This window comes from Nicotiana tabacum, chromosome 15, assembly GCF_000715075.1.
Source record: "Nicotiana tabacum cultivar K326 chromosome 15, ASM71507v2, whole genome shotgun sequence".
NCBI classification, from domain to species: Eukaryota; Viridiplantae; Streptophyta; class Magnoliopsida; order Solanales; family Solanaceae; genus Nicotiana; species Nicotiana tabacum.
In genome coordinates this window covers 2,839,413-2,911,501 of record NC_134094.1, presented here as the reverse complement: position 1 = coordinate 2,911,501, position 72,089 = coordinate 2,839,413, and positions in this window count along the sequence as shown.

Below are 72,089 nucleotides of genomic sequence, written 5' to 3'. Positions count from 1 at the left end.
AGATCTATCAGCGATCGGTTTACGGAACTAGAACAAGGAGTTTTTTTTTGGTTTCCTCCGATATTCGATAATTGTTCTGGGTCCCGTCTAATTCGAATTCGTGTAACGTAATACTACAATTGATATATTGGTGTCACACAGGCAGCATGTGCACAAGATATTGATACCTATAAACATGCATGGTAGGTGACTAATTATATGTACGTGGCTTGCATTATTATGGATGCTTCAATATCACTTTCATGAATGTGATCAGTCTCATCTTATAGATATGAAAAGAGAGAAAATTTCATGTTGGAAATTGGTGTGACTGATGAGGAGTCCCAGCCAACCAGCCAAAGAACATGGGTTGGACTAATTGTGAAGTGTGACAGTTTCTTAGTCAAGGCAGAGACGGATCCAAAATTTAATATTTGTGAGTTCATATCTTAAATTAATATATAATAATAAGTTGATTCAAAGTCAAATACATATAAATATTTAGTAAATTTTTTAATAAATATGGTATGTCCGAGCAAAAGTTATTATTATATTCACGTGTGTACCTATAAGTAGCATCATGGGTTCTTAACAAATATATAGCATCTGACCTCAAGACTTTTGACCCTTAGCATAAATTCAAGTGTAAAAATTTACTAAAGTTATAATAAATTATAGGTATGAACCCATCATTTTAAAATATAACAAATTCAATGCTAAAATTTTTAAAAGTTGAACTCATAAAATTGAAATCCCGAATTCGCTTTTAACCTATAGAACCTATTATTTGTCATGCTCCCCCAAGAGATAAAGTACAATTAAAATTGAGATGAAACCACCACCTTGAAACCATGTCTTATAAGGCCAAGACAAAGTGAACCATATAGGAATTGGAATTATATTATTATTATTATTATTATTATTATTATTATTATTATTATTATTATTATTATTATTATTAGCTTACAATCATTTATTCTCCAATCTTGAGAAGATGAATGTGTCCCCATTAATGACCCTTACTGTCGACCAATTAATTCGAATTTGCCTCACATAATGTTTATCAAAGTGGAAGCACTCGTTACAAGAATTTTTTTATTCCCAAAATTTGAACTTGAGATCTCTAGTTAAACATGAAGGAATATTAAAGCTTTCCCTTTTATAATTATGTGATGTTCTGTGATGACTCGATAGGTCATCTTTAATTTTAACATTCAATTCTATGCTCTGAAACCTCGAATAGAACCATTCAGCATTTCTCAACTTGCGTGCGCAGTCCGTATATTTTTTCGAAAAACTTTTATATGAAAAATTAATAAAAATGTGAAATAGTGCTTCAAAACTCATTTGAGTTGACTTCGGTCAACGTTTTGAGCAAACATACCCGGATCAGTATTTTGACAGTGTCGGTGGGTCCGTATCGTAATTTGAGACGTGGGAGTATGTCCGCAATCGAATTCGGAAGTCCCTAACTCGAATTATTGCCATTTGACGAAAACTAAAAATTTAATGGTTTAAAGATTCCTAAATTGGCCATAATTAGATTTTTATTGATACCGGATCCCGATTTGGATTCCGAGAGTTTGATCAGCTTCGTAACAATAGTTATGACTTGTGTACAAAATTCAAAGTTATTCCGAGGTGCGTAGATACATTTTCCGTTAGTTTTTAAAAACTAAATATAAGGTTTGATTTTATAAAGCTTGAATTTCTAAGTGTGACCGAGAGTTAACTTTGCTGATATCGGGTTCGGATTATGGTTTCGGAAATTTCAGTAGCTTCGTTATGTCATTTGGGACTTGTACGCAAAATTTGAGTTTATTCCTAATTGATTTGACATATTTCGGCGCGAGTTATAGAATTGAAAATTTCATAAACTCATAAGTCTGAATCGGCGCATGATTTGTAGTTTTGCCGTTGTTATGTGTGATTTGAGACCTCAAGTAGGTCCGTAATATATTTTGAAACCTATTGGTATGTTCGGACGGGGTCTTGAGGGGCTCGGATGAGTTTCAGAGTGGTTTCAAACCATTTTTAGGCTATTTTTAACTGCTGATTTTTGGCTATAGCAGTGTCCATTGCATAAATTTCTATTGCACACGGCTGACTTTGGAAGCTTATATCTCGTAATATGTAACGAATTTGGAGATGATACAAAAATAAAAGTTGTAGTCCTTTGAGTCTAGTTTCCAAAAATATAAACCATTCATCATTTGAATATTTGTATAGAAAGTTATGATCGATTTACTAAAAACTGGTTGTATCACAGATATTTCTACTGCACAGGGCTGATGTTGAAAGATAATATCTCGCAATCGATAAGGAATTTAGAGATGATTAAAACATGAAAGTTGTAGCCCTTTGAATCTAGTTTCCAGAAATATAAACCGTTCATGATTTGAACATTTATACAAAAGGTTATGATTGATTTACTGGAGGGTGGTACTATAAATATTTGCCTGGAAATAATGAGACAAGTCGCATTTCACCCATGCGACTTGCTTGGAAAGAATATATAAGTCCGAAGTTCGACATTTTTGTTCATTTTTAGAGTTTTAAACCTCGATTTTGGGCGATTTCAGATGGAGTTTTCACGAGTTTGAGTTGGGTAAGTATTCTTTATCCGAAATTAGTTATATTTTTTGATTTCATACTTATTTACATCATTAATTAGTGAATTGAATGGAAGAAAATGAGGTTTTTGTAAAATCTTCAAAAAATAAAAAATAAAGCTTTAAAAGGCAATCCGATGTCGGAATTCGATAATTTTTATATGGTTGAACTCGTATCAAAACGGGTGTTCGGATTCCGTAAAATTTTGTCAGTTTTTGAAAATTGGGCTCCACGTTGAATTTTGGTTGATTTTTTTGAAAATGACTTAAATTAAGTCTCTTTCGAATTGTGAATAACTTCTAAAGCTCCAATTGAATTGTTGATAAATAAATTGGTAGGTGTGATTGGTTTGGAGACTAATTCGAAGGAAAATCCGCGATCGAGTGATCACTTGAATGAACCCTTGAACTATGTGTTATGTGAATTTTATGTGTATCGACGTATAGACGAGGTGACGAGTGTCTATACGTCGTCAAATTGCTTGTTTTCATGTTTTAACATATTTTACCAATTGCCTTATTTCATGAATAATTGTTATATTAATTGATTCTCTTATTTTCATTGCTTACTATTATGCCTTGATTTCATGCCTTAATTGCTACATGCTTATCTGACTTTTGTGTTATAATTGCTACTTGACATTTAATATTTTATATATTAAATTTCCTATCTCCTACCTAATTTTACATTTATTTATTACCTGTCCCCATTTGTTTCCTACATAATTTATAACAGTTGTAAACCTTGTTGCCTAATAGTTTCATATTAATTGTGGCATTTATTGAAGTAATCTTACATATAAATATTGTTAATTTATATTGTTGGATCGGGTTACACGGCGCAACGAAAATTATTTGAAAGATTATATTGTGGGATCGGGTTGCACGCCGCAACTGAATTAATTGAAAATTTGTATTGTGGGATCGGGTTGCACGCCGCAACAAAATTTGTTTAAAGTTTATATTGAAGGATCGGGTTGAACGCCGCAACGGAATTTAATTAAAAGTTTATATTGTGGGATCGGGTTGCATGCCGTAACAGAATAAATTAAAAGTTTATATTGAGGGATCAGGTTGTACGCTGCAACAGAATTTAACTGAAAGATTATATTGTGGGAACGGGTTGCACGCCGCAATAGGATGATAAAAGTAATAATTGATTGTGACTGTCGAATTGGCCTCGATCGTTGATATGAGTTACCTGGTTTACCTCTATTCCTGTTATTATTATTATTATTATTATTATTATTATTATTATTATTATTATTATTATTATTATTATTATTATTATTATTATTATTATCATCATCATCATCATCATCATCATCATCATCATCATCATCATCATCATCATCATCATCATCATCATCATCATCATCATCATCATTATTATTATTATTATTATTATTATTATTATTATTATTATTATTATTATTATTATTATTATTATTGCGTACATGTTAATGTAAGCGACCTGCCTTAGCCTCGTCACTACTTCGTCGAGGTTAGGCTCGGCACTTACAGAGTACATGGGGCCGGTTGTACTCATACTATACTCTGCACTTCTTGTGCAGATACTGGAGTTGGTCCTAGCGGCATAGTGTAGACTTGCTCTGATTCAGCTACCATAGGAGACTTGAGGTATAGTTACACGGCGTTCGCAGCTATGAAGTCCCCTTCTATTTTATCTTAGCTGTGTATTTTCTTTCAGACAACTTTATTTTTATTCAAACCCTTATTTGTATTATTCTAGAAGATCATGCACTTATGACACCAGTTTTGGGATGGTATTTAGACATTGCTATTATTTTGGTTTATTCACTTTAGTTCATATTTTATTCGAGTTATTTGGTTTCTTTATTATTAATTAAATTAAATTGTTAAAAATGGTTAAAATTATTCTAACGTTGGCTTGCCTAGCAAGTGAAATGTTAGGCGCCATCACGGTCCCGAAGGTGGGAATTTTGTGTTGTTACAAGTTGGTATTATAGCACTGGGTTACCTAGGTCTCACGAGTCACGAGCAAGCTTAGTCGAGTCTGAAGGATCGGTACAGAGACGTTTGTACTTATCTTTCAGAGACTGGAGTTTAGAAACAATTTCACTTCTATTCTTCTCTGTCATGCGATTTTATTCTATCTTTGATGATTGAACTCTTCTATTCTTGTTATATCGTGAATGGTGAGAACACGCACTGCGTCTACAGCCGGACAGGAGCCGAAGCCCCAAGTGACAGTTGCAACTAGGGGCAGAGGTCGAGGCCGAGGCAGCACTAGAAGCCGAGGCAGAGGCAGAGGCAGAGCTCAGCCTCGAGCTCGAGAAGCAGCACCTGTTGTGGAGCCTCGGGTGGATTTCGAAGAGAAAGTTCCAGCTTATACTATACTTGTTGGACCAGTTCAAGTCCCGAAAGGATTCATAGCTACTATAGTGTTTTAGGATGCTCTAGTCTGTTTGGTGAGCCTTATGGAGGGTGTGGCCCAGAATGGTACAATTCTAGTGGCACCAGCCATGTCACAGGCTAGGTGAGGAGCACAAACTCCCACTACTCCCACTCCGGAGCAGATAGGTCCCCAGTATCAGGCTCCAGCAGCCCTGCCAGTTGGGGTAGTTTAGCTGATTGTTGTGGCACAAGTCGGTGATAGGCCCGCCATATCTTTTGAGGCTTTATTGAGATTGGACAAGTTTACTAAGCTCTTTCCAGTTCACTTCAGTGGTGAACCTTCTGAGGACCCACATAATTATCTTGACCGTTGCCATGAGGTGCTGCGAAAATTAGGTACAATTGAGAATAATGGGGTAGATTTTTTTGTGTTTCGGATGATGGGTTCTGCCCGCCAGGAGGTGGTGAAGAGATTATATGTTGACCAGATCAGCTAGGTTGCCGCACTTACCTATGATCAGTTCTCTCAGCTATTTCTAGAGATGTTCCTCCTTGTCACACCGAGAGAAGATTACCGCAGGCAGTTTGAGCGTCTCCAGCAGGGTAGTATGACTGTTACTTAGTACGAGACCTGTTTTGTGGATCTAGCTCGCCATTCTACTATCGGGAGAGAGAGATTTATTGAGGGACTCACTTACGTGATCAGGCTTCAGATGGACAAGGAGACCGTAAGTGATATTTCCTTTCAAGCGGCTGCAAAAGTTGCTAGACGGATAGAGATGGTTCTTGCTCAGGAGAGGGGACAGGTTTCATATAAAAGGCCTCGTTAGTTCGGTGGGTTTAGTGATGCCTCATCTATAGGCAAGGGTACTTTTGGTAGAGGTCATTCTCCCAGGTCGTTTCAGTCAACACTCCAGGCATCTCATAGTGCTTCAGGGAACCGTGCTACTATTGTGTCTCATCCTGATCAACTAGCTTACTGTAACGACCCGGCCAGTCGTTTTAAGAATTTATGCTCCTATCAACTATTTGATGTCTTGCATAACTTCCTACGAGGTATTATGATGTGTGTGAATTGTCGATTTTGGTTTCAAGGTATTTCAGAGTTAGCTTGGAAGAATAAATTTCATGTTGGAAGCTTAAGTTGAAATAGTTGACCGGATATTGACTTATGTTTAAACGACCCCGAAATAGAGTTTTGACGATTCTAATAGCTCCGTATGGTGATTATGTACTTAGGAGCGTGTCCGAAAAATTATTTGGAGGTCCGTAGTAGAATTAGGCTTGAAATGGCGAAAGTTGAATTTTTGAAAAGTTTGACCGGGAGGTTGACTTTTTGATATCGGGGTCGGAATCCAATTACCAAAATTAGAATAGGTTCGTTATGTCATTTATGACTAGTGTGATAAATTTGAGGTCAATCGGACTTGCTTCGATAGGTTTCGGCATCAAATGTAGAAGTTGGAAATTTCATAATAGACTAAAGTTCAAGTGAGTTTGCACAAGACCCAACTTCAAATGAGAATAACTCTCACGATACAAAGTGTTATATGGTATATTACCTATCAAATGAAATATCTTTGCGTCTACTTTCTAACTCTTCAAACCGTTCTTCATTTGGACATTCCTACAAGAAGTTATGACCAAATTACCAAAGGCTGGAAAAATACAATTATGCGACCAATTATGCAATCGCAAAATAGTTATGCGATCGCAAAACTGCTTCTGCGACAGCAAACTGGTCGCAGAATGGACCAGAAGAGTCCAGTTCTGGGCACCGATTTTGCGATCAATTTTGCGACCCGCATACCCATTCTGCGGTCCATTATGCGACCGCAGACCTGCTTTCGGAGAGTTAATTTTTCTATTTTCATAACTCGATCCCATTTTGATAAATAGGCTTTGAGACTCATTTTGGAGAAAAAATCTAACATTCCTAGAGAGAAGGGAGAGTATTCTTGAGAGATGAAGAAGCTCAAGTGCTTTGTTCATCAAGATCTTGTTCAAGCTTTGAAATCCAACAAGGAAATATCACAAGATCTTTACCCAAGAGGTAATGTTCTAACCCCTAGTCTTCAATTTCGAGTTTGGGTAAAGATGGGTGATTAATAGTATGGTTCTTGGGTGTAATAGTATTATTTATACATATCAATAAGGTTTATGGAAAGATTGTTGAGTTCAAATGGGTAAAGATTGGGTTGCAAATGGTAGAAATCTTCAAAGACTTTAATTGAAGATTTGAGGGTCGAGTTGATGTCAGAATTTGGTGAAATTTGTATGATTGGACTCATGGTTGGATGGGCGTTCATATTTTGTAATGTTTATAGGGTTCCGAGACGTGAGCCCCACGGGCAATTTTTGAGTGAATTTCAGATTTTATTAGAAAATTAGTATCTCCTTATGGAATTAATAACAATAATTGTGGCTAGATACAAGGCTTTCGGAGACCAATTCTCGTGGCAAGGGCATAGCGGAATAAAGAATTACACAGTTTGAGGTAAGTAACAGATATAAATCTGGTCCTGAGGGTATGAAACCCCGGATTTTTATATCATGTGATTACTTTGGAGGTGACGCACATGCTAGGTGACGGGCGTGTGGGCCTGCACCGAGGGGATTGTGACTTGGTCCGTCCCGTGAAACTATAAAGTTGAATAACTTGTTGTTAGCTATATGCTCTCTATGTGTTGTGGAAATTTGACTGTAAGGCATGTTAGAAACCATGTTTAGGCTATATGTTGGTACTGATGGGACCCACAGAGGTCGGGTACATGTTGAATTATCTGTTAAATTGTTGTTTGGTACTCAGTCACAGTTTACTTGTTTATTTTATCTCAGTCTCTATTGTTCATTATTGATGCATCATATCATTATTGTTTGGGCTGATTGCATGATTATTGAGAGCCCGAGAAACTGGAGAGATTTATGACGGAGTGAGGACGAGGGTCTAATTGTGAGATATTGATACTATAGCACGTGAGTTGGCCGTGTGGATCCAGATATTGATACTATAGCACGTGAGTTGTCCGTTCAACACGTGAGTTGGCCGTGCGGATCCAGATATTGATATTATGGAATGTGAGTTGTATGTGCAGCACGTGAGTTGTATGTGCAGATTATAGCGCTTGGGCTGTAGGAGCCCCTCCGGAGTCTGTACACCCCCAGTGAGCGCGGGTACCCATTGACTGTGAGTGATGAGGGCTGGGAGCCCAGTGAGTGATTGTTGTCCTGGGAGGCTGTACTTGCTTTTTATTTTTTGTTGCACTTAGTTGCTATCTGTCATTGTTGTGAAATCTCTGAAAGATTTTATATCCGGATTACATGAACATGAACTGTATAAATTGATTTGACTTAAACTGCTGGATTTGAAAGCATGTCTATTCTTTCCTGGAATTACTGAATATGATCTGTAGCTGTGTAGCTCGTCACTATCTTTAGTTCTTTATTTATTATTGTTACCTACTGAGTTGGTTGTACTCACATTACACCCTGCACTTCGTGTGCAGATCCAGATATTCCCGGTCATAGTGGGTGTTGATTCTCCCGCACAGTTAACTTTTCGGAGATTCAGAGGTAGCTGTCGTGTTTCGCAGACCTTGTCTCTTCTTCCCTATCTCCTTATTTATTGAATTTGGTCTTAGACTATTATAGACCGTATTTTCCAGACTTGTATTTATATTAGATGCTCATGTACTCATTGACACCAGGTTTTGGGAGTGGTTGTATCTGTATTTGTAAGATTTGTGGATTTTATTTAAATATTATACTTTCAAACTTAAGAGAAATTGTGGTTTATTGAGATTTTCGGCTTGCCTAGTATTGAGATAGGCACCATCACGACGGGTGAGATGTTGGGTCGTGATAAGTTGGTATCGGAGCTTTAGGTGACATAGGTATCACGAGTTATGAGCAAGTTTAGTAGAGTCTTGCAGATCGGTACGGAGACGTCTGTAGTTATCTTCGGGAGGCTGCCGAACCCTTAGGAAAAATTTCACTTTTTTGTATTCTATCGTGCGAAATTGATTCAGCTTGAAACATAATTCTTTGAATTCCTTCCACGCATTCGTATGCGCACATGAGCACTAGGTATCAGCTGTGCATCGCCGGCTTGTTTTTCCATGAACGAGGTTCGAAATGTGTATTCTGTATTTTGGTGATGGGCCAGTCTGGAGGACTTGAGGCCAGGTTTAGACCGCAACTTAGGCTCGGTAGTTTCAGTTGTGTGAACTTGTACAATTGGACTCATATGTTCGGTAGTAGTGTTCCTATGAGTGGAATTTGTAGCTCGATGAATGGTCGGGTGACCATATGATGATTTTATTGTGACCGCGGGATGCATTGAGATGGTTTGAAAGTGATGGGGAAAAATGGGGGGGATATAAAATACGACTATTGGGTATTTGATTTCTTTCTCTATTTGACATAGAGTCTCGAGTTATGAATGTGTTGAAGGATCTTTTACGTGGTGTAATTGTGGAACAAATTGAATTTTCGTATCTTGTTGATGAGTTCAAACTCATGAAGGTTAAATGATTACGTAGTAGTTGTGGCAGTAAAAAGGATATAGAAAGATGCTAGTTTGAGGCTAAACATGCGGGTTATCACCTGCGGAATAAACTACAGAGGTGTGATCTTTATAATGTTATGTGGAGAATATTCTTTTCTACCAGTAGGGCAGATGTATTGGATTTGAATTTGAATTGGTCAAGAAAGTTGACCTGACCGTCACGAGAATGAAGGCGAGCTTAGTAGACGATTTGAGGTACCATATAGGTTGTGATGCAGGAGCTTGGGAAGAATTTAGTTAAATCTCACTACGGTGTTGTGGCAGTAATTGATTAAGGGTATTGTGAAATATTAAATGTCTTGATCTATAGCTTTGAGCCAAGTAGGGGAGCCTACTATTGACAATTCGATTTCATGGTTATAGGTTAAATTACGTTTTGGTCTGAGACATACTTGTGGAGCAGTTATGACTGCAAAGGCTGAGATCGAGGATATATCGAGTAAGGAAATTTCCTGAATACGGGATATAATGCACTTACGAAAATATGAAAAAAATCATGGAATGAGTGACTTGTTATTTGTGAAAGAGGTAGTGCGCACGAAGTATGAATTTGATTGGTCGTGTTAAGGCAAGGTTACTTCTTTGAGTGTTGTTGTGTTAAAGGAGCACATGTCTTTCGGCCCATTTGGGCGGAGCAAATTAGATTTGAGCAGAGTGGATGACTCTCGAGAGGGTTCTAATGGATTCAAAATGTATATGTGGCAATTGATTGTATATCACTAGAATCGATTACTTACATTGGATGGTATCGGGACGTGCAGTAATTCTGTTTGACTATGGATTCTACATTTCAGTATAAGAAAGAGAAGACGAACAATTTTAAATTCGCATAAGGTATTTTCAGAGTGAGTGTTATGGTTGGGGTATCTATGAAGGTGCTTAAGAAGAATACAATGGCTTATGGGCCTTAAGGCGGTGTAGTTTTATGTTAGGATATCTTGTAGCAAGCTTTGGGTAAATTAGTAGTGTTTTGACAAGGAGAAATGGCAACTTGAGGATAATCCAGAAGAAACTCGGAGAAAATAGGACAAATGGGTAACATGCTGGATCAATATGGTAATGGTATGATCGGTTCTTTTGGTTCTTATGATGAGGTGAGGCTTTATGGGTGTTTTGTTGCAATACTCTCGGATTTGTCAACATGTGTGGCTTGGTCGAGTTAGAGGAATTCAGTTCTGATAGCTTGGTTATATGCAAATGGATTTCAAAGTATTCATGATGGTTTCTACCATAGTTTGAACCAGATATTTTCTACCAGTGTGGGGAACGTGTTGTGTATTGTGATTTCCCCCTGGAAAGAAGCAAGAGAGAGGTTTCTAACTAATATGGTATGTAATTTGTTAGTGGCTCAGGGGTTATAATGAGATTCTCGTGCCTTTCACATGATAGAAGTGACGTGTTGTGCCGGATTTAGATTTACATGTACAAGGTGGCAGTTCATTCTTAAAAGGAAAATCACGAATTTTAGACAGAATAGTCAGTTTTAGATATCTAGGTGAATGTTATAACTGCTCGATAATCCCTGAGAAGGGTGCACATTTCAAAAGTTTCATTGTGTTTTGACTTACGGACGTTCATTGGTATTGTAGTACTCACCTAGTTGATAGACTGCTGATATTCAAATTATTAATTATGAAAGTATTCCTCATGGGAAGATCGTGAATAGAAGATGTGTTAGTCATTCTAGTACTGGAGTTGGGATCAGTTACGGTGATTCATGTGTTTGATGAATTGGGAGACTGAGAGTTCTCAGAAGTATTATTGTTTCGGGTTGCGGCCTGTTTGAGGTGAGTATTTTATTTTAACTCAGTGGAGGCACTAGTTGTGTTAATTATTTGTGATAGCTGCGCGCTATAAGTGTACATATATGTGATGTTTGAGCCAATGTGCGAGCATCAAGGAAAGTATTCACACTCGAAAGAATGCTTAGGCTATGATATGCCTAGAGTTGACTATTAAGCGTAAAGTTATAACGTTTCTCATGTTCGTACCTTTGTTGAAAACTATCTGGGCTATATTTGAGGTTACAAAGAGGCTAATTCCCCTGAATAAACGGGGTAGTTACTATTTCTGCGTTAAATTGCCGATTTGAAGTGTGATAGCACACTTTGCACATGCTTACACTATGGCGTGCTATTTATACCAGTCCGGGAGCATGAGAATCCTTTTCATTATCATATACAAGTGTACTTGTTTAATTGCTCCTGTATGATATGCTGGGACTGGAGGGCTGTGACCATGCCGGGCGATTCATATTATTTGCACGTGAGTCGTCCGTGCCGTGTGTGGGAATTCTATTTCTATGATAATTTATCTGTTTCATTAATTTCTTTCCTCTACAATTGTGCACATGCGCCTACGGTTATCCTCTTTAAGAAATTTGAGGTGTTGGTTGTAACATTGCAGTTGTAGTAGTGCTTGTTGAACTTAAAATACAGTTCTCTTCCTTGTGACATCTCCCATATTTGGGTACATAGATTGCGCAGTTGTGGCTTGGGTTATATTGATGTGGCGTTTTTGTGGGATAGTTGTGTTTGATAATATAAGGTCATTGGACCTAGAGTGGGTACTATCAGGTTTGATTGTGGTATATTTGGGAGGATAATATTGAAAGTCAGCTTAGAAAGTGATTATGGTTCTTGTTGGGGCGAGAGAGCTCCATGACTTGTTGCTCTGATAAAGGTCCATGAGATTTCTGCGTGTTTCTTTTATCATCAGTAGTGTACGAAGATTTTGGAATGCGGTTTGGCTTAATATGAGGTTTAATAATTGTACTTGGTTGGTTTGGAGTAATTACTGTGATTGTGATCGGGAATGGTACTGCGAGCATGTGAGTTGTGTAGTATGTAATGTGATTATATCTGGGGTTATGGCTATGGCTTGATACAACTTGTTCACACTTATACGGTGTAGAAGTGAGATTTAGATCTTGGAAAGAATTATGGGTGTTAGAAAGTGGGCTCCAAGTTTTAGGCTAAGGTTAAATTAATGATTTTCAGTTGTGTTATGTTGTCAGGCCTATATAGAATAGGGTGACGTGGGATCACCCCCAGGTATGTGCATGGTAAGGAGGAACAGTGATTTAAAGGCTTAGGAACAACTCTTGGCACGTTCGAGGACAAACATATGTTTAAGTGGGGGAGATTGTAACGACTCGGCCGATCGTTTTAAGCATTTACGCTCCTTTCAACTATTTGAGGTCTTTCTTAACTTTCTACGAGGTATTATGACTTGTGTGAATTGTCGGTTTTGGTTTTAAGGTATTTCGAAGTTAGCTTGGAAGAATGAATTTCATGTTGGAATCTTAAGTTAAAATAGTTGACCGGATGTTGACTTATGTATAAATGACCCCGGAATAGAGTTTTGATGATTTTAATAGCTCCGTATGGTGATTATGGACTTAGGAGCATGTCCGAAAAATTATTTGGAGGTCCGTAGTAGAATTAGGCTTGAAAAGGCGAAAGTTGAATTTTTGAAAAGTTTGACCGGGGGGTTGACTTTTTGATATCGGAGTCGGAATCCAATTACTAAAATTAGAATAGGTTCGTTATTTCATTTATGACTTGTGTGCAAAATTTGAGGTCAATCGGACTTGATTCGCTAGGTTTTGGCATCAAATGTAGAAGTTGGAAATTTCATAATAGACTAAAGTTCAAGTGAGTTTGCACAAGACCCAACTTCAAATGAGCATAACTCTCATGATACGAAGTGTTATATGGTCTATTACCTATCAAATGAAAGATATTTGCGTCTAGTTTCTAACTCTTCAAACCGTTATTCATTTGGACATTCCTACAAGAAGTTATGACTAAATTACCAAAGGCTGGAAAAATGCAATTATGCGACCAATTATGCAACCGCAAAATAGTTATGCGATCGCAAAACTGCCTCTGCGACAGCAAACTGGTCGCAGAATGGACCAGAAGAGCCCAGTTCTGGGCACCGATTTTGTGATCAATTTTGCGGCCCGCATACCCATTCTGCGGTCCATTATGCGACCGCAGACCTGCTTTCGGAGAGTTGATTTTTTTATTTTCATAACCCGATCCCATTTTGATAAATAGGCTTTGGGACTCATTTTGGAAAAAATAATATGACATTTTTAGAGAGAAGGGAGAGTGTTATAGTGAGATGAAGAAGCTCAAGTGCTTTATTCATCAAGATCTTGTTCAAGCTTTGAAATCCAACAAGGAAATATCACAAGATCTTCACCCAAGAGGTAAAGTTCTAACCCCTAGTCTTCAATTTCGAGTTTGGGTAAAGATGGGTGATTAAGAGTATGATTCTTGGGTGTAATAGTGTTATTTATACATATCAATAAGGTTTATGGAAATATTGTTGAGTTCAAATGGGTAAAGATTGGGTTGAAAATGGTAGAAATCTTCAAAGACTTTAATTGAAGATTTGAGAGTCGAGTTGATGTCGGAATTTGGTGAAATTTGTATGATTGGACTCGTGGTTGGATGGGCGTTCAGATTTTATAAATTTTATCGGGTTCCGAGATGTGGGCCCCACGAGCGATTTTTGATTTATTTTTGGATTTTATTGGTAAATTAGTATCTCCTTATGGAATTAATTACAATAATTGGTATTGACTGAATCGAATTAATTGTGGCTAGATACGAGGCTTTCGGAGATCAATTCTCATGGCAAGGGCATAGCATAATAAAGAATTATACGGTTTGAGGTAAGTAACAGTTATAAATCTGGTCCTGAGGGTATAAAATCCCGGATTTTTGTATCATGTGATTACTTTGGAGGTGACGCACATGCTCGGTGACGGGCGTGTGGGCGTGCACCGAGGGTATTGTGACTTGGTCCATCCCGTAAAACTGTAAAGTTGAATAACTTGGTGTTAGCTATATGCTCTCCATGTGTTATGGAAATTTGAGTGTAAGGCATATTAGAAACCATGTTTAGGCTATATGTTGGTACTGATGGGACCCACAGAGGTCGGGTACATGTTGAATTATCTGTTAAATTGTTGTTTGGTACTCAGTCACAGTTTACTTGTTTATTTTATCTCAGTCTCTATTGTTCATTATTGATGCATCATATCATTGTTGTTTGGGCTGATTGCATGATTATTGAGAGCCCGAGAAACTGGAGAGATTTATGACGGAGTGAGGACGAGGGTCTAATTGTGAGATATTGATACTATAGCATGTGAGTTATCCATGCCGCACGTGAGTTGGCCATGCGGATCTAGATATTGATACTATAGCACGTGAGTTGGCCGTGCGGATCCAGATATTGATACTATAGCACGTGAGTTGTTCGTGCAACACGTGAGTTGGCCGTGCGGATCCAGATATTGATATTATGGAACGTGAGTTATCCGTGTAGCACGTGAGTTGGCCATGCAGATTATAGCGCTTGGGCTGTAGGAGCCCCTCCGGAGTCTGTACACCCCTAGTGAGCGCGGGTACCCATTTAGTGTAAGTGATGAGCGCTGGGAGCCCTTTGAGTGATTGTTGTCCTGAGAGGCTGCACTTGCTTTCCATTTGTTGTTGCACTTAGTTGCTATCTGTCATTGTTGTGAAATCTCTGAAAGATTTTATATCCGGATTACATGAACATGAACTGTATAAATTGATTTGACTTAAACTGCTGGATTTTAAAGCATGTCTATTCTTTGCTGGAATTGCTGAATATGAACTGTAGTTGTGTAGCGCATCACTATCTTCAGTTCTTTATTTATTATTGTTACTTACTAAGTTGTTTGTATTCATACTACACCATGCACTTCATGTGCAGATCTAGGTGTTCCCGGTCATAGCGGGTGTTGATTCTCTCGCACAGTTGACTTTTCGGAGATTCAGAGGTAGGTGTCATGTTTCGCATACCTTATCTCTTCTTCACTATCTCCTTGTTTATTGTATTTGGTCTCAGACTATTATAGACCGTATTTTCTAGACTTGTATTCAGATTAGATGCTCATGTACTCAGTGACACCAGGTTTTAGGAGTGGTTGTATCGGTATTTGTATGATTTGTGGATTTTATTTAAATATTATATTTTCAAACTTAAGAGAAATTGTGATTTATTGAGATTTTCGGCTTGCCATAGTATTGAGATAGGCGCCATCACGATGGGTGAGATTTTGGGTCGTGACACTTACAAAGCATCACTAGCTCCTATTAGTGCACCTACGATCTAGAGTTATCAGGGTGGTTATCCAGGTCGACATGTCCAGTTCCAAGGTCAGTAGTCACAGTAGTCGAGGGCTTGTTATACTTGTAGGGATCCTAGGCACGTTGCTAGATTTTGCCCCAGGTCTTAGGGCAGCATGCACCAACAGGGCGCTCGTGTTATGATTCCCGTACTAGTTGTTCCACCGGCCGCCCAGCCCGCTAGGAGCAGGGGTCAAGTAGTTAGAAGTAGAGGACAGACTGTTAGAGTGGAGGCCAGCCAGCTAGGTCCTGTCCCAAAGATGTAGTTCAGAGTGGTGGGGCCCAGCCCTGATTTTATGCTTTCCCAGCTAGGCCTGAGGCCGAATCATATGACGTCGTGATCATAGGTATTGTTCCAGTTTGCCATAGAGATGCCTCAATTCTATTTTATCTAGGATCTACTTATTCCTATGTGTCCTCCTACTTTGCTTCATATTTGCTTGTGCCTTGTGATTCTCTGAGTGCTTTTGTGTATGTGTCCACGCCAGTGGGAGATTCTATTATTGTGTATCGTGTCTATCATTCATGTGTAGTTACTATTGGGAGTCTCGAGACAAGTGTAGATCTTCTACTTCTTGATATGATAGATTTTGATGTCATCTTGGGTATGGATTGACTGTCACCCTATCATGCTATATTGGATTGCCACGCCAAAACGGTGACCTTAGCCATACCAGGGTTGCCTCGATTAGAGTAGAAAGGGACTCATGGCTATTCTACCAGCAAGGGTATCTCTTATATGAAGGCTCAGCGTATGGTTGAGAGTAGCCTGAGTAGCATCTTCAGATTGTGCTTCAGACTTTGAGGAATAATCAGTTATATGCCAAATTTTCAATTTGCGAATTTTGGTTAGACTCAGTTACCTTTTTGGGGCACGTTGTATCGGCAGAGGGCATAAAAGTGGACCCTAAGAAGATTGAGGCAGTTCATAATTGGCCTAGAACTACTTCAGCTACAGAGATCCAGAGTTTCCTGTGTCTGGCGGGTTATTATCACCGGTTTGTAGAGGGGTTTTCAATCATAGCAACCCCATTGACCAGACTGACCTGGAAAAAAAATGCTAAATTCAGGTGGTCAGACGAGTGTGAGTTGGGCTTTCATAAGCTCAAGACTGATTTAACTACGGCGCCAGTGTTGGTATTTCCTACAGTTTGAGGATCTTATATGGTGTATTGTGATGCATCTCGCATTGGGCTCGGTACAGTATTAATGAAAGATGGTAGGGTGATTGCATATGCGTCACGACAGTTAAAATTTCATGAGAAGAATTGCCATGTTCATGACTTAGAATTGGCAGCCATTGTTCATGCGTTGAAGATTTGGAGGCACTACATTTACGGTGTGTCATGTGCGGTATTCATTGATCATCATAGTCTATAGTATCTGTTCAAACAAAAAGATCTCAATTTGAGGTAGAGAAGATGGTTGGAGCTGTTGAAAGACTATGATATCACCATTTTGTATCACCCTGTAAAGGCCAATATGGTGGTCGATGCTTTGAGTAGAAAGGCTGTGAGTATGGGAAGCCTTGCGTATATTCTAGTTGGTGAGAGGCTTCTTGCTGTATATGTTCACACTTTGGCCAATCAGTTCGTGAGGTTAGATGTTTCAGAGCCTAGTCGGGTTCTAGCTTGTAGAGCCGCTCGGTCTTCCTTTTATGAGTGCATCAGAGAGCGACAGTATGATGATCCTCATTTTCTTGTCCTTAAGGATACGGTGCGACACGGTAGTGCCAAGCAAGTTGTTGTGGGGGGTGATGGAGATCTGTAGATTCAGGGTCGTATTTGTGTGCCTAATGGAGATGGACTTCGTCAATTAATTCTTGAAGAGGACCACAGTTCCCAGTATTCTATCCATCCGGATGCCGCCAAAATGTATCAAGATTTTCGGCAACATTATTGGTGGAGGAGAATGAAGAGGGATATAGTTTCATATGTAGCTCGGTGTCTAAATTGTCATCAAGTCAAGTGCGAGCATCAAAGACCTAGTGGTTTGCTTCAGAAGTTAGAAATTTCTGAGTGGAAGTGGGAGCGTATCACTATGAATTTTGTTGTTGGACTCTCACGGACTCAAAGAAAGTTCGACGCAGTATGGGTCATTATGGACAGGTTGACCAAGTCAGCATATTTCATTCTAGTAGCAGTTACTTATTCTTCAGAGCGGTTAGCATAGATTTACATCCACGAGATTGTCCGCCTTCACGGTGTGCCCGTATCTATCATTTTTTATCGAGGTACGGAGTTCATCTTGCACTTTTTGAGGGTTGTACAGCGTGAGTTAGGCATACGGGTTGAGTTGAGTACAACATTCCATCCTCAGACGAACGGACAATCCAAGCTCACTATTCAAATATTGGAGGATATGATTCGCTCTTATGTTATGGATTTCGAAATTTCTTGGGATCGATTCTTGCTGCTTGCGGAGTCTGCCTATAATAACAGCTACCAGTCGAGCATTCAGATGGCTCCATATGAAGCATTATATGGGAGGCGATGTCATTCGCCAGTTGACTGGTTTGAACCGGAAGAGACTCGGTTATTGGGTACCGATTTGGTATAGGATACCTTAGATAAGGTCAAGATTATTCAAGATCGACTTCGCACAGCTCAGTCTAGGCAAAAGAGTTATGCCGACCGTAAAGTTTTTGATGCTGCATTCATGGTTGGAGAAAGAGTATTGCTCTGGGTTTCACCTATGAAAGGTGTAATGAGGTTCAAAAAGAAGGGCAAGTTGAGCCCTAGGTATATCGGACCCTTTGAAATTCTTGAAAGGGTGGGTGAAGTTGCTTACAGGCTTGCACTACCACCTAGTTTATCAGCAGTTCATCCGGTGTTCTATGTGTCTATGCTACGGAAATATCATGGTGATCCATCCCATGTGTTAGATTTTGGCTCAATCCAACTGCACAAAGATTTGACTTATGAGGAAGAGTCGGTAGCTATTCTAGCCCGGCAGGTCCGACAGTTGAGATCTAAGAATTATCCATCAGTTCGAGTACACTGGAGAGATTAGACGGTTGAAGCATCTACCTGGGAGTTCGAGTCGGACATGCAGAGTTGATATCTACACCTTTTCACCAGCCCGAGTACTTTTCTAATTCCATTCGAGGACGAACGTTTGTTTTAGAGGTAGAGAATGTGATGACCTGATAGGTCATCTTTAAATTTAACATTCAATCCTGTACTCCGAAATCTCGAATAGAACCATTCAGCATTCCTCAACTTGCGTGCGCAGTCCGTATATTTTCCCGAAAAAATTTTATGTGAAAAATTGATAAAAATGTGAAATAGTGTTTCAAAACTTATTTGAGTTGACTTCGGTCAACGTTTTGAGCAAATGGATTCAGATCAGTGTTTTGATGGTCCAGGTGGATCCGTATCATGATTTGAGACATGAGCGTATGCCCGGAATCAAATTCGGAAGTCCCTAGCTCAAATTATCGCCATTTGACAGAAACTAGAAATTTAAATATTTAAAGAATTCCTAAATTGGCCATAATTAGATTTTTGTTGATACCGGATCCCAATTTGGATTTTGAGAGTTTGATCAGCTTCGTAACAATATTTATGACTTGTGTACAAAATTTAAAGTTTTTTCGATGTGCGTAGGCACATTTTCCGTTAGTTTTTTAAAAAAAACAAAAGGTTTGATTTTTTAAAGCTTGAATTTATAAGTTTGACTGAGAGTAGACTTTATTGATATTGAGTTCGGATTATGGTTCAGAAAATTTCAGTAGCTTTGTTATGTCATTTAGGACTTGTACGCAAAATTTGAGTTCATTCCGAATTGATTTGACATGTTTCGGCACAAGTTATAGAATTAAAAATTTCATAAACTCATAAGTCCGAATCGACGCGCGATTTGTAGTTTTGCCGTTATTATATGTGATTTGAGACCTCGAGTAGGTCCATAATATATTTTGAGACTTGTTTGTATGTTCGGATGGGGTCCCGAGGGGCTCGGGTGTGTTTCAGAGTGATTTCAGACCATTTCTAGGCTATTTTTAACTGCTGGTTTTTGGCTACAGCAGTGTGCATCGTAGAAATTATTGATGCACAAGGCTGACTTTAGAAGCTTATATCTCGTAATTTGTAAGGATTTTGGAGATGATCCAAATGAAAGTTGTAGTCCTTTAAGTCTAGTATCTAGAAATAAAAAAACATTCATCATTTGGACAATTGTACAAAAAGTTATGATCGATTTACTGAAAACTAGTACTGCAGTTGTTTTGCTTGGCAGTGTGCATCGCAGAAATTTCTGCTGCACATGGCTGATTTTGGAAGATTATATCTCGCATTCTATAAGGAATTTGGAGATGATCAAAACATAAAAGTTGTATCCCTTTGAATCTAGTTTCCAGAAAGGTAAACCATTCATCATTTGGACATTTGTACAGAAAGTTATGATTGATTTACTAAAGGCTGATATTGCAAATATTTGCTTGGAAATAATGAGACAAGTTGCATTTCACACATGTGACTTTCCTGGACAGAATGTATAAGTTCGGAGTCTGACATATCTGTTCATTTTTAGAGTTTTAGACCTCGGTTTTGGTTGATTTCAGAGGAATATTTCACGAGTTTGAGTTGGGTAAGTATTCTTTATCCGATATTAGTTATATTTCTTGATTTCATACTTATTTACATCATTAATTAGTGAATTAAATGGAAGAAAATAGGGTTTTTGTAAAATCTTCTAAAAATAAAAAATGAAGATTTAAAAGGCGGTCCGATGACGAAATTTGATAATTATGTATGGTTGAACTCGTATCGGAAGGGGTGTTCCGATTCCGTGAATTTTTGTCGGGTTCTGTGATGACCCAAAATGTCATCTTTAAATTTAATAATTAATTCTGTGTTCTAAGACCTCGAAAAGTACTATTTATCATTCCTCGACTTGCGTGCGCAGTGCATAAAATTTTCTGGAAAGTTTTTATATCAAAAATAGATTAAAATATGAATTAGAGCTTTAAAACTCAACTGAGTTGACTTTGGTCAACATTATGAGCAAATGGACTCAGATTAGTGTTTTGATAGTTTCAGTAGGTCCGTATCGTGAATTGGGACTTGGGCGTATGCCCGAAATTAAATTCCAAGGTTCCTACCCCGAGATATGGAATTTTGAAGAGAAATTAAAAGTTTAAATTCAAATAGCGACCGGATGTCGAATTATGTGCAAACGACCCCAGAATAGAATTTTGATGATTCCAACAGCTCTGTATGATGATTCCAACCGTAGTGAAATTAGGCTTGAAATGGCTTAAATAGGAATTTAAAGTTTGAAAGTTTGGCCGGGGAGTTGACTTTTTGATATCGGGGTCGGAATCCAGTTCTGAAAAATTTCACAGCTCCGTTATGTCATTTATGACTTGGGTGCAAAATTTAAGGTCAATCGGACTTGATTTGGTAGGTTTCAACATCGAATGTAGAAGTTGGAAATTCTAAGTTTCATTAAACTTGAATTGGAGCATGATTCGTGATTTTAGCATTGTTTGATGTGATTTGAGGTTTCAAATAAGTTCGTATGATGATTTTAGCATTGTTTCGGATGGTTAACAGATCAAAAGTGGGACTTAGCTGCTGCAAAAGCTGCTGCAATTTTTCTACTGAAAATGCTGTCAAAATCGGGCTGCCTGTCAAAATCGGGCTGCTTGTCAAAATCGGACTCCCTGTCAAAATCGGACTCCCTGACAAAATCGAGCTCTCTGACAAAATCGAGCTCCATGACAAATCGAGCTCCGTGACATATCGAGCTCCCTGATAAATCGAGCTCCCTGACAAATCTGTAAGTTATAAAAACAGGGGACTTCATCCCATTTGCCTTTCAAAAGCTCAAGACAGCTTTGAGTACAACCCCAGTATTGGTATTACTTACAGGTACAAAATCTTATACTGTGTATTGTGACGTGTCGCGTATTGGTCTCGGCGTAGTGTTGATGCAAGACGGTAGGGTGGTTGCCTACGCGTCCAGACAGTTAATGGTGCATGAAAAGAATTATCCTGTACATGACCTGGAGTTAGCAGCTATTGTTCATGCCTTAAAATTTTGGCGGCATTATTTGTACGGTGTCCATTGTGAGATCTACACCGATCATCGGAGTCTACAACATCTGTTTAAATAGAAGGATCTTAATTTGCGGCAGCGGAGATAGTTGGAGTTGCTTAAGGATTACGATATCACCATTCTCCATCATCCTGGGAAGGCCAATGTAGTGGCCGATGCTTTGAGTCGTAAGGCGGAGAGTTTGGGCAGCTTAGCATATTTACCGGTAGCAGAGAGGCCTTTAGCCTTATGTTCAGGCCTTGGCCAACCAGTTTATTAGAATGGATGTTTCCGAGCCGAGTCGAGTTTTGGCTTGCATGGTTTCTCAGTCTTCTCTTTATGATCGTATCAGAGAACGTCAGTATGATGACCCTCATTTGCTTGTCCTTAAGGATACAGTTCAGCACGGTGATGCCAAGGAAGTCACTATTAGAGATGACGGTGTACTACGGATGCAGGGCATGCTATGTGTACCTAATGTAGATGGCTTGCGTGAGTTGATTCTCCAGGAGGCTCACAGTTTGCGGTACTCCATTCATCCGGGTGCTGCAAAGATGTATCAGGACTTGAGACATCACTATTGGTGGAGGCGGATGAAGAAAGACATTGTGGAATATGTAGCTCGGTGCCTAAATTGCCAGCAGGTGAAGTATGGGCATCAACGACCAGGTGGATTGCTTTAGAAGTTGGATATTCCATAATGGAAATGGGAGCGGATCACTATGGATTTTGTTGTTGGGCTCCCACGGACTCAGCGGAAGTTTGATGCAGTTTGGGTGATTGTGGATAGGCTGACCAAATCAGCTCATTTCATTCCTGTGATTACTACTTACTCTTCAGAGCAGCTGGCTCAGGTATATATTCGCGAGATTGTCAGACTTCACGGTGTACCAGTATCTATCATCTCTGACCGGGGTACACAGTTTACCTCACGGTTTTGGAGGGCAGTACAGCGTGAGTTGGGTACTCGGGTAGAGTTGAGTATAACATTTCATCCTCAGACGGACGGGCAGTCCGAACGCTCTATTCAGATACTGGAGGATATGCTTCGTGCGTGTGTGATAGATTTTGGGGGTGCTTGGCATCAGTTCTTACCACTTGTGGAGTTTGCTTACAACAACAGTTACTAGTCAAGCATTCAAATGTCTCCGTATGAGGCCTTGTATGGTAGGCGGTGCCGGTCTCTAGTGGGTTGGTTCGAACCAAGCGAGGCTAGACTTTTGGGTACAGACTTGGTTTAGGATGCCTTGGAAAAGGTTAAGTTGATTTAGGATCGACTTCGTACAGCCCAATCTAGACAGAAGAGTTATGTGGATCGGAAGGTTCGTGATGTTGCATTCATGGTTGGTGAGCCGGTATTGCTCCGGGTTTCGCCTATGAAAGGTGTGATGAGGTACGGGAAGAAGGGCAAGTTGAGCCCTAGGTATATTGGGCCTTTTGAGATTCTTGAGAGAGTTGGAGAGGTGGCTTATAAACTTGCACTACCACCTAGTCTCTCTGCTGTTCATCCGATATTCTATGTTTTCATGCTTCGAAAATATCACGGCGATCCGTCTCATGTGTTAGACTTCAGTTCGGTTCAGTTGGACAACGATCTATCTTATGTTGAGGAACTAGTGGCTATTTTGGATAGGCGTGTTCGAAAGTTGAGGTCAAAGAACATTGCTTCCGTGAAGGTTCAGTGGAGGGGTCATCTGGTCGAGGAGGCGACTTGGGAGACCGAGCTTGATATACGCAGCCGTTATCCACACTTATTCACCAGCTCAGGTACTTTTTCTAACTCCGTTCGAGGACGAACGTTTGTTTTAGAGGTGGAGAATGTGATGACCCAAAATGTCATCTTTAAATTTAATAATTAATTGTGTGTTCTAAGACATCGAAAAGTACTATTTATCATTCCTCGACTTGCGTGCGCAGTCCGTAAAAATTTCTGGAAAGTTTTTATATGAAAAATGGATTTAAGTATGAATTAGAGCTTTAAACCTCAACTGAGTTGACTTTGGTCAACATTTTAAGCAAACGAACTCGGATCAGTGTTTTGACAGTTCCGGTAGGTCCGTATCGTGAATTGGGACTTGGGCGTATGCCCGGAATCAAATTTCGAGGTCCCTAGCCCGAGATATGGAATTTTGAAGAAAAATTAAAAGCTTAAATTCAAATAGCGATCGGATGTTGAATTATGTGAAACGACCCCGTAATAGAATTTTGATGATTCCAACAGCTCGGTATGGTGATTTTGGAATTAGGAGCGTGATCAGAATTTTATTTGGAAGTCCGTAGTGAAATTAGGCTTGAAATGGATAAAATAGGAATTTAAAATTTAGAAGTTTGACCGGGGAGTTGACTTTTTCATATCGGGATCGGAATCCAGTTCTGAAAATTTTCACAGCTCTGTTATGTCATTTATGACTTGGGTGCAAAATTTGAGGTCAATCGGACTTGATTTGATAGGTTTTAACATCGAATGTAGAAGTTGGAAATTCTAAGTTTCATTAAGCTTGAATTCGAGCATGATTCGTGATTTTAGCATTGTTTGATGTGATTTGAGGTTTCAAATAAGTTCGTATGATGTTTTAGGACTTGTTGGTGTATTGGGTTGAGGTCCCGAGGGCCTCGGGTGAGTTTCGGATGGTTAACGGATCAAAAATGGGACTTAGCTGCTGCAATTTTTCTGCTGGAAATGCTGTCAAAATCGGGCTGTCTGTCAAAATTGGAATCCATGACAAAATTAAGCTCCCTGACAAATCGAGTTCCCTGACAAAATCGAACTCCCTGGCAAATCTAGCTCCCCGACAAATCGAGCTCCCTGACAAATCAAGCTCCCTGACAAATCGAGCTCCATGAGAAATCGAGCTCCCTGACAAATCGAGCTCCTTGACAAATCGAGCTCCCTGACAAAATCAAGCTTCCTAACAAATCGAGCTCCCTGCAAAATCGAGCTCCCTGACAAATCTGTAAGTTATAAAAACAAGGGACTTCGTCCCATTTGCCTTTTTGACGAATTGGAGCTTGAGGAGAGGTGATTTTGATATATTTTCAAGGAAAAACATTGGGGTACGTGATTCTAACTCGGATTTGGTCAATATACACGAATATATCATTGTTTTCACCATTTAATTAGTGTTTTGAAATAGAAATTTGAGAAACTTTTAGAAATCTCATAGAAACGAATTTTTCAGATTTCGGTGTCGATCCGGAGTCGGATTTGAGTGACACTGGTATGGTTGGACTCGTAATTGAATGGGTTATCGGATTTTGTGAGTTTCACCGGATTCTGAGGCGTGGGCCCCATAGGCGATTTTTGAGCTAATTTCGAATTTTATTGAAAAATATAGTATTTTCTTATGAAATTGATTCCTATAACTGTTTGTTGACTGTATCGAATTAATTATGACTAGATACGAGTCGATCGGAGTCAGAAAATCGAGGAAAAAGCATAATACTTGGTTAAATTGAAGCAAGTCGAGGTAAGTTACTTGTCTAACCTTGTGTGGGGAAAATTCCCCCTAGGATTGATAATTGTAATGTGTGGAATATCGTGTACATGAGGTTACGAGTGTGTACACGGGCTAAATATGAAAGATTATGTTTTAAATTGTGTATATCACTATTGTGCATTAATTAATTATTTTATTTTGTTATATTCTTCATCATTGATTTAATGTTTATATTTTAAATTTGCTTGACCTTTTCCTGCTAATTGTTTTATCTGTTTAGTTAGAACTTGGTTTCTTTTATTCTGTGCATTATTTGAAGGTTGATTTTCTTTAAATTAAATATTATTAATATGAAGTATTTGACATTTTTAAACTTGATATTGAAGCAACGTATTAAAGATTTTGAAATATTATTTTCTTGATTATTTTTTTGTAAGATTTTTGTACCCATTGTGATGGAGCCGCGAGCTCTTTATTGTGGAAAAATATTTTTGATGATTTATTTTGGCATGAGCCGTGAGCTCTTTATTGTGGAAAAATATTATTGTTGAATTATTTTGGCAAGTTAAATTATTTGAGCACTTGAGGAGCAAATTGTGATATATTGTGATATTGATACGCATGTGGTGGTATAAGGTTTGGGTATTGAAATGACATGTGGTGAGATAAGGGTGGCTTGATACGCGTGGCTAGTAGGGGGAACTACTGGAAATCATACGGTGTGATAAGGATGGGTAAAACGCGGGATGCTATTTCGGGAAAAAATATTTTCTTTCAAATAAATTGTGTAGGCTCCCGCGGTGAGATAAGAAAATGAGATATTGTGAATTTGCTTATGATTTGGGACTACGAGGCGGTACCTCGGGAGTGCCCTTGTTGATATTGATTTATGGCCGCAGTTGCCTTTGATTATTGTTGTGATTTCTTAAAGTTGAAAAGAATTATGTTTTGTTTCCACGAGGTATTTATTTGCCATTATTTGGTGTAATTAAATGTGACATACTACTTAATTCATTTCCAATATCATTTTATTTTACTATATTGTTAAACATTTTACATGCCATTATTATATTCCAGTAGGGCCTCACCTGACCTCGTCACTACTCTACCGAGGTTAGTCTTGGCACTTACTGGGTACCGTTGTGGTATACTTATACTATGCTTCTACACATCTTTTTGTGCAGATACAGGTACATCTTACCAGCTTAGACGTCAGTGAGTTACCTTCGCACGGAGACTTCGAGGTATATTTGCCAGCGTCCGCAGACTCCGGAGTCCCCTTCTATCATTTTTATGTTGCTGCCTTATTTTTCTTTAGACTTTGATATATAGAGACATTAAGAATAAATTCTTAGAAGCTTGTGACTTATTTCTACCGAGTTTTGGGAGTTGTAATTATTTTAATGGTAGTTTATTTATTTCAGATATTTATGATTATTCCGCATTGATAGGCTTATCTAGTCTTAGAGACTAGGTGCCATCACGACCTCCTACGGAGGGAATTTGGGGTCTTGACAGGTTCCAAAATATGGGCCCCACATTGACTTTTGGTTGACTTTTCCGAAAATGACTTAAATTAAGCCTCTTTCGAATTGTGAATAATATCTAAAGCTACAATTGAATTGTTGATAAATAAATTGCTAGGTGTGATTGGTTTGGAGACTAATTCGAAAGGAAAAGTCGTGGTCGAGTGATCACTTGAATTGCGAAATAAGGTAAGTGTCGTGGTTAACCTTAACTTGAGGGACTAGAACCCTTGAACTATGTGTTATGTGAATTTCATGTGTAGCGACGTATAGACGAGGTAACGAGTGTCTGTACGTCGTCAAATTGCTTGTTTCCATATTTTTACGTATTTTACCAATTGCCTTATTTCATGAATAATTGTTATATTAATTGATTCTCTTATTTTCATTGCTTACTATTATGCCTGGATTTCATGCCTTAATTGCTACATGCTTATCTGACTTTTGTGTCATAATTGCTACTTGACATTTAGCATTTTATATATTAAATTTACTATCTCACCCATGATTCTACATTTATTTATTACCTGTGCCTATTTGTTTCCTACATAATTTATAATTGTTGTAAACCTTGTTGCCTAATAGTTTCATATTAATTGTGGCATTTATTGAAGTAGTCTTACGTATAAGTGTTGTTAATTTATATTGTTGGATCGGGTTGCACGCCGCAACGAAAACTATTTGAAAGATTATATTGTGGGATGGGATTGCACTCTGCAATAGAATTAATTGAAAGTTTATAATATGGGATCGGGTTGCACGCCGCAACAGAATTAATTGAAAGTTTAAATTGTGGGATCTGGTTGCACGCCGCAACAGAATTAATTGAAATTTTATATTGTGGGATCGAGTTGCACGCTGCAACAGAATTAATTGAAGGTTTATATTGAGAGATCGGGTTACACACCGTAATAGAATGATAAAAGTAATAATTAATTATGACTGTCGAATTGGTCTCGATTGTTGATATGAGTTACCTGTTTTACCTCCATTCTTGTTATTATTATTATTATTGCATACATATTAATGTAAGCAACCTACCGTAACCTCGTCACTACTTCGTCGAGGTTAGGCTCGGCATTTACAGAGTACATGGGGTCGGTTGTACTCATACTACACTCTGCACTTCTTGTGCAGATACCAGAGTTGGTCCCAGCGGCGTACCGTAGACTTGCTCGGATTCAGCTACCATAGGAGACTTGAGGTATAGCTGCACGACATTCGCAGCTCTCAAGTCTCCTTTTACTTTATCTTAGCTGTGTATTTTTTTCGAAAAACTTTATTTTTATTCAAACCCTTATTTCTATTATTCTAGAAGCTCGTGCACTTGTGTCACCAGTTCTGAAACTAAAACTTGTAAACAAGAAATATTAATTATGTAAAATAAAAAATAACGTTAAATCGTCACTTAAGTGACAAAAATAAATGCGATTACATAGATATAGTAATTAATTATTTTTAGAACTTGCAAAGATAAATAGATCAGCTAAGTTAGTTATATATTATTTTAATTATAGGTATTTTATTGTATGATATAATAATATGTTAGTGCATTATTGAACCTAACCTAATTTCTCATTCATAAACGTTGTTGTCGGTCCTAAATATTTCTAATTATTTATTTAACATTGAAACAAAAATGATAATTATTTATCATTTAATCATTTAAATGCGTATTATTTACAATAATAATAAATTACCAAGTAAAATATTTAATCAAATAAACTATGAAAAAAGTTTCTTAAGCTATCAGCGCATTTAAATATAATCAACGATTTGAATTTGTAAAAGAACAAAAAATCCAAAAGAGTAAATTTATAGAAAATGAAAAATATAAATGAAGAACATAATGACTTCAAAGAGTTGTATAAAGGCAAACTTATGAACATATAAACATATAACACAAATATTATTAGTAAAAATTCGAGAAGAAAATATTCATAGAAAACAAAAATTAAATAGTTAATTTCTAACATTAGTTTGAATAGTAGAAACAGAATTATAGCTAGGAGCACACAATGTAGTTCGACTTCATTAGATCCTGCACTAAAATTAGTGCACTGCAATTGATCATAAGTGGTACGATCATAATAAAGAGAAAAAGAATGATTCAAACTTTCTTCATTGTCAAATACAATTGTCATTCTTAATGCATACAATACAAAAGTTTACTTAAAAGACTAATCTGCACTCTAGCCTTACTTGCCATAACTATTGCACAAACAGACATATATTACAAATAACTAAAGAAGCATCGACTTTAGATAATTTTAGCCTGTGAAAATCGCCAAGTATTGGATTAATGAACTTGACAATTACTGTGTAAGAAATTATAATCCTAAACAAGAAAGAAAAGACTGTGTTTTAGGAAAAAGAATAAATTTACTATATAAAAGAGCTAGGAAAATCAAATTGCACTATTATTATCTATACTATATTAAAAGCACGAAGGCCATTAGCGAAATGTTGATGGAACTTTTTACCCTTCATTAAAACACATCACAATAGACAAAATTCTCATTTACTATTTTCCTCAAATTATTACTTAATTATTTTTATAATATTTCACCTAATAATTACGCACAGATTTATTAAAAGAAAGTCCTTATTCCCTTTAATATGGAGACTTGAAGAAGTCACTATATAAGCATATCTCCAAGTAAATTTGGAGAATTGAAAACGTATACGTAGCCGCCTATATAGTTCTAGAAAAACTTATGGTTGTAAATTTGTTTCATAGCTTGTTTTGATTTGGTTTAGGTTTACCTTTTTATTTTTGCTTTATTCTTTGTAGTATATTTTCATGAATTAATATCCAAAAATAATTTTGACTTTCAATTTAGAACTCCACATAAACTCTTTGCTAAAGTTCTTTCTTATGCTTTTTTTGCTTTTATTGGCAATCTAAAGTGTCAGCCGATCAAGTATGCCTTTATATTCATTTAAAGTGCTAGGAATTTGTTGCTTAATTATGATGTGGTTTCATATATCTTATTGAGTTATACTTTGTCTTTCCCTTGTGCTTATAGTTGGAAAATACTGAGGAATTTTCTGTACCCTCTACCACATATTCATCTCAACGGCCTCAAGCTAATATGGCTACAAAAATTGAAAGTCGTGGTCCATCACATGTTGCCCGTATGGTTCCTCCCGATAAGCAAAGTCATGTAGGGGTGCTTATCGGGCGTATAATTATTGTCACGATCCAAAATCCATAAAGGTCGTGATGGCGTTGGACACCACTGTCAGGCAAGCTAACAATAATTACTTAATTGTGTTCTCATTTTATTATTTTTGAAATCATATTTTCCTTCAATTTAAATAGTAAAGAATGGGGATTTACATAGTAAATAATAATACTTTTAACGAATTCAATACAGGACAACCCATAATCATCCCAAAATCCGGTGTCACAAGTGCATGAGCATTAACTAGGAATATAAAATAAAATACAGCAGCTATCCCGAATACAAATTAGACAGAAAAAATGTAAATACTCTGAAGGAGACTCTGCTGGCTGCGGGTCAACAAATGGAATGCAGCTCACCTAGGTCCCCGCGTGTATACACGCCTCTGCTCTGACATGGCCTCTAGACATATATGTACCAGCACAAAAATGAGCAGCAAGTATAGTATGAGTACGTAAGCAACGTGTACCCAATAAGTATCTAGCCTAACCCCAGAGAAGTAGTGACGAGGGGTCGACATCGACACTCACTAGTGGTCCAACAACATAAGGTACAATAAAGAAGTAGAAAATATGAGGCTGAGTAAGTAAGTAAAATAGACAAATATAGATCACGTGGTACAAATTCCCTCTCTTTATGAGGAACTCAAGCTCTTCATTAGAAATTTCCTCCTTAACCGGAGCATATATATAGGTATAGTGAAACAAGTGGCTACCATAATTCAAATTCGGAATTTATAGATACACTGGCTTCTTGCCAAGTTTTACGCACGACTTCATGGGAATGTGATATAGGAAATGCCGAGGCATACGGTCCGATCCAACATAATAATAAAATTGTGCACTGCCGAGGGTCGAACGGCCCGAACCATATGATAAATCAATTAACCTGCCGAGGCGAACGGTCCACTCCTATGAGAGTATGGTACATAAATCCTGCCGAGGCGAACGGTCTGATCCCATAAGAAGTGAAATACATAATCTTGTCGAGGCGAACGGCCCGATCCCATTAGAATGAGAAGCTTTGATGGGTCCTTGCCCCACTCACGAATAAACGTGTGAGTTGTAATTTATTTAATAAAAACCTTTCGATGAAACATATAAATAAATTACAACTCACACGTTTATTCGTGAGTGGGGCAAGGACCCATCAAAGCTTCTCATTCTAATGGGATCAGGCCGTTCGCCTCGACAAGATATATATATATATATATACCGGAGCCATGCCGTAAGAGGAGGAATATTATCTGATGGCTAATCGTGAACCCGTGAAATCTCTACAATAGTAAGTCTAGTCTCAAATAGAATGTAAAGCAGGGGAATTAATAAGCGAGAGATTACTCAAATAGTACAGCTATAGCATGATAACATGAATATAGCTACGTACGAGCTCTCGTCACCTCGTGCGTACGTAGTCCACATAACAAGTAGCACACATCAAACATATCACCTAAGGGTAATGTCTCCCTCACAGAGTTAGACAGGACTCTTACCTCGCTCCAAAATTCTATAACCGGCTCCAAAGCCTCTCTAACACCTCAAACTGATGCCTGTCGCTCCAAAACTAGTCAAACAATATGCAAACCAATAAGGATATACTCTAATACTCATGACAAATCAATTTAGACAAATTCCCAACTCCACTTGAAAAGTCGATAAAACCACCCTCGGGCCCACATGCCCAGATTTCGAAACTTTTTGAAGATAACTATTACCCATAACCTTATGAACTCAAATATATAATTTATTTCCAATTCCATGCCCAAATTCGTGGTCAAAATTCAAAAATACCAATTCTAGGTTTTCTATCAAAATCCCACAAATTCTACCAATTTTCATGCTTGAATCCATATGAAAACCATGTATTTAACTTGTAATAAATGAAAATCACTTACCTTGTGTTGCTTGATGGAAACCTCCCTTTGAAGCTCTCCAAAATCACTCCAACCAAATGAAAAATAGGAGAAAATGGGCCAAATCCCCGTTCTTAAAGAACCTTTCTGCCCAGTGACTCCCGCACCTGCGGCCGCTTCACCGCATCTGCGGTCTCGCAGGTGGGCCAAAACCTCATAGCTACGCATGACCTCTGCCCAGCACAGCTTCGCACCTGCGATGCCAAACGCGCCCCTACGGTCTCGCACATGTGGTGACCTTTCGCTTCAGCGACTCCAACTGCCAGCTCGCATTCTGCTTCTGCGGAGATTTCCTCACATTTGCGGGCTTGCAGATGCGGAAACGTCCTCGCATCTACGGTTACTGACCAGCCTCCTCTCCTTCACACCTGCGACTCATGGCTCGCACCTGCGGGCCTTTTCACGCAGGTGCGATTGCACCAGATATCGGCTGCCTCACCATTTCATCCAAGTCCAAACTCAATCTTTTAACCATCCAGGATCCACCCGAGAGCCTCGGGATCTCAATCAAATATACCAACATGTCCCAAAACACATCACTAACTTAGTCGAGCCTTTAAATCACATCAAACAAAGCTAAAAACACGAATCACCCTCCAATTCAAACTTAGTGAACTTTGAAACTTCAACTTCTACAATCGATGTCGAAACCTATCAAATCACGTCCAATTGACCTCAGATTTTGCACACAAGTCACATTTGACATTACGGACCTACTCCAACTCCCGGAATAGGAATCTGACCCTGATATCAAAAGTCCACTCCCGGTCAAACTCTCTAAAACCTTCAAATTTTTAACTTTCGCCAAATGACCCCAAAATGACCTACGGACCTCCAAATCTACTTCCGGGTGTGCTCCCAATAATAAAATCGCCATACGGAGTTATTCCCAAGATCGGAATCCCAAACGGACATCGATAATATTGAAATACACCTCAACATAATTTTTCTTGAAATTCTTCCAAAATTCCAAGTTCCATAATTGTCACGACCCAATTTCCCCTCCGTGTGACGTCGTGATGGCACCTAGTCTCTACAACTAGGTAAGCCTAACATTTTGCGGAATAATGAAATGAAAATATAAATTTAACAACTAACTATAGCGATAACACTGTAATTGAATACCATGCCGCTTGGCATGTACAATAACCAACTCCTCAATATACTACACAACATTCCCAAAACCCGGAACATCGTGAATCACAAACTACTGAAGGAAAAATCTAGTATCTCTATACATCAGATTCTAACAAAAGAAAAATACAGAAGATAATGGACATAGGGAAGAGTAGATGAGGACTCCGAGATCTGCGGACGCGGCAGATTTACCTTGAAGTCTCCAAAATGGTCTATGAAAAATATGTGCAGAGAGTAGCATGAGTACACCACAATCGATACCCAGTAAGTGCGAAGCCTAACCTCGGTCGAGTAGTGACGAGGCCAGGTCAGGGCCCTACTGGTATATATATATATATATAATAAAACAAGATATACTACAATAAAATAAAGACTGAAATTTAACAAGAATGAAATCATAGAAGACAACAGCTCAGTACACAGAGATAACAACAGGGAATCTCCTGAGAGACCGTCTCGTAGTCCCAAACGTAAATGTGCAGTACAGGGGGATCTCCCGGAATACCGTTCCGTAGTCCCAAAGTAAATATGCAGTACAAGGGGATCTCCCGGAAGACCGTTCTGTAGTCCCAAAGTAAATATGAGGTACATGGGGATCTCCCAGAATACCGTTCCGTAATCCCAAAGTAAATGTGCAGTACAGGAGGATCTCCTGGAATACCTTCCGTAGTCCCAAAGTAAATATGCAGTACATGGGGATCTCCCGAAATATCTTTCCGTAGTCCCAAAGTAAATATGCAGTACAGAGGGATCTCCCAGAATACTGTTCTGCAGACCCAAAGTAAATATGCAGATCAAACGACAATTACAACAGTAAGATTTCTATGGCTATACTAATAAAGAACAAGGAAAGAAGTAGGAAAATCATTAAGCATGCTGCACAGAGTTCTCATAAGCAACTAGGACACGTAGACATGTTGTATTAGACTAAACAGGATAGCTACACATATTGGAATAACTCAATTAAGAATGAAAATAGATTAATACTCATAAAAATGGTATAACTCAAAATAAAAGGAAAACAGGTTGCTGCTCAGTAAAACAAATCAGGTTTTACAACAACTAGCCCGTGTACATACTCGTCACCACACGTACACGACGCTCATGTATCACAATAGTTCCAAATTCTAAGGGGATTTCCCCCACACAAAGTTAGGCAAGCCACTTACCTCGAGTCAAGCTCAATCAATCCGTAAGAATGCCTTTTCTAGCCAAACACAATTACATATCATGAATACAAACATAATAGGCTCATCTAATTAATGAAATCATTATTTTAACAAAAATTTTGAAATTCGCCCTAAAAAGTTGCCCCTGGCCCACGTCTCGGAATCGGGTAAAAGTCACAAAATACAAACACCCATTCACTCACGAGTTCAATCGTACCAAAATTATCCAAATCCGATGTCTAAATCCCAATCAAAACTCAGAAATTCGGTTAGGGATCCCCCATTTTCCCAACTTTTCAATCCAAATCTGAAATTAAATGGAGAAAACAACTATAGATTATGAAATACAACCAAAAACGAGTAAGGAATTGTTACCCCAAAGTTCTCTCTGCAAATCCCTCAAAGAATCGCCAATTTCCGAGTTCCCAAGTCCAAAAATGGGGAAATGAATCAAGCCCCCAAAATTCTCTCTTTTCTGTCAAGCGAACCCGCTCCTGCGACCTCATCATCGCACCTACGGGAAAAGCATCGCAGGTGCGAAAGTCACTTATGAAGGCTGGGTCCGCATCTGCAAAAATGGGGCCGCACCTGCGTGAGCGTACCTGCGGATACTTGTCCGCTTCTGCGGTCCTTTATCGCATCTGCGATCCCTTTTTCGCATCTGCGGTCATCGCAAATGCAGAACTAACCTCGCACATGCGATCCTAGATTAGGCTGCCCAAATCTGCTTATGTGCTTGCTTCTTTGCATTTGCGAGCCCGCACCTGCTGTATCCCCACCGCAGGTGCGAAAACACCAGATGTCTGAAACTTTAGCAATGGCCTAAGTCCAAATTTCAACGCGATAAGCATCTGAAACACACCCGAGGCCCATGGGACCTAGACCAAACATGCCAAGCAATCCTAAAACACCATACGAACTTAGCTGATCCCTCAAATAACCTCAAACAATGCTAAAATCACGAATCATCCTCGGATTCAAACTTAAAGAACTTAGAATTTTCCAAATTCGACAACTGATGCCGAAACCTATCAAACCAGGTCTGATTGACCCCAAATTTTGCACACAAATCATATTCAACATTACGGACCTATTCCAACTTTCGGAATCCGACCTCTATATCAATTTCCACTACCGGTTTAAATCTCCAAAAATTTAACTTTCGCCATTTCAAGCCTAAATAAGCTACGGGCCTCCAAAATACTTTCCGGACACGCCCCTAAGTCCAAAATCACTTAACGGAGCTAATGTAACCGACATAAATCCATTCCGGAGTCGTCTTCACACAATTCAGACTACGGTCCAAATCTTAAGGCTTAAACCTCTATTTAGGGACTAAGTGTCCCAAAACACTCCAAAAACCAAAACGAAACCTCCCGACAAGTCACAATAGCAGAAATAGATATAGAAGAAGCAGTTAATAAGGGATCGGGGCTATAACTCTCAAAACGACCGGCCGGGTCGTTACATCCTTCCCCTCTAAAAATAATTGTTCGTCCTGAAGTGGTAAAAAGGTGAGGGTAACGGCTGCGCATACCATGCTCGGTCTCCCAAGTTGCCTCCTCGACCGGATAACCCCTCCACTGAACCTTCACGGAATCAATGTCCTTTGACCTCAGCTTTCGAACCTGCCTATCCAAAATAGCCACTGGTTCCTCAACATAAGATAGATCCTTGTCCAACTAAACTGAACTAAAGTCTAACACATGAGATGGATCGCCGTGATACTTCCGGAGCATGGAAACATGGAACACTGGATGAACTCCAGAGAGATTAGGTGGTAGGGCAAGTCTGTAAGCCACATTTCCAACTCTCTCAAGAATCTCAAAAGGCCCAATATATCTAGGGCTCAACTTGCCCTTCTTTCCGAACCTCATAACACCTTTCATAGGCGAAACCCGGAGCAAGACCCGCTCTCCAACCATGAATGCAACATCGTGAACCTTCCGGTCCACGTAACTCTTCTGTCTGGACTGGGCTGTGCGAAGTCTATCCTGAATTACCTTAACTTTCTCCAAGGCATCCTGAACCAAGTCCGTGCCCAATAATCTGGCCTCGCCCGGATCGAACCAACCCACTAGGGACCGACACCTCCTACCATACAGAGCCTCATACGGTGCCATTTGAATGCTGGACTGATAACTATTGTTGTAAGCAAACTCTGCCAGTGGCAAGAACCGGTCCCAAGCACCCCCAAAATCTATCACACACGCATGCAGCATATCCTCTAATATCTGAATAGTGTGCTCGGACTGCCCGTTCGTCTGAGGGTGAAATGTTGTGCTCAACTCAACCCGAGTACCCAACTCATATTGTACAGCTCTCCAAAACCGTAATGTAAAATGCATACCCCGGTCAGAGATGATAGATACTGGTACGCCATGAAGTCTGACAATCTCACGAATGTAAATTCGAGCCAGCTTCTCGGAAGAATATGTAGTTTTCATAGGAATGAAAGAAGCCGACTTGGTCAGCCTATCCACAATCACCCAAACTGCATCAAACCTCTGCTGAGTCTGTGGGAGTCCAACAATGAAATCCATAGTGATCTGCTCCCATTTCCACTCCGGAATCTCAAACTTCTGAACCAACCCACCTGGCCGCTGATGCTCATACTTCACCTGTTGGCAATTTAGGCACCGATCCACATACTCCACTATGTCTTTCTTCATCCTCCTCCACCAGTATGCTGGCTCAAGTCCTGATACATCTTCACGGTGCCCGGATGAATAGAGTAGCGCGAGCTATGAGCTTCCTGAAGAATCAACTCACGCAAACCATCTACATTAGGCATACATAGCCTGCCCTGCTTCCTTAATACGACATCATCCCCAATAGTGACCTCTTAGCATCACCGTGCTGAACCATGTCCTTAAGGACAAGCAGATGAGGGTCATCATACTGACGCTCCCTGATGCGATCATAAAGAGAAGACCGAGAGACCACACAATCCAACACTCGACTCGGCTCAGAAATATCCAATCTCACAAACTGGTTGGCTAAGGCCTGAACATCCAACGCCAATGGCCTCTTTGCTGCTGGTAGATATGCTAAACTCCCCAAACTCTCTGCCCGGCGACTCAAAGCATCGGCCACTACATTGGCCTTCCTCGGGTGGTACAAAATGGTGATATCATAGTTAAGATCTTTTTGCTTAAACAAATGCTGCAAACTCTGATGATCGGTGTAAATCTCACAAGGAACACCGTACAAATAATGCCGCCAAATCTTCAAGGCATGAACAATAGCTGCTAACTCAAGGTTGTGGACATGATAGTTATTTTCATGCACCTTCAGTTGTCTGGATGCGTAGGAAATCACCCTACCATCATGCATCAACATCGCACCGAGACCAATCCGCGATGCATCACAATATATAGTATAAGACCCTGAACCTGTAGGCAATACCAATATTGGGGCTGTAGTCAAAGTTGTCTTGAGCTTCTGAAAGATCTCCTCACACTCCTCTCTCCATCTAAATGGAGCACCCTTCTAGGTCAGTCTGGTCATAGGTGTTGCAATAGATGAGAAAACCTCTACAAATCAACGGTAATACCCCGCCGGACCAAGAAAACTTCGGATCTCTGTAGCTGAGGACGATCTGGGCCAACTTTGCACTACTTTAATCTTCTTCGGATCCACCTGGATCACATCATTCGATACTATATGACCCAATAATGCCACTTAGTCTAGCCAAAACTCATATTTTGAAAATTTTGTATATAATTTCTTTTCTCTCAAAGTCTGGAGCACAATCCTCAAGTGATGCTCATGATCTTTCTGAGTCCGGGAGTACACCAGAATGTCGTCAATAAACACAATGACGAATAAGTCAAGATAAGGCGGGAACACATTGTGCATCAAATGCATAAAAGTTGCTGGGGCATTGGTCAGTCCAAAAGACATAACAAGAAACTCATAGTGACCATATCTTGTCCTGAAAGCAATCTTCGGGATATCTGGCTCCCGAATCTTCAACTAATGATATCCTGAACGCAAGTCAATCTTGGAAAACACTCTGGAACCCTGTAATTGATCAAATAAGTCATCAATACGAGGCAATGGATACATGTTCTTCACTGTGACTTTGTTCAACTGGCGGTAATCAATACACATCCGCATAGAGCCACCCTTCTTCTTCACAAATAAGACAGGAGAACCCCAAGGTGATACACTGGGACGAATGAAGCCCTTATCAAGCAATTCCTATAACTGCTCCTTCAACTCCTTTAACTTGGGAGGATCCATATGATATGGAGGAATAGAGATGGGCTGAGTGCCCGGCAAAAAATCAATGCCAAAATCAATATCTCTATCGGGCAGCATGCCCGGCAGATCAGCTGGGAACACATCTGGAAAGTCCCTCACTATTGGAACTGACTCAACTGTAGGGGTATCAATACTGACATCTCTTACATAAGCTAGATACGCGTCACACCCCTTCTCAACCATTCGTTGAGCTTTAAGAAATGAAATAACTCTGTTGGGAGTATACTCTAAGGTACCTCTCCACTCTAATCGCGGTAAACCTGGCATAGTCAGTGTCACAGTTTTAGCATGACAATCAAGAATAGTAGAATGGGGTAACAACCAATCCATGCCTAAAATAATATCAAAGTCCACCATGCTGAGCAATAATAGATCAGCTATGGTCTAAAAACCACTAAGAGAAATCAAACACGGTCGATACACACGGTCCACAACAAGAGAATCTCGCACAGGAGTAGACACATAAATAGGGGGACTCAATGAATCCCGAGATACGCCCAAATACGGGGCAAAATAAGAGGACACATAAAAATATGTAGAGCCTGGGTCAAATAATATCGACGCATCTCTATGACAGACCAGGAAATACTTGTAATGACAGAATCAGAAGCGGTTGCCTCTGTACGAGCAGGAAGGGCATAATATCTGGCCTGGCCTCCCCCTCTAGGGCGACCTCGACCTCCCCGGAGAATTATGTGGAGGTGTACCCCTCCTAAATCTGGGGCAATCCCTTAAAATATGGCGAATGTCGCCACATTCAAAACAAGCTTTGGGAGGGCATGGCTGCTGTGATTGGCTCAGGCTAGGTTTGCTGAACTGGCCACTATGAACACCCCGTGCAGGAGGCAGACTAGATAATGGTGGATGAATAATAAGGCTCCTAGGGCTTAGAAGGAGCTGCAACACCGCTGGCGACTGGAAGAGCTGAATGAATGGGCGACTTACATAACCCCTACCATGGAGAGCTACTGGAGTACGAGCACCAGAATAAGAACCAGTCTCTCGAGACCTCTTGGCCTCCCTCTCCTCTCTATCCCGGGCAAGCATGCCCTCCAATCTCCTGGCAATACTCACAATTTGCTGATAAGAAATATCAATCTTCAACTCCCTGGCCATACTAATCCGGATGCTGGGGTGGAGTCCCTCAATAAACCGTCAAACCCTCTCTCGAACTGTGGCAACCAAGGCCGGTGCATGTCGAGCCAAATCACTGAAACAGACTGCATACTCTGACACAGTCATACATCACTAGCACAGTTGCTCAAACTCCGCGCGCCATGAGTCCCTGAGGATCTGAAGGAAATACTCTCTCAAAAATATGTCCGAGAACTGACTCCATGTAAGTGAAGCTGCCTCAGCCAGACTACTCAACTCATAAGCATACCACCACTGATAGGCTGCTCCTCTAAGCTGAAAGGTGGTAAAAGAAACCCCACTCATCTCCGCTACGCCCATAGTACGGAGAATACGATGACACTCCTCCACAAAATCTTAAGCATCATCTGTAGCCAATTCGCTGAAGGTAGGTGGGTGGTAATTCTTATACCTCTCAAGTCTGAGCTGCTCCACCTCAAAAGCTGCTGCCCTAACCTCGGGCTGTGATGGAGCTACCGGCTGCATTGGTACAATCTCTTGAACTTTGTCTACCTGGACCCACTGCTTTGGAGGACCGGCGACGGGAGTCTGTGCTCCTCCCCCGGCCTGAGATGTGGCAGGAGCAAGTGGAATCAATCCAGCATAACCTAAGGTGTTGAACATGCTTAGAAACTAGGCTAGAGTCTCCTGGAGAGCTGGTGCAGCAACAGGTACCTTAGGTGTCTGCCCTCCAGCTGGAGCTACTGGGGGCTCCTCTGTAGCAGCTCGTGTGGGTGCTCTGGCTGCACCACGTGGATGTCCTCGGCCTTCACCCCGGCCCCGGCCTCTAGCGGCTCTAGCAGGGGCGCGGTAGAGCCGCGGGTGCCTGGTCATCAGATCCGCTTGTACGTGTCCTCACCATCTGTGAGAGAATAGAATACAAAAGTTTAGAATTTTTAAAGTCAACAATTTTTGCACGATAAGGAATCAAAGAAGTGAAATTATCCTAACAGTTCCATAGCCTCGGGAAGATAAGTACAGACGTCTCCGTACCGATCCACGAGACTCTAATAAACCAGCTTGTGACTCACAACACCTATGAACCTAGAGCTCTGATACCAACTTGTCATGACCCAATTTCCCCTCTGTGTGACATCGTGACGACACCTAGTCTCTACAACTAGGTAAGCCTAACATTTTGCGGAATAATGAAATGAAAATATAAATTTAACAACTAACTGTAGCGATAACACCGTAATTGAATACCATGTCATTTGGCATGTACAATAACCAACTCCTCAATATACTACACAACATTCCCAAAACCCGGAACATCGTGAATCACAAACTACAGAAGGAAAAATCTAGTGTCTCTATACATCAGAGTCTAACAAAAGAAAAATATAGAAGATAATGGACATAGGGAAGAGTAGAAGGGGACTCCGAGGTCTGCGAACGTGACAAATATACATTGAAGTCTCCAAAGCTGTCTCAGCTAATTGACAGTGCAGCTGATAAGGAGCACATGGATCTGCACACGAAAAACATGTGCAGAGAGTAGCATGAGTACACCATAATCGGTATCCAGTAAGTGCCAAGCCTAACCTCGGTCGAGTAGTGACGAGGCCAGGTCAGGGCCCTACTGGTATATATATATAATAAAACAAGATAGAATGAGATACCGCAGTAAAATAAAGACTGAAATTTAACAAGAATGAAATCATAAAAAACAACAGCTTAGTACACAGAGATAACAACAGGGGATCTCCCGAGATTCCATCTCGTAGTCCCAAACGTAAATGTGAAGTACAGGGGGATCTCCCGGAATACCGTTCTGTAGTCCCAAAGTTAATATTCAGTATAGGGGGATCTCCCGAAATACCGTTCCGTAGTCCCAAAGTAAATATGCAGTACAAGGGAATTTCCCGGAATACCGTTCCGTAGTCCCAAAGTAAATGTGCAGTAGAGGGGGATCTACCGGAATACCGTTTCATAGTCCCAAAGTAAATATGCAGTACATGGGGATCTCCCGGAATACCGTTCCGTAGTCCCAAAGTAAATATGCAGTAAAGGGGGATCTCCCGAAATATCGTTCTGTATTCCCAAAGTAAATATGCAAATCAAACGACAATTACAACAGTAAGATTTCTACAGCTATACTGATAAAGAACAAGGAAAGAAGCCGGAAAATCAACTAGGCATGCTTCACAGAGTTCAAGTAAGCAGTTAAAGCACGTAGACATGCGATATTAGACTAAACAGGATAGCCGCACATATTGGAATAATTATATTAATAATGAAATTAGATTAGTACTCATAAAAATGGTATAACTCAAAATAAAAGGAAAACAGGTTGCTGCTCAGTAAAAAAGATCGGGTTTTACAACAACTAGCAAGTGTACGTACTCGTCACCACACGTTCACGGCGCTCACGTATCATAATAGTTCCAAATTCTAAGGGGATTTCCCCCACACAAAGTTAGGCAAGCCACTTACCTCGAGTCAAGCTCAATCAATCTGTAAGAATGCCCTTTTCTCGATTATCCGACTCCAAATGTCCCAAATCTAGCCAAACACAGTTGCATATCATGAATACAACCATAATAGACTCATCTAATTAATGAAATCAAAATTTTTACAAAAAATTCCGAAATTCGCCCTAAAAGGTCGACCCGTCCCCACGTCTCGGAATCGGGTAAAAGTCACAAAATACGAATACCCATTCACTCACGAGTTCAGTCATACCAAAATTATTCAAATCCGATGTCTAAATCCCAATCAAAACTCAGAAATTCGATTAGGGAACTTTTCCCCCATTTTCCCAACTTTTCAATCAAAATCCGAATTTAAATGGAGAAAACAATTATAGATTAATGAAATACAACCAAAAATGAGTAAGGAATCGTTCCCCCAAAGTTCTCTATGCAAATCCATCAAAGAATCGCCAATTTTCGAGCTCCCAAGTAAGAAAATGGAGAAATGAATCAAGCCCCCGAAATTCTCTCTTTTCTGCCCAGCGAACCTACTCCTGCGACTTCATCATCGCACTTGCAGTACCGCACCTGCGGGAAAAGCATTGCAGGTGCGATAGTCACTTATGAAGACTGGGTCCGCATCTGCGGAAATGGGGTCGCACCTGCGTGAGTGCGTCTGCGGATACCTGTCCGCTTCTGGGGTCCTTCGTTGTATCTGCGAACCCTGTCTCACATATGTGGGCATCACAGATGCGGAACTAACCTCGCACTTGTGATCCTAGCTCAGGCTGCCCAAATCTCTTCTGCGCTTGCTTCTTCGCATTCGCGAGCCCGCACATGCGGTGGTGGGGCGCGAAAACACCATATGTCTGAAACATCAGCAATGGTCTAAGTCCAAATTTCAACCCGATAAGCATCTGAAACACACCCGAGGCCCTCGGGACCTAGACCAAACATACCAATCAATCCTAAAAACACCATATGAACTTAGTCGAGACCTCAAATGATCTCAAACAATGCTAAAATCACCAATCATCCTCCGATTCAAACTTAAAAAACTTAGAATTTTCCAAATTCGACAACTGATGTCGAAACCTATCAAACCACGTTCGATTGACTCCAAATTTTGCACACAAGTAATATTCAACATTACAGACCTATTCCAACTTTCGGAATCGGAATCCGACCTTGATATCAAAATTTCCACTACCGGTCCAAATCTCCAAATTTCGACTTTCGCCATTTCAAGCCTAAATAAGCTACGGACCACCAAAACACTATCCGGACACGCCCCTAAGTCCAAAATCACCTAACGGAGCTAACGGAACTGACAGAACTCTTTATACAGTTCTGACTATGGTCCAAATCTTGAGGCTTAAACCTCAATTTAGGGACTAAGTGTCCCAAAACACTCCAAAACCAAAACGAAACCTCCCAGCAAGTAATAATAGCAGAAATAGATATGGAAGAAGCAGTTAATAGGGGATCGGGGATATAACTCTCAAAACGACCGGTCAGGTCGTTACAATAATAGGCGCTGAAATGCTCCCGGGTCATCCAAAACACGATCCAGTTGTACGCCCAAATCCAAAATCATCATACGAACCTGTTAGAACCTTCAAATCCCGATTCCGAGGTCATTTACTTAAAAATCACACTTTAGTCAATTCCTCCAACTTAAGGCTTCTGGAATTAGAATTTTCTTTCCAAATCAACTCCGAACTTCCCGAAATTAAATTCTGACCATGCGTACAAGTCATAATACCTGAAGTGAAGCTGCTCAAGGCCTCAAACCGCTGAACGACGTGCTAGAACTCAAAATGACCTGTCAGGTCATTACATTCTCTCCCACTTAAACATACGTTCATCCTCGAACGTGCTAAGAACTGCTCCGGAGCTGACCATAATCAATGTTTAACACCTCATGCACCTATCCATGCTACCACAACCCAGTTGAGCACATTAGCTCGAGCGAACCAGAATATCATTCCTTTTATCTGGTCAAATACACCTTAGAACCAAATTCCAACATTTGAAGTCCCCTTCCAGGTCTGTTTCCAGCATTCGAACACCGTACCTATCACTACAAGATGTACCAATACATGATTGTATACCTGTTCTGAATCTACACCATGCACTGCGTAATTCACGTGACCATTATAACACCCTTTGACGATAATAGCCATAATTCCACGAATCTGATGCCCACAACACACCCCATGACACATATAAGTCCAGTTCCAACTCTTGAAATACTGACAAGACGGAAGGGATGTGTAGAAATTCATAACTAACTACCGAGTCAACCAATCCTTAAGTCTCTCCTCCTGATAAGAACCATTACCTCATTATGAACCAAATAACGATATTTGCTCTCAAATATGCCGCATATAAATCTGATCACACTGATCCCAGGTCCAATAATCTCATCTCACTCAGTACAAGTTGCTCAGAAAATAAGCCACCGCAAACACTGTCAAAAGTCTCATATAATGCCACAATGTGCCAACAAGCTACATACTCGAATGTGATATGTAAGGGAGAGAACTCTTGAAAGAACTACTCAACCCACATAACTAATATTAACAACTAAAAAGATATTATAAACCTTCCTCGGAAGACGAGGAGTAAAACACACCATAATAGATATGAGAAATTGTACTCAATATCACACTATTGCGGCATGCAACCCGATCCATACATGATACCGTTGCGGTGTGCAACCCGATCCAACCATGATACCCGTGGCGATGTGCCACCCGATCAAAACAACATATCTGTGGAAGCGTGCCACCCGATCCAACCATATACCCGTGGCGGTGTGCCACCTGATCCACATATATACCCAAGGCGGCGTGCCACCCGATCTACACATAATAATCTAAAGAAAACACACATCGAGTTGTAACGCTTATACTCACGAAATGCCCGAATATCAACCATAAGCATGCCAAGTGCATAAACAAATCCTGGGAAGACGGGTAGCGTCATATGCTATAAAACTCAAGCACAACTAAGGTGCGATATATGATCTGCATCATGAGAGCCATCCTGCTCACATAATACCACAAACTATACGGGATCTCAATACGAGTGCGAATAATCAAACCGTCTCACAACCCACATGGCACAATAAAGTATTACATAAAATAGTTGATGACAAAAAAAAATATCCAAGGCCCGAAGACCCCTCCGAAAATAAATTTATGCTGAAATGAACACATTCGGCCTGATATAGAGCCCACGTTCACACTTAGATCCATCCACGAACCTCAACCTTTTGATTGTACCGCACTGGGCTAATAACCTTTCAAGGATCCACAATAACCCTTTTTCCCATTACACACAAGAACAACCGTCAATCTGGAACGAACTTCCATAGTCCACAACCGAATGAACCGAGTGCCCTACAGGCATAAATTCTCACATTTGAGATAGTACCACAATCTCCATACTTTGTTTTAAATTCTTAATCAATCCAGTGACTACATGTCACACTTATACAATCTTCCCATGGGATAAACTCCCACGACCTTCCGCACCAGGTAACAAGTTTGAACATCCATACCACCGGTCATACTAAGGTTGTAAAGCAAATCAGGAATCTGCAAATCAGAACACAAAGCCCCTTACACAGGACACCGATCTCAGGTGACGCTAAAGGCAATACCAGCTCACTCTAAACATCTGAATTCTTCCCTACTCATCCGCGCTCTTGACATTCTCATCAACACCGAACCGCAACCTTGATCCTCAACTTCCAATTCCCATGCTACCCACTGCACTTAATCATGCCAATACGCAAGAGTACAAGAATTTCATCATAACTCCTGAACCACTAATAGGGTACATCCATTCTGACAATTCCCCTATGAATCCTAAGTTATTTTCTCCTATTCTGACAATGCTACATCGCAGATCGAAGACAACATAAAACACTCCAAACCTCTTTTCATAATCAACTGCAAAAGCTCGATACTCAGCCATACTACGGACTTGAAATCCTTAAGTACTGCACTTTAGCTTTTGAATCCACTAGGACCGTTGTTGAGAGTCATCCACCCTAACTCAGTCCCAAATAGAATCAACTCCAAGGCCCTGCTAGCACAGGTACACCCTCTCAAAGAAGCAATCGACTAAATTCCTTTTCCTTGTACATCACACCCCTACGAAGCATAAAATTTGAGTATTCCCAATACCTGAACAGGAATCGATAAGGCCAATTACCGCACACATTCCCTAAATCCTTTGCTCAAATTACCATTGTTGTTCTCTTTCCTTAGTCATGATAACCCGCCAATACACCGATAACTAGAAACCACATAAGTTGACAACTACGCAATCCAATCATAAACTGTGGGGCTCTTCCATTTAGCTTGAAGATACCATTGCATAATTCTAGAATCCACCAAGATTCCTTATCTCATATTGACATGATCTTGCACAACCAACCCGCCAAATTCCTCGAAATCCTTATGTTAAACATTTCATGAACATTCTAAATCACTAGACACATTCACATATTCGACCTCTTACTGGATAGCGGGTAAATTTCTTCATAGAAGCTTCATTAACACCACACAACCGCTAACCTGCTCACAGGAGATATCCCACCTATGGAAATTCCATGCTGACATCCTCCAACAATGCTACACCGAGTGCAATTACCATGAAACCAATAAACCATCCTGAGCCCGTGCTCATTCAACAGATGTACAAGTCTGTTCACTCCCCATGGACATCAACTAAAGGTGCGACAATACATTCCAATCTAAAGTCATGTTGTATCCTGCTTCATATTAAGAAACTCCCTCCTATCACACCTAATCTTCCTCAATATAGCAGCCAATATTCCAAATTAAGCCCGTAGACCTAGTCACTGTCCACTATGAATCCCAAATCACTCTAACTTCCCCCAAGGCGTGTGTCTATCCTACCATAGAACCCATATGCTACTCTGCCACTCTCCCACTTTGGTCAAACCCTCTCCTTTAAGCAACTACTCGACTTCTGGTTTCTTTCACTTGGCCTTCTAGAAGTTTAACTGCCGCAAGACGCCTCCCACGTGTCCTTCCTCATCCTTCGCTGCCTAGTTGTTGACCCAATTCCAAATCAATCTATATAACACTTGAACCAATAGATCGCTACCACTCTAAACCTCTCCGAAGATCATCTTTCTCGAGCCATCAACATTAGGATTACCGATTCAATTCTGAACCACAACACACTGCGACATCTGATAGCCGCTTCCCCGGCACCATTCACAATACTCTGCCCGAAAGGCGATTTGAAGAAGGCCATAACACCGGCGAACTTAACGCATTCAATCAAGGATGACGACACCACATCTCGGATGAAGATTCCACCATACTCAAAAATACCGAGTCTCTTTACTCCATCAATCCAACCTGAACATTCTTAGTCCGATTACCTTTCCCTCCATTGGAAATAAAACACTTAATCTCTGAATCACGCATTGAGAAATAAACCTTCTTTCAATTCTTTCATTTCCCTTATATGTAGACAAGTATCCTACCATTACTTTAATACTGTGCGATAACAACTCGTGAACATCATAGCAATTGGTGCATAGCCCCAAAACCATCAGAAATATAGTGTCACGACCCGAAAACCTAACCTGTCGTAATGGCGCCTATCGTGGAACTAGGCAAGCCGACTCATTCCAAAACAAACCGATATTTTCATTTCAAGGATAATTTCAAGGCTATTTAGCGTAAAAACCTTCGTAAAGGAATTCAAATCAAAACAAAAGTGCGGAAAATAAAAGCTTGACATCGGGGTGTCACTAGTCATGAGAATCTACTACAATCTGTCTAACAATATCAAGACTAACTCAGCCTGGAAAATAGCTAAATACAACTAAAGGAAGATAAGAGGGAGAAGAGCAGGGGCTGCGATCGCCAAGCAGCTACCTTGCTATCTCCGAGAAAATCTGCAACCACAATAATCAACAACCGCTACTGTGTCCAGCTACACCTGGATCTGCACACAAGGTGTAGGGAGTAATATTAGTATGCCAACTCAGTAAGTAACAACAATAAATAAAGACTGAGCAGTAGTGACGAGCAATAAAGCATATAACGTTCATATCATGAACTCTCAGTAAAATATCACATGCTTTTAAAATCAGTATTTAAATCAAAACATCTCGTTTAAACCCAGTTCCAGTAAAACCATTTAAGGATATTTCCAATAGTTTTCAAACAAAGAAAAAAATATAAAGGTGAGCAAAAATGACGAAATCATAAACAGCCCCTCGGGCAGAACATCACTCATATATACAGCCCCTCGGGAAAACCTCACAGTCACTCGTGCCACTCGGGCATACCTTACAATCACTCTTACCACTCGGGCATACCTCACAATCACACTTGCCACTCGGGTATACCTCACAATCACTCATGCCTCCCAGTCACTCGGCACTCGCGCTCAGTAGGTACATGCACTCACTGGGGGGTGTGTACAGACTCCGGAGGGGCTCCTTTAGCCCAAGCGCTATATCAAGCCAAATCATGGCATAAATCACTCAGGCCCTCGTCCTATATCAAACATGATGTGGCGTGCAGCCCGATCCCATAGATATCCTCACAAATTAGGCACTCGGCCTAACTTAGTCATAAACCTCTCAAGCCACTCGGGCATTTCAGTGAAAAATATAGTACTCAACCCAAAACAACATTTATATACATCAAAATAGAGTAATAAAACTGAGCGATGCAGTAAAGAAATATAACCATGACTGAGTATAGATTTTCAATCGAAAACAATGAGAGGATAATAAGAAAAGGCCCCTAAGGGTCCAAACAGCACTAGCATAATGCCCAAACACGGCATTCAGCCCAATTTATAGAAAACTCTTTCTAAAACATATAAGTATCATATAGTTTCAACAAAATATGCAACTTTACAGTTGCTACGGGATGGACCAAGTCACAATCCCCAACAGTGCATACACACGCCCGTCATCTAGCATGTGCGTCACCTCAAAATAGTAGAATGATACGAAATCCGTGGTTTCATACCCTCAGGACTAGATTTACAATCGTTACTTACCTTTGAGTAATCTGTCATGACCCAAAAACCTAACATTTCGTGATGGCACCTATCGTGGAACTAGGCAAGCCGACTCATTCCAAAACAAACTGATATTTTCATTTCAAGGATAATTTCAAGGCTATTTAGCGTAAAAACCTTCGTAAAGGAATTCAAATCAAAACAAAAGTGCGAAAAAGAAAAGCCAGGCATCGGGGTGTCACTAGTCATGAGCATCTACTACAATCTGTCTAATAGTATCAAGACTAACTCATCCCGAAAAATAGCTAAATACAACTAAAGGAAGATAAGAGGGAGAAGAGCAGGGGCTGCGATCGCCAAGTAGCTACCTTGCTATCTCTGAGAAAATCTGCAACCAGAATAATCAACAACCGCTACTGTGTCCAGCTACACCTGGATTTGCATACAAGGTGCAGGGAGTAACGTGAGTACGCCAACTCAGTAAGTAATAACAATAAATAAAGACTAACCAGTAGTGACGAGTAATAAAGCATATAACGTTCATATCATGAAATCTCAATAAAATACCACAGTGTACGCCCACACGCCCGTCACCTAGCATGTACGTCACCTCAAAATAGTAGTATGATACGAAATCCGGGGTTTCATACCCTCAGGATTAGATTTACAATCGTTACTTACCTTTGAGCAATCTGTCATGACCCAAGAACCCAGCCTGTCGTGATGGCGCCTATCGTGGAACTAGGCAAGCCGACTCATTCCGAAACAAACTGATATTTTCATTTCAAGGATAATTTCAAGGCTATTTAGCGTAAAAATCTTCGTAAAGGAATTCAAATCAAAATAAAAGTGCGGAAAGGAAAAGCCCGACATCGGGGTGTCACTATTCATGAGCATCTACTACAATCTGTCTAACAATATCAAGACTAACTCAGCCTGTAAAATAGCTAAATACAACTAAAGGAAGATAAGAGGGAGAAGAGCAGGGGCTGCGATCGCCAAGCAGCTACCTTGCTATCTCCGAGAAAATCTGCAACCACAATAATCAACAACCGCTACTGTGTCCAGCTACACCTGGATCTGCACACAAGGTGTAGGGAGTAACATTAGTACGCCAACTCAGTAAGTAACAACAATAAATAAAGACTGAGTAGTAGTGACGAGCAATAAAGCATATAACGTTCTTATCATGAAATCTCAGTAAAATATCACATGCTTTTAAAATCAGTATTTAAATCAAAACATCTCGTTTAAACCCAGTTCCAGTAAAACCATTTAAGGATATTTCCGACAGTTTTCAAACAAAGAAAAAAATATAAAGGTGAGCAAAAATGACGAAATCATAAACAGCCCCTCGGGCAGAACATCACTCATATATACAGCCCCTCGGGAAAACCTCACAGTCACTCGTGCCACTCGGGCATACCTCACAATTACTCTTACCACTCGGGCATACCTCACAGTCACTCTTGCCACTCGGGCATACCTCACAATCACTCTTGCATCCCAGTCACTCAGCACTCGGCACTCGCACTCAGTAGGTACCTGCACTCACTGGGGGGTGTACAGACTCCGGAGGGGCTCCTTTAGCCCAAGCACTATATCAAGCCAAATCATGGCATAAATCACTCAGGCCCTCGGCCTATATCAAACATGATGCGGCGCGCAGCCTGATCCTATAGATATCCTCACAAATCAGGCCCTCGACCTCACTCAGTCATAAACCTCTCAAGTCACTCGGGCATTTCAGCAAAAATAGGGTACTCAGCCCAAAACAACATTTAAATGCATCAAAATAGAGTAATAAAACTGAGTTATGCAGTACACAAATATAACCATGACTGAGTATAGATTTTCAATCGAAAATAATGAGAGCATAATAAGAAAAGTCCCATAAGGGTCCAAACAGCACTGGCACAAGGCCCAAACACGACATTCAGCCCAATTTACAGAAAACTCTTTCTAAAACATATAAGTATCATATAGTTTCAGCAACTTTACAGTTGCTACGGGACGGACCAAGTCACAAATCCCCAACGTTGCACGCCCACACGCCCGTCACCTAGCATGTGCGTCACCTCAAAATAGTAGAATGATACGAAATCTGGGGTTTCATACCCTCAAGACTAGATTTACAATCGTTACTTACCTCAAACCGGTCAAATCTCTACTCCGCAATGCTCTTGCCTCTCGACCCTACCTCCAAATGCTCCGAATCTATTCACAATCAGTATAATACCATCAATATATGCCAATGGAATGAATTGCACAAGAAAAACAATCAAATTAGCCCAAAACCCGAAATTGGCTCAAACTCGGCCCCCGGGCCCATGTCTCGAAACCTAACAAAATTTACAAACCCAGAAAGCCCATTCACTCACGAGTCCATACATACAAAATTTGTCAAAATCCAACATCATTTGGTCCCTCAAATCCTTAAATTAAACTCTCCAAAATCCCAAGCCCTAACCCCTAATTTTCACTAATTACATGATTAAACAATGGAAAATCACCATATATACTAGTATTACGGCTCAAGCAACTTACCTCACTGATAGCCCTTGAATCACCTTTCGAAAATCACTTCAAAAGCTCCAAACACCGACTTGAAAATGGTGGAAATTAACCAAATTCGTGAAGGGTTCTATTTGTGGTTTCTGCCCAGGCTTTTCGCACCCAAAGACCACTTCTCACTTCTGCGCAACCGCACCTGCGGTCTAATCCTCGCACCTACGAGAACCACTTAATGTCACGCCCCAAAACCGTGGAGCACGACCGGCGCTCAACCGAGTGAACCCGACCGAGCAAGCCTGTTAGATTTCTTCTACCCCAAACTCATTCATGAATAAAGAGAGTATATGTTTTCCTTAATTAAACAAAAAAGTAGTTATGTCTTCAATTACCAATTTCTTACCATAAGTTTCACCATTTTTAAAGTCTCAAATGGACAAGTAATATAACCACAACCTAGCATCATTTATCTTTCCCAGCACCAATACACAACCCACGCTATGTTTATGGAGCCTCTATAGATTAAGAAGAGTACAATGATAATGCCGGCAACAAGGCCCCAGCTATACCTCAACCATAATACATAAAGAACAAAAGATATATGACCCCAGGATGAAGTGGGGCTCACCATGTCAGCTGGGAAGAAGGTGTTCTGCTATCATTGATCAATGTCTTCTGCTGTGGAACCACTTGCATCTATTTAAATATGCAGCGCCCCCGGCAAAAGGGACGTTAGTACCGTCGAATAGTACTACTATGAAAACTAAGCACCAATTTAAGAATTTAGAAATACAAGATAATTATGATGAACAAGTGAGACAATAGAATAATCTAGATAACCATCTCAACCATAGCAAGCTTGTTAAAAGCTATCAACAACATTTATAGGATTTAAGATGAGATCCTCCATAACCATCTTCACACAAAGAGGCCCCGCCGCCTCAACCGATGTATGCAGGTGGAGGTGTACGTACAATACCACAACTCTAATCAAACGGCCCTGCCACCTCACCTTAATATATACGGGTGGATGTATAACCACAGTAACAAGAACCTACACAAAGCGGCTATGCCGCCTCACCCCAATGTATGCGGGTAGAAATGCATCAACGATACCAATACCAACACAAAGCAGCTATGCCGCCTCACCCCAATGTATGCGGGTGGTGGTGCCACAACAATACCAAAACCATACACAAAGCGGTCGTACCGCCTCACCCCAATGCAAGCGGGTGGAGGTGCAGTCCCACAATATCATAATCCCTACACAAGCGGTCATGTCGCCTCACCCCAATATATAGATGCGGGTGGAGGTGTATCACCATCACAATCTCTATACCATAATCCCCAACACAAAGCGGTCATGCCGCCTCACCCCAATATATGCGGGTTGAGGTGTATCACAATCGCAATCTCTACACAACTTGGCATAATAATTTTCACATAAATCACGACTAGAAATTATAACATGTGGATACGTAATCCATAGTTTGGTACACATCCTCAATTTATAATGCAATATGATAAGAGCATTTGAAATACGAATTGAACATATATCATCATCACAAAACTTATCGGAATACTCGATTTATAATCAACATCTCGGAACTTACAAGGATAATGAGAATTCCAATTCTTAAAGAAGAGTTTAGCCAACATACCTCAATTGAGCTTCCTTAAATTCTAAAACGTTCCGGAATTCTTAGCAACTTCAATCTATTTTAGAAATATAACAAATTGAACCACAATTAGGAAGATGATTATGGTTCTAGCTCATTTGATCATTTTATCAAACACTAGGTGTGCATTAAGGTTCAAGGTCCTTTTATGGAGGATCCATCCTCCCACAACCTAACCTTTACCATTTTTAGCTCAACAATCTTTCTACACCCTTTGATAACACATGCATGTAAAATAACCAACCCTCTTGCCCAGAAATTATCTTGCTTATTATCCATTTCCACACAAAATTCGAAATTGAGGGTTAGGGTGTAGAATCTTACCTCTAGGATGAAGACTTAGTGAGTTTCCCTTCTTAATTTTCCAAATCTTGAGCAAGAATTGAAGAACAATTATTGAAGAATCACCTTCTCACTCTAGGGCACCCTCTCTCACTCTAAAATGTTAGATAATAGCTCAAAAATGACCCAAAGAGTGTATTTAATAAAATAGGGCCGGGTTTTAAAAAACCAAAAATGGAGCTCCGGAACAGGTTCTGCGGTCGCATATGAGACCGCATAATGGTTATGCGGACCGCATATCGGTCGCATAATTGGTTACAAAATAGCCAAAAGAACTGCCTGTGTATGCGGTCACTATGCGGTCCACATAACTGTTATGCGGTCGCATAATACACCGCATAACAGTTATGTGGTCGCATAGTCGACCGCATAGCTGCTTCCAGAATAGCCCTCTCCTGCTCACTTCTGCGGCTATTATGCGGCCCGCAAAGTGATTATGCAGTCGCATAATGGACCGCATAAACACACTTTTCCGGCAAAATTTATCTTTACTTTCCTATGCATTGTTCAACCCAAAAAGTCCGAGCCGCGAAGAATTTTTATAATCCTCAAACACGCAAGCCTAGTCCGGCACCATGAAATATTATTTTATTTGCAAATTTTACCAGGCATTACACTTAAGTACTTTAAAAATTTTCGGGGTGTTACATTCTCCCCCGCTTAGGATCATTCGTCCTCGAATGAGGGTCAAATGCTGTAATTAGCATCTTATGCAACTCAGTGTTTCATACCATACACCAGCAACCCCAAATTTGACTAACTCCCTAAATTTCCAAAAAGTTCGCGAGAGTTTCCTTTGTAACTAGGCCTATCCACCTGTCAGAGAGCCCCAGAAGCACATCCTAACAACAATTGTGGCCTCACAAGCAATTATATTACCAGAACGGAACACCCTTAACACCGGATATACAAGTCATACATATTTCATAGGAATATCCCTTAGCATTTTCATAAGGCACAACTCATAATTACATGGTTATTCAAATAAATACGGACACTTTTTCTTCATTTCTTCTTCGGCCTCCCAAGTAGCCTCTTCAACCTGTTGGTTTCGCCATAGCACTTTCACGGATGCAATTTCTTTGTTTCTCAACTTTCGGACTTGCCTATCAAAAATAGAAACTGGAATCTCTTCATAAGTCAATTCTTCATTTACCTCAATAGTCTTAACCGGAACAATGACTGTCGGGTCTCCAACTACTTTCTTTAACATAGACACATGAAACACCGGGTGTACTAATGACGTCTCAGGTGGTAGCTCAAGCTTGTACGCCACCTCACCGATCCTCTGAATGATTTTGTACGGTCTAACATACCTCAGACTCAATTTCCCTTTCTTACCAAATCGCATTACACCCTTAATGGGGGAAACTTTCAAGAATACCCAATCATCTTCTTTGAACTCCAAATCCCTACGACGAACATCCGAATAGGATTTCTGACGACTCTGAGCAGTCTTCAATCGCTCCTTAATGATTTTAACTTTTTCCATAGCCTGATGCACAAGGTATGGCCCTATCAAATCTGCTTCCCCAATTTCAAACCACCCAATGGGAGATCTACATCTCTTACCATATAAAGCCTCGAATGGTGCCATCTGAATGCTAGCATGATAGCTATTGTTGTACACAAATTCTATAAGTGGTAAATAATCATCCCAGCTACCTCTAAAGTCTATAACACAAGAACGCAACATATCCTCAAGCGTTTGAATAGTCCGCTCTGCCTGCCCGTCAGTCTGCGAGTGAAAGGCTGTACTAAGATTCACCTAATTACCCAAACCTTGCTGAAATTTCTTCCAAAACTTAGCAGTGAATTGTGCCCCCGATCAGAAATGATGGAAACTGGGGTGCCATGCAACCTGACTATTTCTTTGATATACAACTGAGCATAATGCTCCACTGTGTCGATAGACTCAACCGGAAAAAAGTGTGCTGATTTTGTGAGTCGATCCACAATCACCCAAATTGAGTCAAACTTTGGCGGAGTGCGCGGTAATCCTACCACAAATTCCATATTAATCATTTCCCATTTCCACATTGGAATTTCTATGTTCTGTGCCAACCCACCGGTCCTTTAGTGTTTGGCCTTCACTTGCTGACAATTCGGATATCTTGCTACAAAGTCTGCCACATTCCTCTTCATATCATTCCACCAATAGACTTCCTTAAGATCATGATACATTTTTGTAGAACCTGGGTGCACAGAATACCTAGAAGTGTGAGCTTCAGTTAAAATTCTTTCACGGAGACCATCCACATTTGGAACACAGAGTCGCCCTTGGTACCTTAGTGTACCATCATCCATGCCAAGAGAAAAGGCCATGGTCTTATGTTTATGAATCCCCTCTTTCAATTTCACCAACAATGGATCATTGTATTGCTTCTCTTTGACTTCCACAACAAGCGATGATTCAGCCCTATTTTGCACAATTACCCCTCCTTCACTAGAGTCCGCAAGACGAACTCCCAAACTAGCCAATCGGTGAACTTCCTTGCCTAATGGCCTTTGATATGCCTCCAAGTGAGCCAAACTACCCATAGATTTTCAGCTAAGAGCATCCGCCACAACATTAGCCTTTCCCGGATGGTATAAAATATCAATGTCATAATCCTTGAGTAATTCAAGCCATCTTCTCTGCCTCAGATTCAATTTCTTCTGTTTAAAAATATATTGAAGGCTCTTATGGTCCGTGAATATATCCACATGGACCCCATATAAATAATGACGCCAAATTTTCAATGCAAATACTACCGCCGTAAGTTCTAAATCATGTGTTGGATAGTTCTTTTTATGATTATTTAGTTGCCTAGAAGCATAAACTATCACCTTCCCATGTTGCATTAATACACATCCAAGCCCGATTCTTGAAGCATCACAATATACCACAAAACCATTTATACCTTCTAGTAGAGTCAACACCGGCGCCGTAGTCAATCTTGCTTTCAATTCCTAGAAACTCCTTTCACAAGCATCTGACCATTGGAACTTAATTGCCTTCTGCGTCAATTTAGTCAATGGAGAGGTAAGAGTAGAAAACCCCTCCACAAACTTTCTGTAATACCCAGCTAAGCCTAAGAAACTGCAAATCTCTGTTGGAGTTGTAGGCCTCGACCAATTCTTCACAGCTGAAATTTTCTGAGGATCAACCTTAATTCCCTTACTAGAAACTACATGACCCAAGAATATGAATGATTCAAGCCAAAATTCACACTTTGAAAACTTTGCATATAACTGGTGCTGATGCAGGGTTTGCAGAACTACCCTGAGATGATCGGCATGGTCTTCTCGACTTTGTGAATATACAAGAATATCGTCAATAAACACTATCACAAAAGAGTCGAGGAATGGCTTAAAAACTCGATTCATAAGATCCATGAAGGCTGCTGGGGCATTTGTTAGCCCAAACAACATCACCAAAAATTCAAAATGCTCATACCGGGTCCTAAAAGCTATTTTCGGAATATCCCGCTCCCTGATCTTCAATTGGTGATACCTGGATCGTAAATCAATTTTGGAGAAGTACCTAGCACCTTGCAATTGGTCAAACAAGTCATCTATCCTTGGCAGTGGGTACTTATTTTGATTGTTACCTTATTAAGCTGCTGATAGTCAATACACATACGTAGTGACCCATCTTTCTTTCTTACAAAGAGAACAGGTGCGCCCCAAGGCGACACACTAGGTCGGATGAAACCCTTTTCTAACAAACCTTTCAATTGTTCCTTTAGCTCCTTCAATTCTGTCGGTGCCATTCTGTAGGGTGGAATAGATATAGGATATGTGTCTGGCATCATATCAATCCCAAAATCAATCTCCCTGTTTGGTGGGATCCCAGGGAGTTCATCTGGAAAGACTCTCGGAAATTCATTCACAACAGGCACAGACTCAAGTGTAGGTGCCTCAGCATCGGTGTCCGTAACCCGGACCAAATGGTAAATACATCCCTTGTTGATCATTTTCGTGGCCTTAAGGTAAGAAATAAACCTACCCTTCGGCACTACATCATCACCCTTCCACTCAATAACTGGCTCATTTGGAAATTCGAACCTAATAGTTCTGGTTCGGCAATCAAGCTTAGCAAAACAAGAATAAAGCCAATCCATCCCCATTATCACATCAAAAACGACCATTCTCAATTCAATAAGATCGACCACGGTGCCCCGACCACGCAACGTAACAACACAATCCCTATAAACCCGCGCGACCAAAATAGACTCACCAACTGGAGTAGATACATAGAACGGCTCATGAAGCTGTTCTGGTTCTATCCCAAATTCCATAGCAACATAAGGAGTGACATATGACAAAGTGGAACCGGGATCAATAAGAGCATATACATCATGAGATTGGACAGTCAATATACGTGTGACAACATCTGGAGAAGCCTCTGATTCCCGACGTCTCTGCATAGCATAAAATCTGTTGGGTCCTCCCGAATTCTGTGCACCACACCTAGCTGCATCACGCCCTACGGGTGCTGGGGTGCCTCGAGCTGGAGGTGCTGTGGATGTAGTAGCTGCAGAATTAGCTAGCTGTGCCGCACCTCTGCCCATATTTCGGTGGGATGAGCGGCAATCTCTCTGAATGTGACCCCTCACACCATACCCATAGCATACTGGTAGGTCCATGAAGCAGGACCCAAAGTGCATCCTCCCACACTTAGGGCATGGAAGTCTCCGTTGCTGAAACCTTCTGTCGGTCCGACCCTGCTGGTGGGGTCCCTTGTTGCCCTGACTGGGTCCAGATGACTGTGCACCCATCGAAGACTTGGCAAATGATTGGGATGGTCCTGATGACGCTCCCCTGAATACCGACCTACCACCACCACCACCGAAAGAACCACCAAAGTTGCCCGCGGACCGGGCCTTGCTGTTACTCTGACACTCCATTCTATTCTAATGCCACCATCTTACCATAGTTCATATCGGAATTTAAGGCAACTGTAGAGGCCTCATTTATAACCAAGGGTCTAAGACCTTGTACAAACCGGCGCACTCTAGCATAGTGGGCAACATGTGAATAGTATACTTGGACAGGCGCGCAAACTCCATATGGTACTCCCACACATTCATACTACCCTGCTTCAGGATTCCAAACTCAGCGGCTCAAGCTGCCTTAGTTTCGGCAGGCAAGAAATGATCTATAAAGGCATCTGTGAACTCACCCCACCTTGCCGGAGGGCTTCCCTCCTCACGGGATTCCTCCCATAACTCAAACCAAGAATAGGCCACCCCTTTCAGGCGGTAAGAGGCCAACTCTACTCCCTCCGTCTCTGTAGCATGCATAACCCGGAGAGTTTTGTGCATCTCATCAATGAAGTCCTGGGGGTCCTCCTCAGGATCTGTACCCGTAAACACTGGAGGATCTAATTGAAGAAACTTGTTCACCCTAGATCTAGCAGATTCCCCTGTATGACTGGAAGAAGTAGGCCCAACACTCGATCTTTGGGCCTGAGAAGCCACTAACTGTGTCAACATTTGTATGGCTCCCCTAATATCAATAATAGACACACCAAAATCGGAAGCTGGAGCTGGAGGTGGAACTAGAATATCAGTTGGAGGAACTGTTGCACCTTCTGTAGGTGTAGGGACAGGTGCGGTCTGATCAGTTGTAGTAGAGTCAGGCAGTGTAGTAACTGGAGGAATATTCTCACTCCTCGCGTGCTCACCCGCATTATCAATTATACGATCGACTGTCACTCCTGGGGTGACATTGGCTCTTTGGCCAGTTCTTGCCTTCTTCTTAGGCACCATGTACTGAAAATTAGAGCAACTCAGGAGTTAAAGGAGGAACAATCTTACAACAAGCTTTATCACACGATCAAGAACATGAAAGAAGGGTATTATTCCTAAATGCCCATGCAGCATCCTAATTATAGATGTGGTCAACAACACACCGATAATAAGGACTCTACTAGACACGGCTCCGAAATATCCTAGGACACTTTAAAACCTTAGGCTCTGATACTAAGTTTGTCATGCCCCAAAATCGTGGAGCGCAACCGACGATTAACCGAGTGAACCCGACCGAGCAAGCCTATTAGATTTCTTCAACCCCAAACTCATTCATGAATAAAGAGAGTATATGTTTTCCTTAATTAAACAAAAAAGTAGTTATGTCTTCAATTACCAATTTCTTACCATAGGTTTCACCATTTTTAAAGTCTCAAATGGACAAGTAATACAACCACAACCTAGCATAGTTTGTCTTTCCCAGTACCAATACACAACCCACGCTATGTTTATGGAGCCTCTATAGATTAAGAAGAGTACAATGATAATGCCGGCAACAAGGCCCCAGCTATACCTCAACCATAATACATAAAGAACAAAAGATATATGACCCCAGGATGAAGTGGGGCTCACCAAGTCAGCTGGGAAGAAGGTGTTCTGCTACCACTGATCAATGTCTTCTGCTGTGGAACCACCTGCATCCATTTAAAGATGCAGCGCCCCCGGCAAAAGGGACGTTAGTACCGTCGAATAGTACTACTATGAATACTAAGCACCAATTTAAGAATTTAGAAATACAAGATAATTATGATGAACCAGTGCGGCAATAGAATAATATAGATAACCGTCTCAACCATAGCAAGCTTGTTAAAAGCTATAAACAACATTTATAGGATTTAAGATGAGATCCTCCATAACCATCTTCACACAAAGCGGCCCCGCCGGCTCACCCGATGTATGCAGGTGGAGGTGTACATACAATACCACAACTCTAATCAAGCGGCCCTGCCGCCTCACCTAAATATATGCGGGTAGATGTATAACCACAGTACCAAGAACCTACACAAAGCGGCTATGCCGCCTCACCCCAATGTATGCGGGTGGAAATGCATCAACGATACCAATATCAACACAAAGCGGCTATGCCGCCTCACCCCAATGTATGCGGGTGGTGGTGCCATAACAATACCAAAATCATACACAAAGCGGTCATACCGCCTCACCCCAATGTAAGCGGGTGGAGGTGCAGTCCCACAATATTATAATCCCTACACAAGCGGTCATGTCGCCTCACCCCAATATATAGATGCGGGTGGAGGTGTATCACCATCACAATCTCTATACCATAATCCCCACACAAAGCGGTCATACCGCCTCACCCCAATGTATGCGGGTGGAGGTGTATCACAATCACAATCTCTATACAACTGGGCATAATAACCTTTACATAAATCACGACTAGAAATTATAACATGTGGATACGTAATCCATAGTTTGGGACACATCCTCAATTTATAATGAAATATGATAGGAGCATTTGAAATGCGAATTGAACATATATCTTTATCACAAAACTTATCGAAATACTCGATTTATAATCAACATCTCGGAACTTACAAGGATAATGAGAATTCCAATTCTTAAAGAAGAGTTTAGCCAACATACCTCAATTCAGCTTCCTTAAACTCTAAAACGTTTCAGAATTCTTAGCAACTTCAATCTATTTTAGAAATATAACAAATTGAACCACAATTAGGAAGATGATTATGGTTCTAGCTCATTTGATCATTTTATCATACACTAGGTGTGCATTAAAGTTCAAGGTCCTTTTATGGAGGATTCCATCCTCCCAAAATCCAACCTTTATCATTTTTAGCTCAATAATCTTTCTACACCTTTTGATAACACATGCATATAAAATAACCAACCCTCTTGCCCAGAAATTATCTTGCTTATTATCCATTTCCACACAAAATTTGAAATTGAGGGTTAGGGTGTAGAATCTTACCTCTAGGATGAAGACCTAGTGAGTTTCCCTTCTTAATCTTCCAAATCTTGAGCAAGAATTGAAGAACAATTGTTGAAGAATCACCTTCTCACTCTAGGGCACCCTCTCTCACTCTAAAATGTCAGATAATAGCTCAAAAATGACCCAAAGAATGTATTTAACGAAATAGGGTCGGGTTTTAAAAATCCAAAAATGGAGCTCCGGAACAGGTTCTGCGGTCGCATATGCGACCGCATAATGGTTATGCGAACCGCATATCGGTCGCATAATTGGTTACAAAATAGCCAAAAGAACTGCTTGTGTATGCGATCACTATGCGGTTCGCATAACTGTTATGCGGTCGCATAGTCGACCGCATAGGTGCTTCCAGAATAGCCCTCTCCTGCTCACTTCTGCGGCCATTATGCGGCCCGCATAGTGATTATGCGGTCGCATAATGGACCGCATAAACACACTTTTCCGGCAAATTTTTTCTTTACTTTCCTATGCATTGTTCAACCCAAAAAGTCCGAGCCGCGAAGAATTTCTATAATCCTCAAACACGTAAGCCTAGTCCAGCACCATGAAATATTATTTTATTTGCAAATTTTACCAGGCCTTACACTTAAGTACTTTAAAACTTTTTGGGGTGTTACACTTAAGTCCTCAAATTTCGCACCTACGCCCCAGGTTTTGCACCTGCGGGCGCGCACCTGTGCAACACTTCCGCTTCTGCGGAATCGGCTCAACTCTTCCTTTCCGCATCTGCGATCAAGGCCTCGCACCTGCGGGCTCGCATATGCGGCAAATCCTTCGCACTTGCGTTCGTAGACTTGGCCTTCCATTTCCGCATCTACGGCTATCCAAACGCACCTGCAACTCCCCCTTCTGCAGGTGCGGAAATATCAGTAGCAGCAGCTTCAGCTGCATTTTCCAACTTCGACAAGTCTGTTAACCACCCGGAATTATCCCGAGGCCCTCGGGACCTCAACCAAAAATACTAACAAGTCATATATCAACATACAAACTTAGTCGAACCTTTGAATCACTCAAAACAACATCAAAACACCAAATTACCCTCGGATTCAAGCCTAAGAACTTCTAAACTTCCAAATTCGACAACTGATGCTAAAACCAACCAAACCACATCCGAATGACCTCAAATTTTGCACACACGTCACAAATGACACTACGAACCTACTCCAAATTTTCCACTGCCGACCAAAAATCGCCAAATTTCTAATTTCGCCAATTCAAGCCTAATTCTACCACGGACCTCCAAATCACATTCCGGATGCACTCCAAAGTCCAAAATCACCTAACGGGGCTAATAGAACCATCAGAATTCCAATCAGAGGTCAAATGCTAAAAAGTCAAACTCAGTCAACTCTCCCAATTTAAAGCTTCAACAATGAAATTCTTTCTTCCAATTCAATTCCGAAATACCTGCAAACCAAAAACGACGATTCACAAAAGTCAAAGTACATCATACAGAGCTTCTCATGCCCTCAAACAACCGAGCGAAGTGCAAATGTTCAAAATGATCGGTCGGGTCATTACATATAGCTACTGAGATGAGATGGTAGAACATCCTTCTACAAGGTGACGACATCAGCCTAATCAAATACGCAGGGAGAAACATCCTGCTCTACATCAGTCGTGCTATTAAAATTCCTCGATTCCAAATTTATAACTAGTGTTTCACGTCGCATAAGATTGAATGGAAAGGAAATGAAGGCATAAGCCTCAAAGGAATCAAATCGCACGATGGGGAATCAAGAAGGGAAGTGCTCCTAACAGTCCTGTATCCTCTCGAAGATAAGTAAAGACGTCTCTGTACCGATCCGCAAGACTCTACTAGACTCGCTCATGACTCGTGAGACCTAAGTGAACCTAGTGCTCTGATACCATGTTGTCACGACCCAAAATCCATTAAAGGTCGTGATGGCGCCGGACACCGCTGTCAGGCAAGCCAAAAATAAATACTTAATTTGGTTCTCATTTTAATATTTCTGAAATCATATTTTCTTCAATTAAATAGTAAAGAATAGGTATTTACAGAGTAAATAATAATACTTTTAACAAATTTAATACAGGACAACCCATAATCATCCCAAAACACGGTGTCACAAGTACATGAGCATTAACCAGTAATATAAAATAAAATACAACAGTTGTCCGAAATACAAATTGGAAAGGAAAAATGTAAATACTCCGAAGGAGACTCTGCTGGCTACGGGTCGACAAATGGAATGTATCTCACCTAGGTCCCCGCATGTATACACGCCTCTGCTCTGACATGGCCTCTATACATATATCTACCTACACAAAAATATGCAGCAAGTGTAGTATGAGTACGTAAGCAACGTGTACCCAGTAAGTATCTAGCCTAACCCTAGAGAAGTAGTGACGAGGGGTCGACAACGGCACTCACTAGTGGTCCAACATAAGGTACAGTAAAGAGGTAGCAAATATGAGGTTGAGTAAGTGAAATATACAAATATAGATCACGTGGTACAAATCCCTCTCTTTACGAGGAACTCAAGCTCTTCAATAGAAATTCCCTCCTTAACCGGAGCATATATATATATAGGTATAGTGAAACCCATCAAGTGGCTACCATAATTCAAATCCGGAATTTACAGATACACTGGCATCTTGCCAAGTTTTACGCACGACTTCATGGGAATGTGATATAGGAAATGCCGAGGCGTACGACCCGATCCAACATAATAAAAAAATTGTGCACTGCCGAGGGTCGAACGGCCCGAACTATATGATAAATCAATTAACCTGCCGAGGCGAATGACTCGCTCCCATGAGAGTGTGGTACATAAATCCTGCCGAGGTAAACGACCCGATCCCATAAGAAGTGAAATACATAATCCTGCAGAGGCAAACGGCACGATCCCATTAGAATAAGAAGCTTTGATGGGTCTTTGACCCCATTCACGAATAAACGTGTGAGTTGTAATTTATTTAATGAAAACATTTCGATAAAACATATGTTATATATATACCGGAGCCATGTCGTAAGAGGAGGAATATTATCTGATGGCTAATTGTGAACCCGTGAAGTCTCTACAATAGCAAGTCTAGTCTCAAATAGAATGTAAAGTAGGGAAATTAATAAGCGAGAGACTACTCAAATAGTACAACTATAGCATGATGTGAACCTAAGTCTACCCGGACAATAACATGAATGTAGCTACATATGGGCTCTCGTCACCTCGCGCGTACGTAGTCCCCACAACAAGTAGCACACATCAAACGTATCACCTAGGGGTAATTTCCCCCTCACAGAGTTAGACAGGAGACTTATCTCGCTCCAAAATTCCATAACCGGCTCCAAAGCTTGTCTAACACCTCAAATCGATGCTCGTCGCTCCAAAACTAGTCAAACAATATGCAAATCAATAAGGATATACTCTAATACTCATGACAAATCAATTTAGACAAATTCCCAACTCCGCTTGAAAAGTCGATAAAATCACCCTCGGGTCCACGTGCCCGGATTCCAAAAATTTTCGAAGATAACTATTACTCATAACCTCACGAACTCAAATGTATAATTTATTTCCAATTTCATGCCCAAATTCGTGGTCAAAACCCAAAAATACCAATTCTAGGTTTTCTATCAAAATCCCACAATTTCTACCAATTTCCATGCTTGAATCCATATAAAATTATGTATTTAACTAGTAATAAATGAAAATCACTTACCTTGTGTTGCTTGATGGAAACCTCCCTTTGAAGCTCTCCAAAATCGCCCCAACCAAATGAAAAATGGGAGTAAATGGGCCAAATCCCCGTTCTTAAAGGACCCTTCTGCCCAGCGACTCCCGCACCTGCAGCCGCTTCACCACATCTGCGGTTTCGCAGTTGAGGCCAAAACCTCGCACCTGCACATGCCCTCTGTCCAGCACAGCTCCGCACCTGCGATGCCAAATGCGGCCCTGCGGTCTCGCACATGTGGAGACCTTCCGCTTCTGCGACTCCAGCTGCCAGCTCGCATTCCGCTTCTGCGGAGCTTTCCTCGCATTTGCGGGCTCGCAGATGTGGAAACATCCTCGCATCTACGGTTACTGACCAGCCTCCTCTCCTTCGCACCTGCGACTCGTGGCTCTCACCTGGGAGCTGGCACCTGCGGCCCTTTTCACGCAGGTGCGATTGCACCAGATATCGGCTACCTCAGCATTTCATCCAAGTCCAAACTTGATCCGTTAACTATTCAGGATCTACCCGAGGCCCTCGGGACCTCAACCAAATATACCAACACGTCCCAAAACACATCACTAACTTGGTCGATCCTTTAAATCACATCAAACAACACTAAAAATACGAATCACCCTCCAATTCAAACTTAGTGAGCTTTGAAACTTCAACTTCTACAATTGATGCCGAAACCTATCAAATCACGTCCGATTGACCTCAAATTTTGCACACAAGTCACATTTGACATTACGGACCTACTCCAACTCCCGAAATCGGAATCCGACCCCGATATCAAAAATTCAGTCCCGGTCAAACTCTCAAAAACTTTCAAATTTCTAACTTTCGCCAAATGACCCCGAAATGACCTACGGACCTCCAAATCCACTTTCGGACGTGCTACCAATACCAGAATCACCATATGGAGATATTCCCAGGCTCGGAATCTCAAACGGACATCAATAACATTGAAATACACTTAACCCAATTTTCATGAAATTCTTCCAAAATTTCAACTTCCATAATAGGCGTTGAAACGCTCCTGGTTCATCCAAAACCCGATCCGGACATACGCCCAAGTCCAAAATCATCATACGAACCTGTTGGAACCTTCAAATCCCGATTCCGAGGTCGTTTACTCAAAAATCATACTTTAGTCCATTCCTCCAACTTAAGGCTTTCGGAATTAGAATTTTCTTTCCAAATCAACTCCGAACTTCCCAAAATTAAATTCCGACCACGCGTACAAGTCATAATACCTGAAGTGAAGCTGCTCAGAGCCTCAAACCGTTGAACAATGCGCTAGAGCTCAAAACGATCGGTCGGGTCGTTACAATTTCGCTTAACGATTCGGCTTATCGGTTATCGGATTATAAATGTAGGAATCCGCTATAATCCAATAAGACAACGGGCGGATTGGTATCGGATTACACGTCATATGTAACTTTAAATAATTTTTTTTTGCTTTTTTTCCGTGTTCAGTATTTATATTGGGGTTCTGACTAATCTGAGTTTGCACCGTGTACGACTCATTATAGGGGGATGTATTCCCTATCAAAATTTTGTTCATTCCCAAAGCTCGAAACCGAATCATCTAGCTAAGAGCGTAGGTATCTTATCTATCCCACTATAATCCGTGGTGTTGTTTAATTCCTTTATGTTATTAAGAAATGAAAATTAAGCTCACTAATCAAACTAACTAACCAGTGGCATTATGACATTTTTTTGGAATTTCAGAAAAATCGGTAACCGCTATAATCTGTGTCACAACCCCTGCTATTGGGGTGAACATTCTGTGCGGGTAATCGTTGTACTGTGTAATAGCAAATTGACAGCAAATTAGGCGTTAAGCCAGCTAACTCCCACCATTACGAGTTTATTATAGGCTTTAGTGCTGAATCATGAACATTTTAAAATCCCACTTGCCATAACTAATGATTAAATATTAAAAATTCAGCCATCCTTATGAAAATAAAACTCTTCCATGATTAAGTGGTTAGTTCCAAACATTTTGATGATTATCATAATTTAACTCTCAGAAACTGCCTGCCACGAAGTCTAAACTCTAAAGTGTAGGATTGCAAGGCATTTATTCACATATTGGGTGTGTTTGGTAAGAAGTAAAATGTTTTCATGGAAAATGTTTTCTTAGAAAATATTTTATTATTTATTTTTTTTTTTTTGTTGGTGAGTGAAAAACGTTTTTTAGAAAATACTCATTTTGTTGAAATGAAAGAAAATACTTTTTACTACATCATTTTGTTGAAATAAACAAAATACTTTTTCTACATCATAAAAAGAAAGTACTTTTTTTGTTAAAATGAAAGAAAATATTTTTTCTACATAATGAAAAGAACGTATTTTTTTGTTGAAATGAATGAAAATATTTTTTTCACATCATGAAAAGGAAGTATTTTCTTTTGTTGAAATGAAAGAAAATACTTTTTCTACATCATGAAAAAAAAGTACTTTTTTTGTTGAAAAGAATGAAACTACTTTTTTACATTATGAAAAAAATAATCATTTTGTTGAAATTAAAAAGAAAGTACTCTATCTACAACATGAAAAAAAAAGTACTCTTAATAATAATTCTATTTAGGGTGGGGATAGGTCAGGGTTGGGGATGATGGGTGGGTGGGGTGGGTTATGGGTGGGCTGAGGTGGGGTGGGGTGGGGTGTGGGGGGAGGTTGGTGGGGATGGGGAATAGGGTGGGGAAGGTTGAAGAAGAATTTTGAAAAATGTTTCCCTTCTTTTGATAGGGAAAACATTTTCCTCCAATTGAGTTTATGAGAAAAATATTTCTCAAAATATTTAAACCAACCAAACATGAAAAAATTGAAAAAAGAAAATGTTTTCCTTTCATACCAAACACACCATTGTCTTTGTTGATAAGCATGGATTTTGAAAAGATTAGTCGATAAGCATGTATTTTGGAACGATTAGTTACCACGTTATTAACGAGACATTTTTCAACAACTTGCATCTTAAAAGGTTTATATTAATCGCGCTTAGTTGTACATGTGAGTAAAAGACAACTCGGTGCATAAAATATCTCGCATTCATGCAGGGTGCTGGAAATGCCGCACTTCAAGGCGTGTGAAGTAGACAGTCTATCTTAATGCAATCATTAATAGCTGCTTCCATATTCCGAACTCGTGACATGTAGATCATACGGGCAAAGACGGGGCTAGGATTTTGATTTTATGAGTTCTGAATTTTAGACCAAAGACAACTTTATGGGCTCTGAATTTAGTATTTCTATATACTTAATGAACTTATTAACTCAAATACATTATTTGAGCAAAAGTTACTAGCTTCGACCGAACCCATATTAGAATTTCTAGCTTTGCCCCTACATATAGAGACGATTTTATCGTTGCTCCAAGGATCCGTTTCATTAACTTCTGATGATTTCTGATGGGATTCTATTCGTTAATGCTAGTACTAGTATGATCACTTGGGGAAAGATGTGGAGCTAGAGTTTTAATCACAATTAATTAGACATATGAAGATTCCTCGAATCCAACTTTAGTAAGTGGAAGAAACCTTATAATTTAACTTGAAATCTTTACTCTAAAGTTTTCGATCTTTATAATATTACTAAGATTTTATTTTTTGAGTTAGTTATCATTGAATTGTTTTCAGTAGTGCATGCGTGAAGATTTATCTTCATCAACTTTCTCCTATTGTGGAAATAATTAAAAAGATTTTATATGCAAAAAATTCCATTATTTCTATGTAAGTTTTCTTTGCTTTTCCTTTATCTTTTGTCTTGTCATTAGATTTAATGTCCAAAGTAGCGTGGCATTTTAGGGGGAAATCACGATATGACTTTCTTAAGACTTTTAAATATTTTATATTATTTAACTATTATGACATATAGTATTTTTTATGTAGTCTCTAAATATATAAATTTTATTTTTAAAAATCAAACTTAAAATTTTTATATTCGAGTTCACATAAAAAAAATTAAATAATTTAACCATCATACTTCACAGAAACGAGGGCAGAAAGAGTATTAGTCAATTTACTTAGTCAAAAAGAGCCTAGAACATAGTTGAAGCAATATCGTGCATAAAACTTCAACACAAAATGTTGATGGAAGTTTATATCCTTCATAAGTATATTATATATTGGATTAAATTTTAATTACAATTACGTTAAAAGCTTCCCTATTTCTTGTGTTCATTATTTGAACTATTTATCCAATACAAAATTATTCACCACAAGAAATTACCATCTGTTAAAAAGCTACAATAAAATTTCAAAACTTTTAGTTTCTCATTATGTTCATTATATGACTTTTCTATAAATACAAGAAAAAATTATTATTTCATTTTATTGCCATGACATTAGGAATGTAATGAATCTCGTTTTCTAAGTTTTTAAGTTATTATTTCATTTTTTCAAGTTTTCAACTGTATAATTTTATCTAATATTTTAGAACTTTGAGTTAAACAATTCAAATCTTCGTATCTGTCGATAAGGTTTTTGATAATAGAATCAAGGTAGTGTACTGAGAGAAATGTCAAATTTGTATATCGAACTACCTGTCATATACTTTACTTTTTATCTTATAATACATGTGTTTACTAGTTATGTATAATAATAACAATATTTGAGCATTTAATTCTTGGGCCTTAAAGCAGATGCTTTAGTGGCCTTACCCTTGAGCTAGCCATGCCTTTTCCTCTTTCTTTTTCAAATCTTACTATTTCTATCTATGTCTTTGGCTTTGCGATTTATATAGTATATATATTTGTTCCTTATTTCGACCTGTAAAATTAAAAAGTATGAAGTTTTCTCTTTCGATTTTAATATTCAGTTCAAGAACAAATTCCAGTTTTTCTTTAATTTTTGCTTCCAACTTTAAAACCCTAATCCCTATCTTGGAAATTTTGGTAATGGACACGGCGAATATCGTGGACTCGAAGAATACCTAGATGGAGAAAAATATTGCGATTTCTATGGACCGATGCCTACCAAAGACTTACTCATTTCTGCTTATGCATGACTAACAATTGCTGTCTTAAGACTTAGATACTAGGGAGGAAGAGGAAGGAAGTGCTCAATTCTACCCTAATACCGAAGCTGCTCAATATTACGTGAACCAATTAAAAGACGTGCACTGCACTTTCGTTATGAGAGCATATTCTTGCAAAGAAAATGCAGATGATAAAGGCATTGTGATTGTTGAAAGAGTTACATCTGTGTAAAGAATTGGTTAAAGAAAAAGAAAAAAGAAAAGTGGATGGGTGAACACTTGGGAAGGATGTGAATTTTTTTTTGGGCAAGTAATTTGATCAAATTATCTTATTTCAAGATTATTTGTTACATTTTTTTTTTGTTTTTCTAAAATATTTTCTGGCAAGCTGCATTTTATCTCCAGTATATTCACAGTCATGAACGTATTCACTGTAATATTTCTAATGGTGTATTTTCGGACAAAGATGGCAATGTTCGGCTTGGCTTCTTTTCTATGAAAAATAATGATAATGTTGTTAATCCTCTTCCGTGTAATCTCTTATGATATGTTACTCTTTTTCTTGAAATGAATGGTAATTTTTTTTGTACTTATAATTGTTTTTGAAACTTGTAATTACTGCAGAGGATATACTCTTTTTCTTCTCTTTAATGTCCACTGTCGTCGCCATTCGTCGAACTGAAAGTATTTTACGATATATTTTAATTTGGGGAATACGACTTGTTATCAGGTGATTATTCCATGGATGAAAGTGTTGTGGAACTTTGACGAGCTTTGGGCATATAAGATTTTTGTACTCATACTGTATCAAATTCCAGTATAGTTTATGATATCGTCCCACATATATTGAAAAATCTAGGCTATAGACGTATAATATTTTTACTACTATTGGAGAGAATCATATTGATGAAAGGTTGATTTTGGAATTTTAAATTACTTAAAATAAAAATAAATAACTTGCGAAAGATTTATATTTAAAAGGCAGAATAGTTAAAGACCCCCTGAACTTGACACTTTTTGGCGAGTGTACACCTTAACTATTCGAGGTCCTAAATATCCCCTTCAACTTGATTTTTTGAAAGTTATTAACTCCTTAACGCGCTGCATGGCAAAGAAAGTAACTTCAAATGAGTTTGGGTACGTGAAAGTGCCATTTAATTGCCACATCAGTCTAAAATTACCATTTTTGTTAATTGTTATTCTATCTCCAACTATAAAAATGATGAAATGACTTTTTTTTTTTAAATTCCATTCCTTATATCACCATTATCATTCATAATTTCATTCATCTTCATTATTCTCATCATATTCTCATATTCATTTTGTGATATAACATCTTCTTCTTGCTTTAGCAAAATAACAAATTTCTCCCTAAACTTACAGCATAAATTACGATTAATAGGCCTTGTAAATACCTCAAAAATTAGGTGTACTTTCGGAGAACATTACCCACGGTAATGATGTTAATCCCCGCATATGGGACACATTTGGATAGTGATTGAGACCCATTTGGATTGGGTTTGCCGGTTTCTTCCACCGGAGTTATACTTAAAACTGATTTGAGTTATCTTCCACCAGAGTCTTCGCCGGATTATTCCGCTGGAGTTATATTTAAAACTTATTTGAGTTAGATTCGAGTTTCGCTGATTCTTCCACTAGAGTTGTAGTTGTATTTAAAACTGATTTGAGTTCAATTCAAAGGACCCATTTGATTCTTCCATCGGATTCTTCGTCGGATTTAAGTTGTATTGCCAATGAAATGGCGTAAAAGCCCTGATCTTTTATTAGAGCTTTAAATTTTTAATTAAATAAAAAATAATTTATTTTTCCACTGTGTACAACCACGTCAGATGAAAAATTCATATGGACCGCGCGTGGATGCACAATGCTAAGGTCCAACAAGTTAAGGAGTCAATAACTTTCAAAAAACCAAGTTGAAGGGGGTATTTAGGACCTCGAATAGTTAAGGTGTACACTCGCCAAAAAGCGTCAAGTTCAGGGGGGTCTTTAATTATTCTGCCTGTTTAAAAGTATCGAAAACCGTTGAATTCACTTATAATATTATATAACAAAATCTCAACTTCTACATGTATTTCTCTAAAGAAATAATTGCTTATTTCTAATATAATTATATTTTACTCACTAATAATTAAACAGCTAATTACA